General features: G+C 44.4%; 1 protein-coding gene across 1 annotated transcript; it reads right to left on the reverse strand.

Moving 5' to 3' along the window:
• Positions 1 to 16,019: 16,019 nt before the first annotated feature.
• Positions 16,020 to 43,209, reverse strand: LOC135557228 (uncharacterized). The gene is made up of 6 exons (XM_064990432.1): positions 43,022 to 43,209; positions 42,435 to 42,755; positions 42,039 to 42,317; positions 35,353 to 35,409; positions 17,471 to 17,599; positions 16,020 to 16,458 (listed from the first exon to the last, which is right to left on the reverse strand). Exons 1-6 carry the CDS (start codon positions 43,080 to 43,082, stop codon positions 16,418 to 16,420), a joined length of 888 nt encoding a protein of 295 aa, XP_064846504.1. The 5' UTR covers positions 43,083 to 43,209; the 3' UTR covers positions 16,020 to 16,417.
• Between the last annotated feature and the right edge of the window lie 16,791 nt (positions 43,210 to 60,000).

Below are 60,000 nucleotides of genomic sequence, written 5' to 3' on the forward strand. Positions count from 1 at the left end.
AGTGGCTAGTGATAAAAAAATGTACATCAATTTCCATCAATATGTCGGCAGCAGCCACTCAATGTTAGTGGTGGCTGTTTAACAGTCTGATGGCCTTGAGATAGAAGTTGTTTTTCAGTCTCTCGGTCCCTGCTTTGATGCACGTGTACTGACCTCGCCTTCTGAATGATAGCGGGGTAAACAGGCAGTGGCTTGGGTGGATGTTGTCCTTGATGATCTTTATGGCCTTCCTGTAACATCGGGTGGTGTAGGTGTCCTAGAGGGCAGGTAGTTTTCCTCCGGTGATGCGTTGTGCAGACCTCACTACCCTCTGGAGAGCCTTACGGTTGTTGGGCGGAACAGTTGCCGTACCAGGCGGTGATACAGCCCGACAGGATGCTCTCGATTGTGCATCTGTAGAAGTTTGTGAGTGCTTTTGGTGACAAGCCGAATTTCTTCAGCCTCCTGAGGTTGAAGAGGCGCTGCTGCGCCTTCTTCACAACGCTCTCTGTGTGGGTGGACCAATTCAGTTTGTCCGTGATATGTATGCCGAGGAACTTAAAACTTACTACCTTCTCCACTACTGTCCCGTCGATGTGGATAGGGGTGCTCCTCTGCTGTTTCCTGAAGTCCACAATCATCTCCTTTTGTTTTGTTGACGTTGAGAGTGTGAGGTTACTCCCATGCCACACTCCGAAGGCCCTGACATCCTCCCTGTAGGCCGTCTCGTCGTTGTTGACCACTGACTCAAACAGCTCTATAATCCTCAAACCTGTTTCTAAAGACGGTTGACATCTAGTGGAAGCCTTAGGAAGTACAACATAACCAATATCCCACTATATCTAACAAAGGGGCTGAGTTAAAACTACACGCCTCAGATTTCCCACTTCCTGATTGGATTAGTCTCAGGTTTTCATCTGCCATGTGAGTTCTGTTATACTCACAGACATCATTCAAACAGTTTTAGAGACTTCGTAGTGTTTTCTATCCAATACTACCAGTAATATGCATATATTATCATCTGGGACAGAGTAGCAGGCAGTTTACTCTGGGCTCCTTATTCATCCAAGCTACTCAATACTGCCCCCATGTCACCAAGAGGTTGATGCTGCCACAGTGAAAGTTACAAACAGTAGTTACAATGGCCCAAATAAGACAAAGGGGCAGGAGGGAAACGGAATGGAAGAAGATCAACAGAGGCCTGTTTTAGGTGTGGTGTTGAGGGTCATTGGAAAAGGGATTGTCACGACTTCAGTGGTGACAATTTTGGATTATTACTCAGAACTGTGTCCTGCGCCTGACTCTGCATTTCTCCATTTTACCAACGGCCTCACAGGGATTGTAGGGTGGTACTGGAACCTGCTACTTTGGGGAAATGCGGCTGTAAAGCATTTGCATCTTTGTCAAAGAGCAGCAGCAAACCCTCTTAAAAGCAGCAGGACAGAACATTTTGCGTAGGAGTGCATGGCCTCCGGTCGATTAATAGTGGTTCATAGAGATGACAGTTTTTATGTGAACGGAGACGTGGGTCACGTCTCACACAACTTTCTAATAGATACAGGCGCTCAAATATCACTAATTCCATACAATGAAAAATTGGCTGAATTTTCAACTGAAAAGTTTCATGTTCATCGGGGTAACAGGGGCACAATCTGTGGCGATACAGCTATGACCTATGTCATTAAACCTAGGACCAGTGACAATACCAGGATCATTTTACATGGCTACGGGAATAGAACCGAATTTGGGGTTGGATCATTTCTGAGAGATGCCGGGGAATGGATTCTGAAAGGTAACCAATTACAATTGGCAGTAGGCGAAAGCCGACCAATTGTTGTTTCAGGACCATCCATTGTGCGCAAAGACGTATTAGATTGTGGGCTAATCAAAGGTTGCAAGCCTGTTGTGGTTGAGGGAGAACCACCGCCCCAATGTAGCGATACCCTATTAAACCAGAGGCTGAGAAATCGGTGGCGGTGGACCTTCCAATATTACTTGAATGTGGCATAATGATCCGTGTCTCGATGCAACAGCCCTTTATACCCAGTAAAAAAAGGACTAAAATGGTGTATTACTTTGGATTTCTGTGGCATAAACAAAGATGTAGTGAAAATCACACCAGTGTCAGCAGGTTTGGCAGACCTACTGGCATCTATTCCCTCAGACTATTTTGGTCTGTTCCGGTGGCTGAGGAGTCACGACACTGGTTCGGGTTTCCTTGCCAGGGGGCTCATTTACATGGGCTAGAGTACCAATGGGATTTACAAATAGTCCCACTTGGTATCATTCTGCATTGAAACAATCGTTAAAGGGTGTACATTTGAAGGTCCTGTGTTGGTACAGTACGTGGATGATTTGTTATTAGCGTCAAAAGTCAAAGAAACTCATAAGCGAGACCTCACCACATTGGTTGACTATTTGGCGGACCAGGTCATAAAGTATCTTATGAGAAAGCACAACTTGCAAAGAAAGAGGTAACCTATTTGGGGGTGTCGATTTCTAAGGGGTACGAAACACATTACTCGGGATCGGGTAGAAACCATGCATTCTTTGGCACGGCCAAACTCCTTGCACGCTCAGGAAAACGTTAGGAGTTTTCAATTATGTTAGACATTTTATTTTGTCATTCTCTGAAATCACTGAGCCACTTACAGAGTTGACGAAAGGGGAAGGGTCCCCATGAGTCGATAGAGTGGAATCAAGAGTGTGAGGAAGCGTTTGTCGAAAGAAGCAATTGTGTCAAGCGCCAGCATTGGGATTGCTAAACCTAAATTACCCTTTAAAAGTTTTGTTCATGAACAAGAAGGACATTGTAGCGTGGTGGTTACGCAAAATCATGGGGGTAGAGAGAGACCAGTAATGTACTGGAGGAAATCGCTAGACTCGCAAAAGGAATGTCACCGTGCCTTAGGGGGGTACAGACGACTGAAATGGTGTTGCATAACATGGCTTCCATTACAATGGGTCAAAAATGTAGATTTGTATGTTCCACACTCAGTAACAACCATAGTGAACAGAATGAAAGCACAACATGTTACTAGTGCGAGATGGACAAAATGGGAGTTAACATAAAATGGGGAAAATCTACAATTTCATAAGATCGGTGCTTTGAATCCTGCGTCGTTAATGCCGTTACCTGGGAATGTGAATCACATACATGTAACCCAGATCAGATTACTCCAAAACTTAGGCCTGATTTGCAAGAGACAGCACTAGAATCGGTTATTGTATACAGATGGCTCTAGTTACATGACAACAGCAGGGAAGAGAGTTAAAGGTTACGCTGTGTGTGGCGACAGAGGAGTAGTCAAGGCTGGCCCAATGTCAGCCTCGGGTGTCAGCCTCTGTGTCAGCCCAGGGGGTGGAGAAACATGCACTCGGTGTCAGCCCAGGGGGCGGAGATACATGCACTGGCCGAGGTGTAGGTTGTCGGAAGGGGAAAATGTAACAATACACAGATTGTCGGTATGCATTTGGAGTAGTTCATGATTTTGGTACATTGTGGTCACAACGGGGCATGTTAACAGCGACAAGGAACACTAATTAAAAATGGACTAGATGTAGAGGCATTATTAGAACCATGTCAGTTGAAATGTGAAGCTCATTACTCGCACAGATAAAATAGCCATAGGTAATCGTAGAGCAGACTAAATGGCTGAAGCGGCTGTCTTGGTGAGAGAAAGTGTTAGAGAACCATATGTAAATATTGTGAATACAAAGGCTGGGATTGTGAGTCTAATAGATTTAGAGCAGCAAACTAACAAGAAAGTAGACAGTGAAGGGTTATAACCCTACCACTGGAAGGCCTGTGGCGCCAAGTGGGATACATGTTACTCTTTCTGAAATGTATCATGGACCAACTCATCAATCGGCTGTGAACATGTACTCTCAGTTCAAGACGACGTGGTGGGAAATGAGGGTGTAAGGAACAGTTTGGGACTGGGTTAAAAGGTGTGTGATATGTGCCCAACATAATATTGCACCAACAATGCCTACTCCTGCCCGACAGCAACCCTTGCAGGAAGGACCATTCACATCATTGCAGATTGACTTTATAGGGCCACTACCTCGAAGCAGGGAGAAGACCCATGCATTGGTGGTGGTGGACAAATTTTCAAGAATCCACAGAGTCAGCAAACTTTGTGGCACAAACTTTGATGAGGGAAGTGATACCGAGATGGGGCTTATTTCGGACATTAGATTCTGATCAAGGAAAGCATTTCACTTCTAAAGTGCTACAAGAGGTATGTAAGGCTTTGGGATTCTCCCATGCTTTTCATTGTCCATATAGATCGCAAGTGGCAGAATCGGAGCGTCAGAATCGTTCGATTAATGACAAATTGGCCAAGACTTTAGGAAAGGCTGGGTTACGAATTGACCCAGTGTACTGATGTCAATCAGAGTGTCAACTAACCCCACTGCTGGACTCACCACACAAAGTGGTGACTTGCAGACCGATGAGGGTTCCAGGGGCTATTATTTACATGTCACAAATGAGTGATTTGGCAATAATGGGAGAATCTATATTGTCATATTGTCAGAAAATGACCCAAGCATTGCAGTGTGTATATTCCCAGGTGAAAGCAGCACATGAGGAGCAGGCGCCAGGGGATAACCGAGAGAACGGGCTGACTCCTGGAGATCGAGTGTACATCAAAATCCACCAGGTGCGGGTGTTGGGGCGGCATTGGTCGGGACCACACACCGTACTACTAACTGCACCCGCAGCGGTGAAGACCACAGCCTCTCCTCGGTGGGTTCACACTTCTCACGTGAAGCGAGATCCCGCAGCATAATGGGTGAGCTAGAAGTCACCATGATAGCTGAAGCGGAGTTAAAAAGAGAGAGTCCACTGTAGACAAGCAGTTGGGGTGGGTCTGGGAGCGATTTTAATCATCACCATTTTAGTGTTGGTTGCTCTGATGGTTAATGAAAAGATGATAGATTGACTATTAACTTCTTGGATATAGGGGGCGCTATTTTAATTTTTGGATGAAAAACGTTCCCATTTTAAACAAGTTATTTTGTCATGAAAAGATGCTCGACTATGCATATAATTGACAGTTTTGGAAAGAAAACACTCTGACGTTTCCAAAACTGCAAAGATATTGTCTGTGAGTGCCACAGAACTGATGTTACAGACAAAACCCAGATAAAAATCCAATCGGGAAGTGCCGCATTTTTAAAACCGCCTCATGGCAATGACTCCTTATATGGCTGTGAAGGAACTAGGAGTCAGCTTAAGTTTTCCACGATTTCTCCAAGGTGTCTGCAGCATTGTGACGTATTTGTAGGCATATCATTGGAAGATTGACCATAAGAGACTACATCTACCAGGTGGTCGCTTGGTGTCCTCCATCGCAATTATTGCGTAATCTCTCTTCGTAATCTCTCTTCTGATGAGAAGGCAACTGTCACCACTGATAGATTATCGAATAGATATGTGAAAAACACCTTGAGGATTGATTCTAAACAACGTTTTCCATGTTTCTGTCGATATTATGGAGCTAATTTGGAAAAAAAGTTTGGCGTTGTAAGTGACTGCATTTCCTGTGTTTTTCTTAGCCAAACGTGATGAACAAAACGGAGCTATTTCGTCTACACAAATAATCTTTTTGGAAAAAATGAACATTTGCTATCTAACTAAGAGTCTCGTCATTGAAAACATCCGAAGTTCTTCAAAGGTAAATGATTTTATTTGAATGCTTTTCTTGTTTTTGTGAAAATGTTGCCTGCTGAATGCTAGGCTTAATGCTATGCTAGGCTATCAATACTCTTACACAAATGCTTGTGTAGCTTTGGTTGAAAAGCATATTTTGAAAATCTGAGATGACAGTGTTGTTAACAAAAGGCTAAGCTTGTGTTTGAATATATTTATTTCATTTCATTTGCGATTTGAGGCTATGATTCCGCTCCCGGATACGGGATTGCTCGACGCTAGAGGTTAACATAGAATGGGTTGCCAATATGAAGACACGAGAATGCATTGGGGTAAAGTCGATACATTTACTAACATTTAGCAGACGCTCTTATCCAGAGCGACTTACACGAATTCACCTTCTGACACTACTAACGCTACGACTACTAGACAGGTCACTGATCATGATGACAGAGTGATATGGATGGAGCCGCTTGATAACAGAACTAGCACATTGGACGTAGGTTGTTCTAAACAACGTGTGGTTTTATTACAGACAGGAGTGTGGAAGGAATGTAATAATACTGAGAGTTTACAAAACAAATCTAGATTTTCTCTGTTGCCACAGATAGACGTCATGTGCCAGGGTTCCAGATCAGCTGAAGCTCAGTTGATAACTTTCAGATTAATGTTACCCAAACTTAAAACATTTCAGAAGGTTGGTAGCGTGGACACAACCATTGCTGACGATGAAGCAGCAAAGGATAGTGTGGGGGAAGTATCTATCTCATAAAATGAGGTTGTATTCACCAGTAATGTCCTTTAGTACTGCAACTAAGGAAGTGAAGTGGCCAGGGAATGTTTTGGACACCAGTAGACCACGAACCTGGGGAAAGTTAGCTTGTTGGAGTAATTATACTCTGGACAATATCCTAAGGGGGGAATATGGGAACCGGAATATTCTTACTGTCAAGTGACAGGGGGAAGACGATGCATATGAGCAGATGAAAGCATACTTACAGACTCATTTAGGGCCTGAACTAGTGACAGAGACAGACATACATCAATGTAGATGGTATGATGGAGGGGTTAAGGGTCAATCCTACAGAGTTTTGTTGCAGATTCTGGTAGGACCGATATCAGTGCATTCTATGGGGTCCCAAAAACCAAACCATTAATGTTACAGGGAATTGGGAGAGCAGAATTTAATGACTGGGGCTGAAGTTTGTTTGGGTAGTAAGTTAAGGAAGTGGTTACTAGAGTCTCTGGGGAACGATACCACTCCTCTATGTATATTGGTACAGGAAATAGCTCGTAGGAAAGGGAGGACGGTGTGGTAGCAAAATCAGAATTCTTTAGGTAACATTGATAAATAAGATGTTTTTTTTAGTTTTTTTAGTATGCTTATGTGGGAAAGTCACTTGGGCCCAGAGAGGGGAGAGGTCGGGTTAGTCTTATCTGTGAATGTTGTGACGACCCTCCACTCTGTCTGCCGTATTCTGTCTTTGTTCTTGTTTCCTTATTAGGATGCCGGTGGGCGGAGTTGGGGAGGGTCGTCAGCTACATGGGAAACACCTGGGCCAGGTGTGTCCCAGGATAAATAGACCTCTTCCACATTCATGGAGACTCTCTCCATGCAGACACCTTTGTAGATTGTGTTGTGGTTCTTGGTGGCCTTTTGTTTGTTTGCATTGGCACCTTTCAACACCCTGCATTATCACATTCATGCAAAACACTCACTTACACTACTGATTACTGATTACACACCATTGTATATTTTCCTTAGTTGCTTTGGTTAATAAATATATATTTTGTTACTCCTTATCTCACGTTGTCTCCCTTTGTTACGGGCTTTGAGCAGGTTCGTGACAATGTGTCTGTAACTATTCCTAAACCATGTGAAGGGATGGTGTGATTAATGGGGAACCAGTTAGGTGGCTCCACAATGTCTGTGTGCCAGTCACTCCTCTCTGTAAGCTTGTCAGGAGGGGTTGTATTTTTTATGGGATTATCTAGAAATTGACAATTTATATATGCCATTGGATAAGGTAATGTTTTTGGTCCTAAATGGTACCAAGAACGAGATAGAAACTTTGCCTAAGAGGGCAAACTGAAGGATAATTTATAGCTAATGCTGTCTGGCTGTAGGATACAATTTTTTTCTGGTAAAAGTTTCTTTGTTTAATGTTTCTAAGATTTGTTATTTGTCATGTGAGTTTAGATGGGTGTGTCTTTGCTATAAAGGATCTGTTGTCATTATGTTGACACTCTCAGATAATTAATTTAAAGACACTGAATTGATCTGAGAGTCACAGGGTTGTGGTGAAGCTCATATAATTAAAGATGGACTTTATGATAACTCTGACTTGTGTGTGGTTTGCTCTCTCATGATTTGGTAATACTGGAAATTTCCACGACAATGGCTAGTTGTGTACAATATAGGGAATATTATGAAGAGGAAGTGAACGTTACACATACTCAGATCATGCTGAAATTAGCAGAGAAAATGTTGTCAACTTTCAGAAATGAGTTTGTCACAGAAGGCATAAGACTTGAAAGAATAGCAACTGATCCCTGGATACAGGAGGCAACATCGCCAGAAGGACTAGCTACAGATCCCTGTATACAGGAGGCCATATCGCCAGAAGGACTAGCTACAGATCCCTGTATACAGGAGGCCACATCGCCAGAAGGACTAGCTACAGATCCCTGTATACAGGAGGCCACATCGCCAGAGGGAAGTTTGCTGTGATAATAGCATCACATCTCCTGCAGAGTGTGATTAAGAAACATGTGACTCAGAGTTTTGTGCGGTTGGAAACTCTTCCGATGCCACTAATCTCTCCCACATTTCTGAGAGCTAGTAAACACTTGACATACCTCCCAGTAGATTTAGGACCGACCCACAGTAAACGGAAAGTGTCAGAAGGTGGCTGCTTAACAACCATTGGGACCCAAAGTCTACACTGTAACAAGAGTGTTTACAAACGGGTGGGGGTAGATTGGCCTTGGGATGAGAGATGTACCTAACTTGAGCACAGGGATGTATTATCCGCAGGTACCCACTGTAGCAGAACACAGGGGGTCATTGAAGATGTTGGTGGCTAGAGACCAAGGGATAAACTGGGAAACAGGTAGGGGGTACCTGAAAGGTTCAGTCCTAGAACTGTCAGTAAACCACGAAGACAATAGGAGAGCAGGAGACAAATTCGAGCAATAGTTATTCTCACGGCAGTCGTTGTAGGGACAGTAACAGTAACTGAAGGAGCTGTAGGGACAGTAACTGAAGGAGCTGTAAGAAAGTAACAGATGGAGCTGTAGGGACAGTAACTGAAGGAGCTGTAGGGACAGTAAATGAAGGAGCTGTAGGGACAGTAACAGAAGGAGCTGTAGGGACAGTAACTGAAGGAGCTGTAGGGACAGTAAATGAAGGAGCTGTAGGGACAGTGACCGAATGAGCTGTAGGGACAGTGACCGAAGGATCTGTAGGGACAGTAACTGAGGAGCTGTAGGGACAGTGACAGAAGGAGCTGTAGGGACAATAACTGAGGAGCTGTAGGGACAGTAACTGAAGGAGCTGTAGTGACAGTAACAGAAGGAGCTGTAGGGACAGTAACTGAGGAGCTGTAGGGACAGTAACTGAAGGAGCTGTAGGGACAGTAACTGAAGGAGCTGTAGGGACAGTAACAGAAGGAGCTGTAGGGACAGTAACTGAAGGAGCTGTAGGGACAGTGACAGAAGGAGCTGTAGGGACAGTGACAGATGGAGCTGTAGGGACAGTGACCGAAGGAGCTGTAGGGACAGTGACCGAAGGAGCTGTAGGGACAGTAACTGAAGGAGCTGTAAGCGACAGCGACAGAAGGAGCTGTAGGGACAGTGACAGAAGGAGCTGTAAGGGTAGTAACTGAAGGCGCTCTAGGGACAGTAACTGAAGGAGCTGTAGGGACAGTGACCGAAGGAGCTGTAGTGACAGTGACATAAGGAGCTGTAGGGACAGTAACCGAAGGAGCTGTAGGGACAGTGACATAAGGAGCTGTAGGGATAGTAACTGAAGGAGCTGTAGGGACAGTGACCGAAGGAGCTGTAGGGACAGTAACTGAAGGAGCTGTAAGGACAGTAACAGATGGAGCTGTAGGGACAGTAACTGAAGGAGCTGTAGGGACAGTAAATGAAGGAGCTGTAGGGACAGTAACTGAAGGAGCTGTAGGGACAGTAACTGAAGGAGCTGTAGGGACAGTAAATGAAGGAGCTGTAGGGACAGTGACCGAATGAGCTGTAGGGACAGTGACCGAAGGATCTGTAGGGACAGTAACTGAGGAGCTGTAGGGACAGTGACAGAAGGAGCTGTAGGGACAATAACTGAGGAGCTGTAGGGACAGTAACTGAAGGAGCTGTAGTGACAGTAACAGTAACTGAGGAGCTGTAGGGACAGTAACTGAGGAGCTGTAGGGACAGTAACTGAAGGAGCTGTAGGGACAGTAACTGAAGGAGCTGTAGGGGCAGTAACAGAAGGAGCTGTAGGGACAGTAACTGAAGGAGCTGTAGGGACAGTGACAGAAGGAGCTGTAGGGACAGTGACAGATGGAGCTGTAGGGACAGTGACCGAAGGAGCTGTAGGGACAGTGACCGAAGGAGCTGTAGGGACAGTAACTGAAGGAGCTGTAGGGACAGCGACAGAAGGAGCTGTAGGGACGGTGAGGGACAGTAACAGAAGGAGCTGTAGGGATAGTGAACGAAGGCGCTCTAGGGACAGTAACTGAAGGAGCTGTAGGGACAGTGACCGAATGAGCTGTAGTGACAGTGACCGAAGGAGCTGTAGGGACAGTAACTGAAGGAGCTGTAGGGACAGTGACATAAGGAGCTGTAGGGATAGTGACTGAAGGAGCTGTAGGGACAGTGACTGAAGGAGCTGTAGGGACAGTGACTGAAGGAGCTGTAGGGACAGTAACTGAAGGAGCTGTAAGGACAGTGACAGAAGGAGCTGTAGGGACAGTAACTGAAGGAGCTGTAGGGACAGTGACTGAAGGAGCTGTAGGGACAGTAACCGAAGGAGCTGTAGGGACAGTGACCGAAGGAGCTGTAGGGACAGTAACTGAAGGAGCTGTAGGGACAGTGAGAGAAGGAGCTGTAGGGACAGTAACTGAAGGCGCTGTAGGGACAGTAACTGAAGGAGCTGTTGGACAGTAATAGAAGGAGCTGTAGGGACAGTAACTGAAGGAGCAGTAGTAGTAGCGCAGGAGGCTATAGTGACTGTATGGATCTGGAATACAGCGCAAATGAGGGGTATTGTGAGATATGCATCAGGAGTAGTGTTAGTAATAGCAGAGGTTATTTTGGTGATGTTGTAGGGATATCATGTGCTGAGGGCATTGATGTTAAAATGAATACAGAGTGTTGAGTTACCTCAAGATGAGGTAAAACTGATTAAGGCTACCGCACGTATAAATGGGGTGGCTATGGAGGTAAATGATGAGGAGCAAAGTGAGAATGACATGGCTTGGGAACACCTCTTGGATCCTGTAGTCTGACGGGGAAGACTGGGTGTAAGCATGAGGAAGCTTTTTAGCGCTTCCATTTTTGCTCAGCTCAGCAGAAAAGTATCCTGAAGACATAGTCAGGCTAAGAGAGAGTGGGAATTGTCATGTTATCAAACTTTAAATTGTCATACATATATAATATCTTGTTTCCTTCTTTCCCGTGGTGCCATAAACTGTAAGGAGGAAGAGTGTCTTAAGTAGGAGGCATTTAACCTGTGATGTCTGAAATGTTTAGTTGTCTGATTACAGCTGTACAGAACCTTTGGGGATGATTAAACTTGGTTAAAGCTTCTCTAGTGTCCGTGAGTTATTTACTTTGAAAAATAAGAACCCAGCAATATATATTTATTTATTTGTTAATCCCAGCCCCGTCCCCGCAGGAGGCCTTTTGCCTTTTGGGAGGCCGTCATTGTAAATAAGAATTTGTTCCTAACTGACTTGCCTAGTTAAATATAGGTTAAATAAAGTAAACATTCCTACACAGCTTATAGAAGCAGCACAACTGTGTTTGTAGCTAAAAGGTCTAAAAAGGGAAAGATTTGAGAAAGGTTATGTGTTTACAAACTAAATATACACAACATTTCCTCTAAAGGCTGATATCCCACCTTGGTAATGGAGGGAATTTTAAATGTTAGAGAGGTGAATGTAACTACATCCAATGATGTAGATGTACACAGAGGAATTAATATTAATGTCTATGTCTGCAACTGGTCCTTCTTTTAGTGGTTATTTCAGCTCAGACCACTTCTGTTTTCTGAGACTGAGCAGAGAGAGAGAAAAATCTGTTCATTGGTTGTCTTTTGACCACAACATCTTACCACAACCTAAAATAACATAGCTGGTCATTTCACAACTTCAAAAAAGTAGAAGAACACAAAATCTTGACGTATTTGCCTTTTGCAACAACAACACAAAGATACCGTGGGAACAGTGGCCTGTATTGTTTGTATGGGGATTGTCATAGAGACACTGTTTTGGCTGTTTTACTAGATGGTATTACTAGATGGTATACAGCTATGGATGGAAATACATTTCTCGTAGCAGGTTAGGAGAAACTCCAGGGCAGGTTAGGGGAATTAGGATACGTTTGGGAAAAGGTTTAGGTTTATCTTAAATGATCTCCTAACCTACTAAGAAAAGTCACTTCCGTGCGTTGCTGTACTCTTTCTAGTTACAACCTGTTTTTGTCCCCATCAGAACCCAAAATATAAGATGTATTACTCTGCTGTTTGTAAACAAACAGGCTATATAACCTCAAAACATGGTTAAAGTCCCAGTGCAGTCAAAAACGTCAATTATGGTGCTTTATATATTTCCACACGATAAGGTTGACATAACAAGGCAGTAAATGAGATAATAGACTAATAAGAAAGAGAGTTCCAAACCTGTCTGCCAATAACAGACCATTTTCAGCTCTCTGTATTGAACCATTTTCTAATGTGACCAACAGGCCTGAAACCCTGCTTCTTCTTTAATGCCAAATATCACTCCTCCATGTGCACTTGGTAAGATGTTATAATATATTATAAAACCTTATTCACATGATTTGGATGGCCTACTTTAAATAACCAAAGTTGTCTTTCACAAATGTAAATTCTAGGGGGTTGGTTTTCCTCAGGTCCAGAACACTAACTTCTTCCTCAGGATACATTACTAGCAGGCTGTTGGACTAGATTACCAGAACAAAATTCAAATGTTATAAGATGTATATTGGTCTTCACCGCCCTCTAGTGCAGGGATCATCAACTAGATTCAGCCACGTCTCACAATTCTTTCTTGAGTGGATGGTCAGGGGACATAATTAAATATCATCTGTAGACTGCAAATTGACTGCAAGAAGCAGAAAATATTTGACTAAAACATAATAATTTCAAACCTTGATTACATTTATGTACGATTATACTTATCTCCTTAATATGTGTGGGAATACTTTGGAACAGATTTCCAAAATTAAAACCACTTTGAGCTAATTGTCTGGTGTTTTTGAAGTATTTTATGTCCCAAACAATTCAAAAGGAAAATGTTTTTTGTTTCTCAGAAAACGTGGGGCCAAATAAAATCAGCCAAATTCAGCCCATGGGCCACCAGTTGGGGAACCCTAGTCTAGTGGCAGTTTTATGACACAATCTTTACATTCACATATTCTGATCTTCAGATGAGTGAACTGAAATGGAGACAGGTTATAAATAATAATTTAACCTGGCTTGGGCAGGGGGTGGTATTTTCACATCCGGATGAAAAGCGTGCCCAAATTAAACCGCCTGCTACGCAGGGCCAGAAGCTAGGACTTGCATATAATTAGTAGATTTCGATGGAAACCACTCAAAGGTTTCCAAAAATGTTAAAATAATGTGAGTATAACAGAACTGTTATGACAGGTGAAAACCCGAGGAATATCCAACCAGGATGTACTATTATTTTGAAAGGCTGTTTTCCATTAAAAGCCTATCCACCATACAAAGACTTAGGACCCAGTTCAAAATCTCTATGGCTTCCTCTACATGTGACCAGTCTTTAAGCATTGTTCCAGGCTTTTGCTCTGAAAAATTAGGGAGATACACCTCTTTCAATGAGTGGACAGTGGAAATTTCCAGACATGAACCAAGCATGTGATCGGGAGCTCGCATTTCTTGTTTACCTTTTCTTTTGACAAAGCTTTTGTCAAGTTTTCAAAACGACACTACAGTGGTAGGCTTGATTACCAACAATGACGAGACTGCCTACAGGGAGGGAGGTGAGGGCCCTCGGAGTGTGGTGTCAGGAAAATAACCTCACAGTCAACGTCAACAAAACTAAGGAGATGATTGTGGACTTCAGGAAACAGCAGAGGAGCACCCCCTATCCACATCGATGGGACAGTAGTGGAGAGGGTAGTAAGTTTAAGTTCCTTAGCGTACACATCTTAGACAAACTGAATTGGTCCACCCACACAGACAGCATCGTTAAGAAGGCGCAGCAGCGCCTTTTCAACCTCAGGAGGCTGAAGAAATTCGGCTTGTCACTAAAAACACAAACTTCTACAGATGCACAATCGAGAGCATCCTGTCGGGCTGTATCACCGCCTGGTACGGCAACTGTTCCGCCCACAACCGTAAGGCTCTCAGAGGGAAGTGAGGTCTGCACAACGCATCACCAGAGGCAAACTACCTGCCCTCTAGGACACCTACACCACCCGATGTCACAGGAAGGCCATAAAGATCATCAAGGACAACAACCACCCGAGCCACTGCCTGTTCACCCCGCTATCATCAGAAGGCGAGGTCAGTACAGGTGCATCAAAGCTGGGACCGAGAGACTGAAAAACAGCTTCTATCTCAAGGCCATCAGACAGTTAAACAGCCACCACTAACATTGAGTGGCTGCTGCCAACACACTGACTCAAATCCAGCCACTTAATAATTGGAATTGATGGAAATTGATGTAAAATATATTTTGAAGTAGTGATAAAGATATCAATTCAACAAAGGTTGATGTCTATGACACGTCTTTTTCTTTTTCACTGTTTAACTTGGTGTGGACACCTGTTTAACTTGGTGAGGACACCTGTTTAACTTGGTGAGGACACCTGTTTAACTTGGTGAGGACACCTGTTTAACTTGATGAGGACACCTGTTTAACTTGATGAGGACACCTGTTTAACTTGATGAGGACACCTGTTTAACTTGATGAGGACACCTGTTTAACTTGATGAGGACACCTGTTTAACTTGATGAGGACACCTGTTTAACTTGATGAGGACACCTGTTTAACTTGATGAGGACACCTGTTTAACTTGGTGAGGACACCTGTTTAACTTGGTGAGGACACCTGTTTAACTTGATGAGGACACCTGTTTAACTTGATGAGGACACCTGTTTAACTTGTTGAGGACACCTGTTTAACTTGGTGAGGACACCTGTTTAACTTGGTGTGGACACCTGTTTAACTTGGTGAGGACACCTGTTTAACTTGGTGTGGACACCTGTTTAACTTGATGAGGACACCTGTTTAACTTGATGAGGACACCTGTTTAACTTGGTGAGGACACCTGTTTTACTTGGTGAGGACACCTGTTTAACTTGATGAGGACACCTGTTTAACTTGGTGAGGACACCTGTTTAACTTGTTGAGGACACCTGTTTAACTTGGTGAGGACACCTGTTTAACTTGGTGAGCACACCTGTTTTACTTGGTGAGGACACCTGTTTAACTTGGTGTGGACACCTGTTTATCTTTGATGAGTACACCTGTTTAACTTGGTGAGGACACCTGTTTAACTTGGTGAGGACACCTGTTTAACTTGGTGTGGACACCTGTTTGACTTGGTGAGGACACCTGTTTAACTTGGTGTGGACACCTGTTTAACTTGGTGAGGACACCTGTTCAACTTGGTGTGGACACCTGTTTAACTTGGTGTGGACACCTGTTTAACTTGGTGTGGACACCTGTTTAACTTGGTGTGGACACCTGTTTAACTTGGTGTGGACACCTGTTTAACTTGGTGTGGACACCTGTTTAGCATAGCGTGCTACAGACTCCAGATGCATGGATTACAGGCAGCACCACTACTGGCAAGAAACTCTGCTGCAGGTAAAGGTGATAAATGAAGTAGTCTGTAACATTATTTAGAAGGAAGGCTGTCGGCTAAGTCATTTTGGAATGTCAACGGGAAGAGCTGGTGGCTATGGTAAACTAGGCCTTCTACTGCTTCAAATTCTTTATTTTGTCATAGAAATTCTGAGTAGGCTTTCAGAAAAAGGACAGATAAATCTATATTTTCTGCTGACTAGAAGAAGGTTGTAAATTAAATAGGGACAATGCATTCATGCTTTACCTTACATTGTGGAAGCGTAGCCTGAAAAAACCTGTAAGAGACAAGTTGGAAGTACTGTATTTTTATTAGTTTATTTAAAAACAGTTTTAGTAATTAATATACATTTTAGAATAAGCATTGTGCTCATTTTAAGTCTGCTTAGGACACAACTTATTAATTAAACAAAACCAAGGAATTTCTCCATGCTGACGTCATTCACAATGGACAGCAAAAATGTAAAACATCAACCAAGGTTTGCTGATATTTGAATCCCTACTACATAAAGGTCTTTAAAAAGATACTAAAATAAGAGAACACAACTACAAATTAATACATCTTCCACACTATGCACTAAAATAGATGAACATCAGCTTTAAAAACATGTATAATGTCCTCTGTTACTGAATCAATAAAGCTATAGACAGTTTGAAAGTCTTAGTCCAGCACAGGGAGAAGAGTGAGGAACAGGGGTCATTCCTCCAGGACATGAATCTCAATACCAGAGGCTTCTTCTATACAGAGAACAAAACAACACATTAGACAACATGTCTCACCATTCATTCTATAGCAGATCATAAAGATGAACTAGTTAATAGGGGATTAGATGGACAAGATGACTACGTCAAAGGACTATTCATGACCTGATTCCATTTCAGTTCACACGTCTGAAGATCAGAATATGTGAATGTAATGTGTTGTTTGCTCCATGTGTTCTATGGAGGATGGTAGGTTGGTGGTTGAAGATATCCCTCTAGTGGTGTGGGGGCTGTGCCTTGGCAAAGTGGGTGGGGTTATATCCTTCCTGTTTGGCCCTGTCCGGGGTGTCCTCGGATGGGGTCACAGTGTCTCCTGACCCCTCCTGTCTCAGCCTCCAGTATTTATGCTGCAGTAGTTTATGTGTCGGGGGCTAGGGTCAGTTTGTAATATCTGGAGTACTTCTCCTGTCCCTTTCAGTGTCCTGTGTGAATTTAAGTATGCTTTCTCTAATTCTCTCTTTCTCTCTTTCTTTCTCTCTCTCGGAGGACCTGAGCCCTAGGACCATGCCCCAGGACTACCTGACATGATGACTCCTTGCTGTCCCCAGTCCACCTGGCCGTGCTGCTGCTCCAGTTTCAACTGTTCTGCCTCATTATTATTTCACCATGCTGGTCATTTATGAACATTTGAACATCTTGGCCATGTTCTGTTATAATCTCCACCCGGCACAGCCAGAAGAGGACTGGCCACCCCACATAGCCTGGTTCCTCTCTAGGTTTCTTCCTAGGTTTTTGCCTTTCTAGGGAGTTTTTCCTAGCCACCATGCTTCTACACCTGCATTGCTTGCTGTTTGGGGTTTTAGGCTGGGTTTCTGTACGGCACTTTGAGATATCAGCTGATGTACGAAGGGCTATATAAAATACATTTGATTTTATGGAACCATTCATAATGTTTAGGTCTATACAGTCCTTTCAGATCTGTGAACTCTGATGTTGTGGGAGGAGTTAGGAACCTAAATGGAACTGGACCAATGCCTGTGACTCTCACCTGCTTGTGGGGGCAGAGCCTTGGGTGGGCGGATCCTCCTTGTGTGAATAGTGACTATGGCAGCCATGATGGTCAGTGTCACAAAGAGCATGATGTGACTGATGGGCAACTTAACAGCATTACTGGTACCTGGACAATGAGACAGACAGTGATTAAACACAGTCAATCATTTAGATTGATTTAAATGAAAGTAAAGTTTGTATCACACACCGGTCAATAGAGGATACTAAGGACCAATATCCATCAGCCAAACAACTCCACCTCTGTCTGAACACCAACAATCTAGCTGAGTGTTTTAATTTGTGTGTAATGGATTATGATTGTTCACACCATCCACTAAATAATTGAAAGGTTATATAACACCTTCAACCTGGAGTATCGGTATTTGGCTTCACAGAGAAGCAGGAATTCACACAGGAAGAGAAGTGTGAACGGCACCACAGCCAAGTAGAAGAGGCTGTACTTCCTGGATAGTAGTGTCGTGGACAGACATATTTGAATAGTGTATATACAGTTTATTATATATACATCACATTCAACTTGTAAAAAGACCATGGAATTAGCCTATTATAATGTAGATCTGACTCCATAAGATAAATAGTAACATGCAAGAGAAAATGGTTGAACAATATGCAACAATTATTAGTTGTTTAGCTGACTAAGATGAAATAGTTGTCATGAGATTGGAATTCTAACTAGAATTATGTTTAATTACTTTGTAAAATTACTGGTTTCACATACAAGGCACCAAGCTGAAGTTTCAAAGCATTAAGTAGCATTACAATACATTATTCTAAGCATGGAGAGAGAGAGAGAGAGAGAAAGGGAGGGAGAAAGAGGGCGAGAGAAAGGGAGGGGGGAGAGGGGGGAGAGAGTGTGAGAGAGGGGAGAGAGACAGAGAGAGAGAGACACAGAGAGAGGGAGAGAGAGAGGGAGAGAGTGGGAGAGAGACAGAGAGAGAGAGAGAGAGAGAGAGAGAGACAGAGAGAGGGAGAGAGAGGGATAGAGACACAGAGAGAGGGAGAGAGAGAGGGAGAGAGAGACACAGAGAGGGGGGAGAGAGAGAGGGAGAGAGACAGAGAGAGGGGAGAGAGAGAGAGAGAGGGAGAGAGACACAGAGAGAGGGGAGAGAGAGAGGGAGAGAGACACAGAGAGAGGGAGAGAGAGAGGGAGAGAGACACAGAGAGAGGGAGAGAGACAGAGGGAGAGAGACACAGAGAGAGGGAGAGAGGGAGGGAGAGAGACAGAGGGAGAGAGACACGGAGAGAGGGAGAAAGAGGGCGAGAGAAAGAGAGAGGAAGAGAGGGAGGGAGAGAGAGAGGGAGAAAGAGGATGAGAGAGAGCGAGAGAAAGAGAGAGGAAGAGAGGGAGGGGAGAGAGAGGGAGAGAGACAGAGAAAGATAGAGGAAGAGAGGGAGGGAGAGAAAAAGGTAGAGAGACAAAGATAGAGCAAGAGAAAGATAGAGGGAAAGAGAGAGGGAGAGAGACAGAGAGAGAGCAAGAGAGAGAGGGAGAGAGATAGGGAGAAAGAGAGACACAGAGAGAGGGAGAAAGAGGGCGAGAGAAAGAGAGAGGAAGAGAGGGAGGGAGAGAGAGAGAGCAAGAGAAATAGAGGGGGAGAGAAACACAGAGAGAGGGAGAGAGAGAGGGAGAGAGACAGAGAGAGAGAGGGAGAAGGAGGGCGAGAGAAAGGGAGAGGGACAGAAGGAGGGTGAGAGAGAAAGAGAGAAAGAGAGAGGGAGAGAGAGAAAGAGAGAGAGAGAGAGGGAGAGAGAGAAATCATAGCCTGAAAGGCCATTTCCCAAAAGTCCATGGGGTGGAGAGAGAGAGAAAATATCCTCCGTGTACAACGTAGAACACCAAATAATGCATGCAGAGCAGAATTCGGCCGATACCCACTAATTATCAAAATCCAGAAAAGAGACGTTAAATTCTATAACCACCTAAAAGGAAGCGATTCCCAAACCTTCCACAACAAAGCCATCACCTACAGAGAGATGAACCTGGAGAAGAGTCCCCTAAGCAAGCTGGTCCTGGGGCTCTGTTCACAAACACACCCTACAGAGCCCCAGGACAGCAGCACAATTAGACCCAACCAAATCATGAGAAAACAAAAAGATAATTACTTGACACATTGGATAGAATTAACAAAAAAACAGAGCAAACTAGAATGCTATTTGGCCCTACACAGAGAGTACACCGCGGCAGAATACCTGACCACTGTGACTGACCCAAAATTAAGGAAAGCTTTGACTATGTACAGACTCAGCGAGCATAGCCTTGCTATTGAGAAAGGCCACCGTAGGCAGACATGGCTCTCAAGAGAAGACAGGCTATGTGCTCACTGCCCACAAAATGAGGTGGAAACTGAGCTGCACTTCCTAACCTCCTGCCCAATGTATGACCATATTAGAGAGACATATTTCCCACAGATTACACAGATCCACAAAGAATTCAAAAACAAATCCAATTTTGAAAAACTCCCATATCTACTGGCTGAAATTCCACAGTGTGCCATCAGAGCAGCAAGATTTGTGACCTGTTGCCACGAGAAAAGGGCAACCAGTGAAGAACACGCACCATTGTAAATACAACCCATATCTATGCTTATTTATTTTATCTTGCGTCCTTTACCATTTGTACATTGTTAAAACACTGTATATATATATAATATGACATTTGTAATGTCTTTATTGTTTTGAAACTTCTGTATGTGTGATGTCTACTGTTAATTTTTATTGTTTATTTCACTTTATATATTATCTACCTTACTTGCTTTGGCAATGTTAACACATGTTTCCCATGCCAATAAAGCCCTTGAATTGAATTGAATTGAGAGAGAGGGAGAGAGACACAGAGAGAGGGAGACAGAGGGCGAGAGAGAGAGAGAGGAAGAGAGGGAGGGAGAGAGAGAGGGAGAAAGAGGATGAGAGAGAGCGAGAGACAGAGAGAGGAAGAGAGGGAGGGAGAGAGAGAGGGAGAGAGACAGAGAAAGAGAGAGGGGGAAAGAGAGAGGGAGAGAAAGGGAGAGAAAGGGGGAGAAAGAGAGCGAGAGAGAGCAAGAGAAAGACTAAGGAAGAGAGGGAGGGGAGAGAGAGAGAGGGAGGGAGAGAGAGAGGGGAGAGAGAGAGAGAGTGAGAGAGAAAGAGAGAGAGAGAAAGAGAGAGAGAGAAATCATAGCCTGAAAGACCATGCCCATGGGGTGGAGAGAGAGAGACAGAGGGAGAGAGACACAGAGAGAAGGAGAGAGTGAGATAGAGAGGGAGGGAGAGAGAGAGTCTCACCACAGCAGTTCAGGATCAAAAAAGAGAATAAACAGTGAAACCTTTTTAAAAGCATCTGAGATGTTGACCAATGGCATTAACGGCCGTTCCACAGGTGCATGTTCATTAATTGTTTATGGTTCATTGAACAAGCATGGGATACAGTGTTTTAGCAGATGAGATGTAGTCGTTGTTTGTGTTGTTCGTATGTTTATATCTCATGTGTAAAATGTGTAATATATATATATATTTATTACTATTATTATTATTATTATTGTTTGGTGGGATACTTTTAGCCTTCCATAATGACATCACCATGCTGTAAAATAGTTAATAGACAGAGTTCCAAACCTTTCTGCTAATATTAGACGTTTTCAAATTTATAGAGCATAAAAGTCAAGTGAACAAGTATGTGTGTGTAATTTTATATTTATTTCATTCAAGTAGCGATAATGTAGTTCTGTTGTGATAATGACGTTAGTTGTGTTGTGTCAGAGTTAAGGCCTGGGCCGTCCACCAAGACAATACCTGTAACGATTATGATAAAATATAGGCTACATAACTATAAAACGTTGGTGAGCATCCACACGAGATGAAAGTTGATCATGTATCGTTCTACAGTCCTACTCCTGTCAGTCGACTGATCAACGCATCCTACTGCAGAGCTGCCTATATAAACAGGACCTTTCACAAGGTTTCTTAACACACAGATACTGGTTCAGACCATTCAGTGCTTTCATGGTGTGTTCATTGTCATAGTGACAACTGCAAATAATACTTCAATGTACATGTAGGACTAATGAAAAATAATATAGTAACTTGTATTTAAATGTAGCAATTCAACAACAAATGCCATTTAGCCTGCTCATCTATTACAGCATGTCATTGCATCGTTGTTCAAGTGGTTTGCAAGTGATTTCCATTTTTCTAATGGTTGTCAATTCCTTTGGTTCTTCTTTTTCACTGTGAACATTTCTGTATGTCCTGTGAAACTATTTGCAATTCATCAGTGCAACAATGTTATCATGGCTGGCGAGTTTTACATTCAGTAATTAGCAAGAGCAAGCCTGCTTTATAGTATAAACAATGATACAAGTAAATATCATATAGCTTTTGTAGCCTATAGCTTTTCCTGGGATTTCACGAGAAGAGGAATGGCCTATTCTGGAGAGGCTTGAGTAGCCTGTTGCCTATGGAAACAGCTGGAAGAGAGAGGCAAGTGATGTGTAGCTGAAGTAAAAGCGAAATATTAGCTAGATATTAGGCCATTCACTAGCTAAATATTAGGACTACAGGCTAAATATTTACCTGTCAGAGTGCAAGAAAAATAATGTAACAGATTATGAAATGGCAGCTCTTCGCTCGGTTGTCCGCTTCGTGGGCGTAGAAGTGAACCAATTCAAATAAGTAAATACATTTTGAAATGTTAAACTGTCTATTATTAGCTAGCAGGCCACTGTGTGTAGGTTAATGGGATACCAGCAGGTCTGCAATCTCCCTGGAAGATGGAAGCTTGGAGAGGGGAATGAAGTGAGCTGCTTGGAAAATCTGTTGATGATGGTGAGGATGACTGAGTTATGCTGAGCCTGGCGAATATGGGACTCGATCTCCCAGGAGACAGCGGCAACGATGCAGGTGGATGGCATAATGTTCTCTGGCATGGAACCTGTGTTGTCGTCATTGAACTGACGGGAGAGGACGTCAGGCTTGGTATTCTTAGATCCGGGGTGATAAGTGAGTATAAAGTTGAATCTTCCAAAGAACAATGCCCACCTGGCCTGCCGGGAGCTCAAACGTTTGGCAGTCTGGATGTATGACAGGTTTTTGTGATCCGTCCACCCAATAAAGGGGAGAACCTGAGCCCTCCGACTAGTGACGCCACTCCTCAAGACCCAGCTTCACAGCCAGAAGTTCCTGGTTACCTTTGTCAAAATGTCCTGCTGCAGGTGAGAGTTTGCAGGACAAGAAGGCACATGGGTGGAGCTTCTGATCAGAGGAGGGACGTTGAGACAGAACCTACCCTATTGTGTTGAGGCATCCACCTCGACGACGAACTGGAGTTCTGGGTTCGGATCGGAGCAGAAGTGAAGCTTGAGTTCCCGGAACGCTGCCTCTTCCTCAGGTGTCCAGTGGAACTGAGTGGAGGTGGAGGTGAGAGTGGTGAGGGTCTGCCATACGGCTGTAGTTACAGATGAATCGTTTAAAAAAAATGGCAAACCCCAGCTGTTGGAAATCTTGGTGAATGTGTTGCTGGTCCTTAGAAAATGTCTATATCATCCACATAGACAAAAACGAAGCGTCCAGTCACATCCCACATAACATCATTAACCAGGCTCTGGAAAACAGCAGGAGCGTTAGTGAGACCAAAACGGCATGAACACCGTTGAACGCCGTTTTGAACGCCATGTTCCACTTGTCACCCTCTCTGATGCAGACAAGGTGGTAGGCATTCCGGAGGTCCAGTTTAGTGAACACCGTGGCACCATGGAGGGGGGCAAAAGCAGAACTGGTGCGTGGCAAGGCATACTTGTTCCTAACAGTGAAACTATTCAGCACACGGAAGCCTATGCACGACCTCAGTGACCCAAAAAAAACAGCCCCTACCTGAGAGGAAGAAGGCCCACAATGTCCTGCAGCCAGGGAATCCTGGATGTACCCCTCCATAACCTCTTGCCCAGGGTGAGGGAGGTTATACAACCGGCTACAGGGGAGAGGAGCTCCAGGCTGGAGGTCAATAGCGCAGTCGTACGGCCGATGAGGCGGCAGAGACAGGGTGTGGAGCTTGCTGAACACGAGCTAGATCGTGATACTCTAGAGGAATTGATGACAGGTCCGAGGGTACTGGAATGGACTGGGACAAGGCAGAGGGAAGGGCAGAATGTAGACACTTAGAGTGACAAAATGTACGCCTAGTGGTTACCCTTCCAGCAGTCCAGTCGATCTCTGGGATGTGCAGCTTTAACCAAGGATGGCCAAGAACCAGGAGAGAGTGAGTGCAGTCGATTATGTGGAGACTAATCCTTTCCTGGTGATTCCCAGAGAGAAGCAGGATGACCGGCACAGTCCTCCCACTAACACGGACGAGGAGCTGTCCATTGAGAGCGTTGGCATCGAGGGGTGAATTGAGTGGAACAGTGTCCAGACCCAACTGGGCAACACCTCGGGCCAGGTAACTCTCATCAGCACCCGAGTCGATGAGGGCAGGTAGAGAAAAGGCCTGGCTTTGCCATACAAGAGTGCTGTCGAGCAAGGGTCTGGGGAATGATGGACCGGCGCTTTGACTCAGCAGTATATCCCCCACAACTTCCAAGCCACCCCCTTTAGCTGGCCGCAGCGAACAAGTGGAGACAAAGTGACCAACCTGGCCTCAGTATAGGCAGCTCCTGGTGCTGACTCGCCTCTGCCTCTCCTCAGGAGAGAGACGTGCCCGGTCGAGCCGTGTGGGTTTAGGTTATGCCTTCTCTCCGACGCTCAAGGAGATGGTTGTGGAAGCAGATGGCGAGAGAGATGAGCTCTTCAAGTCCATCAGGCTTTTGCAAACAAGTTAGATTATTTGTACGTTGTTTAATTATATTTTGATTAATTCAATGTTGATTTATTGAAGAGTTTAAATGTGTTTTAATTGTTAACTTAAAAACATTATTCAAGTTGAAGTAGTGTCAATGTTCATTCATCACAGATCATAAATCAGTCTCATAATTCAGTCTCTAAAGCTTGTCTGTGTTTGTAGCTTTCTCATAATTCAGTCTCTAAAGCTTGTCTGTGTTTGTAGCTTTTTCAAATGACATGACCTTTTGTCCAGTTGTGAGGTCACCAGTCAGTTGTATTTGACTGTCACTGTCTCAGGATATCAGCCATGTGAACCCATCTTGCAGCTTATCATACAGTTATGCATCACCAAGGCAGCCACAGACCTACAGTATGATAACTGGCCTAATGGGCATGTGCACCTTGTCATTGTACATCTGAATCAGAAAATAGCTAAACTCACACATCATTTGCATATTGATGAGCTAGCTATATGTTCTCAATAGTATATGAGATTAACCATAAATCCAATTTTAGACACTATTTTTCAGACATGAAATTGTTTAGTGCAAATGCAACCCTTGTATTCTAGGTACTGTATTGTACATGAAAATAAGGAGCAGGCAATTTGTAGGCTAATTAAAAATGTCGAAGGAAAATAATATGGCTTGGGGAGTGTGGGTATTCTACCTTGTTTATTTGATGAGGATGATTTTAGAACACAAAGATAAATGGATTCGGCTAATGGATTCGGCTATTTCAGACAGACCCGTTGCTGACCCGTTGCTGACAGGTGTATAAAATCGAGCACACAGCCATGCAATCTCCAACGTAAAACATTGGCAGTAGAATGGCCCGACTGAAGAGCTCAGGGACTTTCAACGTGGCACCGTCATAGGATGCCACTTTTCCAACAAGTCAGTTGGTCAAATTTATGCCCTGCTAGAGCTGCCCTGGTCAACTGTGCTGTTATTGTGAATTGGAAACCTCTAGGAGCAACAACGGCTCAGCATGAAGTGGTAGGCCACACAAGCTCACAGAACGGGACCGCCGAGTGTTGAAGTGCGCAGTGGGTAAAAATCGAACACTCGCTACCGAGTTCCATACTGCCTCTGGAAGAAACATCAGCACAATAACTATTCACCGGGAGCTTAATGGAATGGGTTTCCATGACCGAGCAGCCGCACACAAGCCTAACATCACAATTCACATTGCCAAGCTTCGATTGGAATGGTGTAAAGCTTGCCACAATTGGACTCTGGAGCAATGGAAACACGTTCTCTGGAGTGATGAATCATGCTTCACCATCTGGCAGTCCAACAGACAAATCTGGGTTTGGTGGATGCCAGGAGAACCCTACCTGCCCCAATGCATAGTGCCAACTGTAAAATTTGGTGGAGGAGGAATAATGGTCTGGGGCTGTTTTTCATGGTTTGGGCTAGGCCCCTTAGTTCCAGTGAAGGGAAATGTAAACGGGACAGCATACAATGACATTCTAGATTATTCCGTGCTTCCAACTTTGTGGCAACAGTTTGGGGAAGGCCATTTCCTGTTTCAGCATGACAAAGCCCCCGTGCACACATGGATATTGGTTTTTGGTGGGGAAATTTCACAATTCAATTTGCTCAACACATTCACAAAAGGTGGCTACAGTATGATCACAGTTATGAGGTTTAGGATGCTTGATGTTGATAGTTAGCTCGCAGCACAACCAAACATTGTTGTGCAAATCTCTCTTCACCCACCATCATCAACAACAATCTCTGCACTCCTCCTCCATGCCATTGACTATGATTTTGTATCTGTATTCCAGCAAAGCAAAATCATATAGAATTGGAAAACCAGACACAGCGAAAATTGGCTTTCCTCCATCTCTTTTGGCTGCAATGACAGGCAGAACTACAGTAGCCTACCCAAAGACACTTTTTACATCATGCAGGTTTCTCTGACCAAATAGCCTACCCAAAGACACTTTTTACATCATGCAGGTTTCTCTGACCAAATAGCCTACCCTAAGACACTTTTTACATCATGCAGGTTTCTCTGACCAAATAGCCTACCCAAAGACACTTTTTACATCATGCAGGTTTCTTTGACCAAATAGCCTACCCTAAGACACTTTTTACATCATGCAGGTTTCTCTGACCAAATAGCCTACCCTAAGACACTTTTTACATCATGCAGGTTTCTCTGACCAAATAGCCTACCCTAAGACACTTTTTACATCATGCAGGTTTCTCTGACCAAATAGCCTACCCTAAGACACTTTTTACATCATGCAGGTTTCTTTGACCAAATAGCCTACCCAAAGACACTTTTTACATCATGCAGGTTTCTCTGACCAAATAGCCTACCCTAAGACACTTTTTACATCATGCAGGTTTCTCTGACCAAATAGCCTACCCAAAGACACTTTTTACATCATGCAGGTTTCTTTGACCAAATAGCCTACCCTAAGACACTTTTTACATCATGCAGGTTTCTTTGACCAAATAGCCTACCCAAAGACACTTTTTACATCATGCAGGTTTCTCTGACCAAATAGCCTACCCAAAGACACTTTTTACATCATGCAGGTTTCTTTGACCAAATAGCCTACCCTAAGACACTTTTTACGTCATGCAGGTTTCTCCTATCAAATATTCTAACCTAAATGGCACCCAATCAAATAAAAAATGTACTGTCAAACAATATTTTCTAAAAACAGGACAGGTCAAAGTAAAATGGACAATACGGAATTGACAATCACCCCATTGTCACCCCATTGTTTCACCCCATTGTTATCATCAGTGGTGTCAAGTTTGTATCCGTCAATTTTTCACAAGCTGATTATAGCGAAAAATAAAATACTTCTGCCTTTCCCACTGTGTAAACACATTGTAAATAGTGTCATGATAACTTGATAAAGTTGGGTAGCTGATATTCGGGGCTTAAATAGCCAAACTGATTAGTCTCAGGAATCAGGACTAATAATGCCAATGCAACAGCCTGTTTTACAAATTGTGGGCCTCCCACATGGATGGATGGGCATGCTTAAAATTCCATTTAGGGCCAACATGGTAGACTGCACCCCGGTAAGCACGAGCCAATATCTTTTTCTGGTTCTTTCCAGACTGGACATTTTTTGGGGTGTTTTACATACAGTAGGCTAAAATTCAATTTCAGGCAACACTGTAGGCTACACATCAGTAAGCACGAAGTGACACAGAGGGCCTTTTGAACATTAAAAAAAAAATGTTGCAGTCTGGACCGGCCTTGATTTCCACATCCATGGACATTAGTTTTTGGTCCAGATCTGACCAGTCATAGTTTGACTGGTTTGATTGTATGTTTGATTAAGATTTTTTCCGGTCTGGCCTTGATTACATCTTTTCAACTTTCATTCATAACAAAAAATGTCCTTGATTTCAACAGCAGGAAAAAAATACATATTTTCAACATCTGTAAACTTCAACGTCCTAACGTCAACGTCTGGTAAATACGTCTTTAAGACGTCTTTTCAACCTCATTTTGAATACTGGGACTCTAACAGTTTTGCTGGGAGACATTTTTTGGTCTTGCCTGAATGGCAAGGACCTGCCTGCTTTTCTCCAGGCTGCTCTCTGTAGTCCCTGGAATGCAAAGCCAATAACTTGACAATCATAATGTTAGGCCTACGTTTTTAGACAAGAAAATGATTGGGCTGCAACAACACAGTGCAATGAGGAATGTATTATTGAGAATACACAGTTATTGTCCATCGGCTGTAAAATGCAGTAATATATAGGCTAATTTGAAAAAACACTCATATCCTGTTTTGTTTCTGTCTACGTGTCACGCCCTGGTCGAAATATATTGTGTTTGTCTTTATTTATTTGGTCAGGCCAGGGTGTGACATGGGTTTATTGTGGTGTGTTTTGTCTTGTTTTTTTTTTAGGTATTGGGTGTGTGGTTTAGTGGGGGTGTCTAGCATAGTCTATGGCTGTCTGGAGTGGTTCTCAATCAGAGGCAGGTGTTTATCGTGGTCTCTGATTGGGAACCATATTTAGGCAGCCATATTCTTTGAGTATTTCGTGGGTGATTGTTCCTGTGTCTGTGTTTGTTGTCACCAGATAGGCTGTATAGTTTTTCACGGTCCGTTTGTTGTTTTTGTTTGTTTTCTTCGTCATTAAACATGTCTCAAAAATACCACGCTGCATTTTGGTCCGCTTCTCCTTCGACAGACGAGAACCGTTACACTACGCCCGATTATGCAACTATTTGGATCAGTTTGGGTCTATTGTAGACCGTTTAGAAGGTTCAGAAAGGTACATTAGCAGGCCAGTAATGTTTTAGGCCTATTTTGTCAGGATGTAGGCCGGTGTTAAGATAGGCCTACTATAGGAAAACTCTCTGCCCGTTAATGCTGTAGCCTACTTTATATTCAGCAAGGAAGAGCAAGCCTATATCTCTCCTCCTATTAGTAGGCTAAAGAAAATGAATTGAAGTAAGTGTCCATCAAGCTTTTGTAGTCTGGATTTTCCTGGCCTGGGACTCCACTAGACTTAAAAGGAATAGTTGTGGCAGCGGAGAGGTGCATAATAGCACTGCAGAACAATGAAGACAGACAAGATTGAGATGTAGCCTATAGCCAAACTTAGAAGGGTATGAATATTAGCCTATAATTCATTAAAAACTTCTTGGGGATAGGCATCCCGTGAACGGGACAGTTGTAAATCATGCAGCGCCGTGTGTCACGATCGCAGATTTTTAGAAAAACAACAAATGTCGGTACATATAAGAGTGTTATATTGGCTGAAAGCTTAAATTCTTGTTAATATAACTGCGTGTCCAATTTACAATAGCTACTACTGCGAAAAAATGCCATGCTATTGTTTGAGGAGAGCTCCTAACAACAAAACACTTTTTTTCACTGCGATAGGTTTGATAAATTCACCTCTGAAGATAGAATGTGGACTTACATTCTGAAATCTTGCTCTGATTTATCGTCCAAAGGGTTCCAGAGATAGCATAAACTTTTGTTTTGTTAGATAAAATCCTTTTTCATATCCTAAAATGGTTCATATAGCATGCACGATCGATTTTGTATTTCCACTCGTTCAATTATCAAATAAAGGAATCTGTGAAAATCTAACTCTAAATGGTGTTTCAACCAATCAAACCACATTCACATTCATTCCTCAGAGATCCTAGACTGTAACCAGACTTCACTATATCATTTGGAGTGCAGTATATCCTATAGGACACCAAATTTGGTCAGAGAGCGACGCCTCCACGGCACGCCGATGACGCGGATGTTCTTCACTTGATTGACTGTAACTTTGTGAAATAAGCACCAATCGGGGTCAAACAAAGCTAGCTAGATAGACAATGAGCTGGGCTTTATGGGAACCCCTGTTTTTGTCGCAAAATGTAGCTGCTAACCTTGTGCGACAGCAAGTCTTTTCCTTTTGGACAAAAATCATAAGAATGTGGAGAGTTATGAAGTTGTGAGAACTGGGTGTTTTGCAAATGTTGAACTTACAATATGGCTACTAATACTGGAAAGCTAAATGAAAGTCCAAGTATACAGATTTGACAATATTCTTGTAGAAAAATGTAATGTGAATGTAAATATCTCCTTCACGATTTACCTAAATGTACCTGGGTGACTTCACACTAAATGTCATGTAGTTTGATCATACTTTAAAACGTCTTGGTGACAGGGGGCAGTAACACAGATCATCCCGTCTTCAATTTTATCGATAATTTACGTAAAAAAATACCTACAGTTGTATTACAAAAGTAGTTTGAAATGTTTTGGCAAAGTTTACAGGTAACTTTTGAGATATTTTGTAGTTACGTTGCGCAAGTTAGAACCGGTGTCTTTCTGGATCAAACGCGCCAAATAAATGGACATTTTGGATATATATCGACGGAATTAATCGAACAAAAGGACCATTTGTGATGTTTATGGGACATATTGGAGTGCCAACAAAAGAATCTCGTCAAAGGTAAGGCATGAATTATATTTTTATTTCTGCGTTTTGTGTCGTGCCTGCAGGGTTGAAATATGTTTTCTCTCTTTGTTTACGGAGGTGTTATCCTTAGTTAATAGCATCGTTTGCTTTCGCCGAAAAGCCTTTTTGAAATCTGACATGTTGGCTGGATTCACAACAAGTGTAGCTTTAATTTGTTATCTTGCATGTGTGATTTCATGAAGGTTTGATTTTTATAGTAATTTATTTGAATTTGGCACCCTGCATTTTCCCTGGCTTTTGGCCAGGTGGGACGCTAGAGTCCCAAATATCCCAGAGAGGTTTTAAGTCTGAAACTTTGCACATACACTGCTGTCATCGGAATTACAACCAGAGTGATGGCTAGATTTGGAACCTTTCTGTTGCATTTCAAAGATGGTGGTAGAAAACAAACGGTTGTTGTTTTCTTCTTTGTATTATCTTTTACCAGATCCATTGTGTTATATTCTACTACATTCAATTCCACAAACTTCAAAGTGTTACGCGGGACTAGGTGTGTGTGCAGGAATCAGATGCAGAGAGAGAGTAAAAAAAGTGCTTTACTATTGCACACCTATCTGATAAGCCCAATACAATGCAGGGCACTATACCAGACAACCCAAAACCACAGGGTGTCCAGTATAGAAAATAAAATACACTATGACCTAATATGTACACACGTAACAAAAGACAAACACGCACAAAACAAGGGCGGGTCAAACTACTACATATAGGGAAGCTAATTAAACCAAAAATACACACAGGTGAAACTAATAAGACCAAACCAACAGACAAACGAAAAAGGGATCGGTAGCGGCTAGTAGGACGGTGACGACGACCGCCGAGCACCGCCCGAACAGGCAGGGGAGCCAACTTCGGCGGAAGTCGTGACAGTTACCTTTCAAATGGTGCCAACAATATGCATATCTTTGCTTTAGTGCCTGAGCTACAGGCAGTTAGATTTGAATATGTCATTTAGGCAAAAATTGAAAAACGGGGGCTATCCCTACGAAGTTTTTAACTCAATGTTAGGCTTCATACTGCAGTGAATTTATCCAGTCAATTTACACAGTGAAAGAAAAAAAAGTGTACCATTTACACTATGTGCACTACGGGAGCTGCGCTGAGTGAGCTCACTCACAATCCCTGGGTATGCCGTTCAAAAAGATACCTGCCTGACTGGGCAACCATTTGGATCAGTTTTTTTTCCTCTACAAGGTCCATGCACATTAGCAGAACAGTAATATCACTGATACACCCATATTTAGTAATATGGTATATTCTAGTGGCATGCATATGAATTATGATTATGCGCAAGCGCAGAGGAAGTTGTATCCATAGTGGATAGAGCCCCACCACTAAAATAATCTTTGGGCCCGCAGTGGAACACTATAAGACCCATACAACATAGCAGTCAAACATGTAAATTGTTCAAATCGTTTATTCACCATTCATTTTTTTACCATAGGGGATTCCAGAAACAGGTCTTTCACTTTCACGTCGTCCTTCAATCTCACACAAATTATCAAGGAACCTACCAGGTACAACCCTAAATCCGTAAACACGGGCACCCTCATAGATATCATCCTGACCAACCTGCCCTTCAAATACACCTCGGTTGTCTTCAACCAGGATCTCAGCGATCACTGCCTCATTGCCTGCGTCCGTAATGGGTCCGTAGTCAAACGACCACCCCTCATCACTGTCAAACGCTCCCTAAAACACTACAGCGAGCAGGTCTTCCTAATCGACCTGGTCCGGGTATCCTGGAAGAAGATTGACCTCCTCTCGTCAGTAGAGGATTCCTGGTTGTCCTTTAAAAGTGCTTTCCTCACCATCTTAAATAAGCATGCCCTATGCTAAAAAGGTAGAATTAAGAACAGATATAGCCCTTGGTTCACTCCAGACTTGACTGCCCTTGACCAGCACAAAAACACATTGTGGCGTACTGCATTAGCATCGAATAGTCCCTGTGAAATGCAGCTTTTCAGGGAAGTTAGGATCCAATATACACAGGCAGTTATGAAAGCAAAGGCTAGCTTTTTCAAACAGACATTTGCATCCTGTAGCACAAATTCCAAAAAGATTTGGGACAAAGTAAAGTCCATGGAGAATAAGAGCACCTCCTCCCAGCTGCCCACTGCACTGAGGCTAGGAAACACTGTCACCACCGATAAATCCACGATAATCGAGAATTTCTAGAAACATTTTTGAAACAGTTTTCCCCAGGCTGGCCATGCTTTCCACCTGGTTACCCCTACCCCAGCCAACAGTTCTGCACCCCCCGCAGAAACTTTCCCAAGCCCCCCTTGCTTCTCATTCACCCATTTCCAGATAGCTAATGTTCTGAAAGAGCTGCAAAATCTGGACCTCTTCAAATCAGCTGGGCTAGACAAATCAGGACCCTCTCTTTCTAAAGTTAACCACCGTAATTGTTGCAACCCCTATTACCAGCCTGTTCAACCTCTCTTTCGTATAATCTGAAATCCCTAAAGATTGGAAAGCTGCCGCGGTCATCCCCCTCTTCAAAGGGGTGGAGACATTCCAGACCCAAACTGTTACAGACCTATATCTATCCTACCCTGCCTTTCTAACGTCTTTGAAAGCCAAGTTAACAAACAGATCACCGACCATTTCAAATCCCACCGTACCTTCTCCGCTATGTAATCTGGTTTCCGAGCTGGTCATGGGTGCACCTCAGCCACGCTCAAGGTCCTAAACGATATAATAATCGCCATCGATAAAAGACAATACTGTGCAAACGTATTCATCAACCTGGCCAAGGCTTTCGACTCTGTTATTCGCCACATTCTTATAGGCAGAGTCAGCAGCCTTGGTTTCTCAAATGACTGCCACGCCTGGTTTACCAACTACTTCTCAGACAGAGTGTGTCAAATCGGATGGCCTGTTGTCCAGACCTCTGGCAGTCTCTATGGGGGTTCAGGGTTCAATTCTCAGGCCGACTCTTTTCTATGTATACATCAATGATGTCGCTCTTGATGCTGGGGATTCTCTGATCCACCTCTACGCAGACGACACCATTCTGTATACTTCAGGCCCTTCTTTGGACACTGTGCTAACTAACCTCCAGACAAGCTTCAATGCCATACAACTCTCCTTCCATGGCCTCCAACTGTTCTTAAATGCAAGTAAAACTAAATACATGCTCTTCAACCAATCGCTGCCCACACCTGCCCACCTGTCCAGCATCACTACTCTGGACGGTTCTGACTTAGAATATGTGGACAACTACAAATACCTAGGTGTCTGGTTAGACTGTAAACTATCCTTCCAGACTCCAATCCAAAATTACATCTAGAATCGGCTTCTTACTTCGCAACAAAGCATCCTTCACTCATGCTGCCAAACATACCCTCGTAAAACTGACTATCCTACCGATCCTTGACTTCGGTGATGTCATTTACAAAATAGCCTCAAACACTCTCCTCAGCAAATTGGACGCAATCTATCACAGTGCCATCTTTTTCTCACCAAAGCCCCATATACTACCCACCACTGCGACCTGTATGCTCTCATTGGCTGGCCATCGCTTTATATTCATTGCCAAACCCACTGGCTCCAGGTAATTTATAAGGCTTTGCTTGGTGAAGCCCCGCCTTATCTCAGCTCACTGGTCACTATAGGAGCACCCACCCGTAGCATGCGCTCCAGCAGGTATATTTCACTGGTCACACCCAATTCCAATTCCTTTGGTTGCCTTTCCTTCCAATTCTCTGCTGCCAATGACTGGAATGAATTGCAAAAATCACTGAAGCTGGAGACTCATATCTCCCTCACTAACTTTAAGCACCAGTTGTCAGAGCAACTCACAGATCATTGCACCTGTACACAGTGTAACGGCTTTCTTTATGTGAAGGAGTTTCGGACCAAAATGCGGCGTGGCTATTGAGATTCATGTTTAATAAAACAAAGGAAACACGAATCAATACAAAAACAATAAATGTAACGTGAAAACCGAAACAGCCTAAACTGGTGTAAACTAACACAAGAACAGGAACAATCACCCACACTAAAAGAATATGGCTGCCTAAATATGGTTCCCAATCAGAGACAATGATAAACACCTGCCTCTGATTGAGAACCACTTCAGGCAACCATAGACTTTTCTAGATAACCCTACTAATTCACAATCCCAACACCTACAAAAAAACAGACAAAACACACCACATAATAAACCCATGTCACACCCTGGCCGGACCAAAATAATAAAGAAAACATAAAATACTCAGACCAGGGTGTGACACACAGCCCATCTGTAAATCGGCATTCATTCAACTACCTCATCCTCATATTGTTATATTTTTTGTTGTTGCTCATTTGCACCAGTATCTCTACTTGCACATTCATCTTCTGCATATCTATCACTCCAGTGTTTAATTGCTAAATTGTAATTATTTCGCCACTCTGGCCTATTTATTGCCTAACCTCCCTAATCTTACTACATTTGCACACACTGTATATAGATGTTTCTATTGTGTTATTGCCTGTGTTTGTTTATCCCAGGTGTAACTCTGTGTTGTTTGTGTCACACTGCTTTGCTTTATCTTGGCCAGGTAGCAGTTGTAAATGAGAACTTGTTCTCAACTGGCTTAACTGGTTAACTAAAGGTCAAAATAATAAATAAAAAAACAGGAACAGTACTCATTTATGTATCAAGATGGCACATGGAAGATGTACTATTTCTGATTTAATTTTTCCTGAGGCGTTGAAGGTGACGTCACCACCATCTTCTGTGCCCTTTAATATCTAGTTCAGGAGGAGAAAAACATCCTCTTTTAAATAACTCTTCATCATCAGACACATACAGTAGAGTGCAGGGTGCTTGTTCACTCATCACTGATATCAGGAGTTTACTTTAACGTCATTAAAGTTTAGCACTGGCGTGGGATGTTACATAGACAAGCAGGGATTCATATGGGAACAGAGAAGTGTGAAATGCACCACAGCAAATGTGAAGAACAAAACATAAGTTAGACTGCATATACTGTATATGCTTTGTGTTGACCAAGGTAATACATCTGACTTTGGCCCCATGCTGTACCACTCATACAATCTACAATACAACTGAGAAGGGATATAGTATGAAATACAATACCAGCAGAAGATGGGGAGGTGGTTGACAAGGCTGGTCTTGCAGTAGAGGCTGTACTTCCTGGATAGTAGTTGAAAAAAGAGTGACCACTTTTCATTGGTGAGTAATGGTGACATCACAGTACAGAATGCATCCACATCCAGTGACTCTGTGTTGCCTGTTGAGTTTTCTCTACTCAATCTGTTAAATCTTTCTCCAATCTCTAGAGCACTAGACAAGCAGTATTTCCTATAAATATGTTTGGGGCTGTTTTTAAATCAAATCAAATCAAATTTTATTTGTCACATACACATGGTTAGCAGATGTTAATGCGAGTGTAGCGAAATGCTTGTGCTTCTAGTTCCGACAATGCAGTGATAACCAACAAGTAATCTAACTAACAATTCCAAAACTACTGTCTTATAAACAGTGTAAGGGGATAAAGAATATGTACATAAAGATATATGAATGAGTGATGGTACAGAGCAGCATAGGCAAGATAGTAGATGGTATCGAGTACAGTATATACATATGAGATGAGTATGTAAACAAAGTGGCATAGTTAAATTGGCTAGTGATACATGTATTACATAAAAAGTATATATATATATGTATACACATGAGATGAATAATGTAGGGTATGGAAACATTATATTAGGTAGCATTGTTTAAAGTGGCTAGTGATATATTTTACATCATTTCCCATCAACTCCCATTATTAAAGTGGCTGGAGTTGAGTCAGTGTGTTGGCAGCAGGCCTTCAATGTTAGTGGTTGCTGTTTAATAACAGTCTGATGGCCTTGAGATAGAAGCTGTTTTTCAGTCTCTCGGTCCCCGCTTTGATGCACCTGTACTGACCTCGCCTTCTGGATGATAGCGGGGTGAACAGGCAGTGGCTCGGGTGGTTGCTGTCCTTGATGATCTTTATGGCCTTCCTGTGACATCGGGTGGTGTAGGTGTCCTGGAGGGCAGGTAGTTTGCACCCGGTGATGCGTTGTGCAGACTTGATGATTGAGTTGGAGGCGTGCGTGGCCACGCAGTCGTGGGTGAACAGGGAGTACAGGAGAGGGCTCAGAACGCACCCTTGTGGGGCCCCAGTGTTGAGGATCAGCGGGGTGGAAATGTTGTTGCCTACCCTCACCACCTGGGGGTGGCCCGTCAGGAAGTCCAGTACCCAGTTGCACAGGGCGGGGTCGAGACCTAGGGTCTAAAGCTTGATGACGAGCTTGGAGGGTACTATGGTGTTAAATGCCGAGCTGTAGTCGATGAACAGCATTCTCACATAGGTATTCCTCTTGTCCAGATGGGTTAGGGCAGTGTGCAGTGTGGTTGAGATTGCATCGTCTGTGGACATATTTGGGCGTTAAGCAAATTGGAGTGAGTCTAGGGTGTCAGGTAGGGTGGAGGTGATATGGTCCTTGATGACGGAAGTGAGTGCTACGGGGCGGTAGTCGTTTAGCTCAGTTACCTTAGCTTTCTTGGGAAAAGGAACAATGGTGGCCCTCTTGAAGCATGTGGGAACAGCAGACTGGTATAGGGATTGATTGAATATGTCCGTAAACACACCAGCCAGCTGGTCTGCGCATGCTCTGAGGGCGCGGCTGGGGATGCCGTCTGGGCCTGCAGCCTTGCGAGGGTTAACACGTTTAAATGTTTTACTCACCTTGGCTGCAGTGAAGGAGAGTCCGCATGTTGTCGTTGCAGGCCGTGTCAGTGGCACTGTATTATCCTCAAAGCGGGAAAAAAAGTTATTTAGTCTGCCTGGGAGCAAGACATCCTGGTCCGTGACTGGGCTGGTTTTCTTTTTGTAGTCCGTGATTGACTGAAGACCCTACCACATACCTCTTGTGTCTGAGCCGTTGAATTGAGATTCTACTTTGTCTCTATACTGACGCTTAGCTTGTTTGATAGCCTTGCGGAGGGAATAGCTGCACTGTTTGTATTCGCTCATGTTACCAGTCACACCTTGCCCTGATTAAAAGCAGTGGTTCGCGCTTTCAGTTTCACGCGAATGCTGCCATCAATCCACGGTTTCTGGTTAGGGAATGTTTTAATCATTGCTATGGGAACAACATCGTCAACGCACGTTCTAATGAACTCGCACACCGAATCAGCGTATTCGTCAATGTTGTTGTCTGACGCAATACGAAACATATCACAGTACACGTGATGGAAGCAGTCTTGGAGTGTGGAATCAGCTTGGTCGGACCAGCGTTTGACAGACCTCAGCGTGGGAGCTTCTTGTTTTAGTTTCTGTCTGTAGGCAGGGATCAGCAAAATGGAGTCATGGTCAGCTTTTCCGAAAGGAGGACGGGGCAGGGCCTTATATGCGTCGCGGAAGTTAGAATAACAATGATCCAAGGTTTTGCCAGCCCTGGTTGCTCAATCGATATGCTGATACAATTTAGGGAGTCTTGTTTTCAGATTAGCCTTGTTAAAATCCCCAGCTACAATGAATGCAGCCTCAGGATGTATGGATTCCAGTTTGCAAAGAGTCAAATAAAGTTAGTTCAGAGCCATCGATGTGTCTGCTTGGGGGGGAATATATACGGCTGTGATTATAATCGAAGAGAATTCTCTTGGTAGATAATGCGGTTGTCACGCCCTCGCCATAGTTTACTTTGTATGTTTCTATGTTTTGGTTGGTCAGGGTGTGATCTGAGTGGGCATTCTATGTTGGATGTCTTGTTTGTCTATTTCTGTGTTTGGCCTGATATAGTTCTCAATCAGGGGCAGGTGTTAGTCATTGTCTCTGATTGGGAACCATATTTATGTAGCCTGGGTTTCACTGTGTGTTTGTGGGTGATTGTTCCTGTCTCTGTGTTTTGCACCAGATAGGGCTGTTTAGGTTTTCGCACGTTTGTTATTTTGTTAGTTTATTCGTGTATAGTCCCTCGTCTCTTGATTTAAATAAAATGAATCACAACCACGCTGCATTTTGGTCCGCTCCTCCTTCCCACAAGGAAAACCTTGACAGAATCGCCCACCACAACAGGACCAAGTGGCGTGGTAACAGGCAAAAGCAACAGCAGGAGCAACAAAAAAAAGGAATGGACATGGGAGGACGAATTTGACGGAGAAGGACCCTGGGCTCAGCCTGGAGAAAATCGCCGCCACAAGGAAGAACTGGAGGCGATGAAAGCGGAGAGGCGCCGGTATGAGGAGGCAGCACCGCGACGCGGATGGAAGCCCGAGAGTCAGCCCCAAAAATTTCTTGGGGGGAGCTCAGGGAGAGTGTGGCAGAGTCAGGAGTCAGACCTGAGTCCACTCTCCCTGTTTATCGTGAGGAGCCAAGGAGGAGACCAGAACCAGAGCCGGTGTTGGAGTTGAGCGAAACAGAGACTGTGAAGGAGTTAATGGGGAAATTGGAGGAGAGATTAATGAGGGAGTTGCTGTGTTGGTGCTTTAAATATGGAATTCGCCCGAATGAGCGTGTCGGGGATTTGATGGCACCTGGGTCAGTGCTCCATACTCGTCCTGAGGTGCGTGCTAGTCGGCTGGTGAAGTTGGTGCCAGCCTCACGCACCAGGCCTCCTGTGCACCTCCCTAGCCTTGCATGTCCTGTGCCAGCACTGCTCTCAAGATCTCCAGTACGCCTTCACGGTCTAGCCCATCCTGTGCCACCTCCACACACCAGCCCTCCGATGGCAGCTCCCCGCACCAGGCTTCCTGTGCGTGTCCTCGGCCCAGTACCACCAGTGCCAGCACCACTTATCAGGCCAAGAGTGCGCCTCGCCTCTCCAGCGCTGCCGGAGCCTTCCTCCTCTCCTGCGCTGCCGGAGTCTCCCGCCTGTTCAGCGCAGCCAGAGACTTCCTCCTCTCCTGCGCTGCTGGAGTCTCCCGCCTGTTTAGCGCTGCCAGAGCCTTCCGCCTCTACAGCGTTGCCGGAGTCTCCTACCTGTTTAGCGCAGCCAGAGCTGCCAGCCTGCATGGAGCAGCCAGAGCTGCCATGCTGCATGGAGCAGCCAGAGCTGTCAGTCTGCATGGAGCAGCCAGAGATGTCAGTCTGCATGGAGCAGCCAGAGCTATCAGTCTTTATGGAACAGCCAGAGCTGACAGTCTGCATTGAGCAGCCGGAGAAGCCAGTCTGCATGGAGCTGCCAGTCTGCATGGAGCAGCCAGAGCTCTCAGTCTGCATGGAGCAGCCAGAGCTGTCAGTCTGCATGGAGTAGCCAGAGCTGTCAGTCTTCATGGAACAGCCAGAGCTGTCAGTCTGCATGGAGCTGTCAATCTGCAAGGAGCTGTCAGTCTGCAAGGAGCTGCCAGTCTGCAAGAAGCTGCCAGTTTGCAAGGAGCTGCCAGAGATGCCAGTCTGCATGGAGCAGCCAGAGCTGCCAGTCTGCAAGAAGCCGCCAGAGCTGCCAATCTGCATGGAGCAGCCAGAGTCGCCAGTCTCTGGAAGCCTGGTGCGGGGAGCTGCCACCGGAGGACTGGTGTGTGAAGGTGGCACAGGATGGACTGGACCGTGAAGGTGTACTGGAGAGCCTGAGAGCAGGACTGGCACAGGACGTGCAAGGCTAGGTAGGTACACAGGAGGCCTAGTGCGTGAGGCTGGCACATTTTTCACCAGCCGACTAACACGCACCTCAGGACTAGTATGGAGTGCTGACCCAGGTGCCATTAAATCCACGACACGCTCCGTCGGACGAATCTTGTACCTAAAGCACCAAACTAGCAACTCCCTCATTACTCTCTCCTCCAATTTCCCCATTAACTCCTTCACAGTCTCTGCTTCGCTCACCTCCAACACCGGTTCTGGTCTCCTCCTTGGCTCCTCACGATAAACAGGGAGAGTTGGCTCAGGTCTGTCTCCTGACTCAGCCACTCTCCCTCTGAGCCCCCCCCAATAATTTTTTGGGGCTGACTCACGGGCTTTCCTCTGCACCGTCGTGATTGCCTCTCCAACTCCATTCTCCTATAGCCCTCTTCGCACTGCTCCAGCGAATCCCAGGCGGGCTCCTGCACTCTCTCTGGGTCGACCGCCCCCCTGCCTATTTCATCCCACGTCGTATACTCCATGCTTCTGCTGTCCATAACGACCTCCCTTCGCTGCTCCTGCTGTCGCTGCCTGTTAACACGCTGCTCGGTCCGTGTGTGGTGGGTGATTCTGTAACGGCGTTCTTCGTTTGTAGAAAGAGAGTCGGACCGAAATGCAGCGTGTTAGTTACTCATGTTTTTTAATGAAACAAATGACGATTACATGAAAATACTGAGACAAATACAAAACAACAAAACGGAACGTGAAACCTATGTACAGCCTATCTGGTGAAACTACACAGAGACAGGAACAATCACCCACGAAATACACAGTGAAACCCAGGCTACCTAAATACGGTTCCCCATCAGAGACAACAAGAATCACCTGACTGATTGAGAACCGCCTCAGGCAGCCAAACCTAAACTAAACACACCCCTAATCAACCACAATTCCAATGCCTACAAAAAACCCAATACGACAACACAATAACATAAACCCATGTCACACCCTGGCCTGACCAACTAATTAACTAAAACACAAAATACTAAGACCAAGGCGTGACAATCAAATTCATCATCAATCACTAATATCGCTAATATCAGGAGAAAGGATCAGGTATGATATTCAACTTTAACCTTTTGATGCTCTGGGGGCGCTATTTCATTTTTGGATGAAAAACGTTCCCGTTTTAAACAAGATATTTTGTCACAAAAAGATGCTCAACTATGCATATAATTGGTAGCTTTCGAAAGAAAACACTCTGACGTGTCCAGAACTACCAAGATATTTTCTGTGCGTGCCCTAGAACGTGAGCTTCAGGCAAAACCAAGATGAGACGGCATCCAGGAAATGAGCAGGATTTTTGAGGCTCTGTTTTCCATTGTCTCCTTATATGGCTGTGAATGCGAGAGGAATGAGCCTGCCCTTTCTGTCGTTTCCCCAAGGTGTCTGCAGCATTGTGACGTATTTGTAGGCAGATCATTGGAAGATTGACCATAAGAGACCACATTTACCAGGTGTCCGCCCGGTGTCCTGCGCCGAAATTGGTGCGCAAAAGGCAGCTGCCAGTATTTTTCCATGGGATACAGAGGGGAAAGCAAGCTTCCACGAACTGCATATCAATGAAGAGATATGTGAAAAAACACCTTGAGGATTGATTCCAAACAACGTTTGCCATGTTTCGGTCGATATTATGTAGTTAATCCGGAAAAAGTTTTACGTTGTAGGTGACTGAATTTTCGGGTCGTTTCGGTAGCCAGATGCAATGTAGAAAACGGAACGATTTCTCCTACACACAGACGCTTTCAGGAAAAACTGCGCATTTGGTATGTAACTGAGAGTCTCCTCATTGAAAACATCAGAAGCTCTTCAAAGGTAAATTATTTTATTTATTTGGTTATCTGGCTTTTGTGAAAATGTTGCGTGCTAAATGCTACTCAAAATGCTATGCTAGCTTTGCATACTCTTACACAAATTAGTCAATTTCTATGGTTCAAAAGCATATTTTGAAAATCTGAGATGACAGTGTTGTTAAGAAAAGGCTAAGCTTGAGAGCAGACGCATTATTTTCATTTTATTTGCGATTTTCAGAAATCGTTAACGTTGCGTTATGCTAATGAGCCTGAGGCTTTAGTCACGATCCCGGATCCGGGATGGGGAGTTCCAAGAGGTTATTAATATCATCACAGATCTTGTGAACTCATTCAGATTATAGCATAACAAGAACACATACCTGAGAACGTGGAGGTGAAGTCAATGGAGATCTTCACGTTTCCCTTTTCAGTCAGCGTGCAAGTCCACTTCCTGTTGTTGTCCTTCTTCTGGAGTGGCACAGTCAGAGTGATGTCACAGGAAGAATCCTGTGTGACCTGGGCATTAGTACCTGTTTTAAGGACCCAGCTGAGACTAAATACTGGCGAGCACGTTCCATTTCCCCTTTCGGTGAGCAGAGAACACCGTAATCTCATATTTACATTAGGCTTCAGATCTGTCAACGGTGTGGTAGAGGAGACTGAGAAAGAGAAAACGGTATACAGAATTTGTTGTTTGTTTTCACATTACATATGATTATTAACACCACACTTATACACAGTGACATTTAAACTCTGATTTAAACAGTAATACTCACTAGTTATAACAGACAGATCAACATCGGCATCACCTCCATGTGGTGAAGCAGTCTCTGTAAGGTATTGTCGACAGGTGTAGAGTCCAACATCCTCAGCTCTGACATCACTAACATGTAGAGAACAGTTAGACCCTAAATTCAGTCTCTCTGTCTGGTCACTTTTGCTCTCCCCCAATGTGACCTTTCGAATACTACCATAGGATCCTTTTATGCTATACATCCATGTAGTAGAGGAGCAGTTTGGATAAACCACATTGTTACACGGCAGACTGACATCATCTCCCTCTCTGGAGACCATAGAGAGAGTTTCTCCACTGACACCTGGAAGGAGCATGACATCAGATAATTATTAACTGGTAATACAGATGACATTATATTTCATAGGTATTCTTATTGATATTCTTCAGTGTGAATAATAGTGTAATATACTGTCTATTATACAATAGTGAAGATAAGAGTAAACAGATACACAACAGAAATGTCATCATAATGTTAGTCAAATGTAAACTGAACTAGTTTGGCCGTGTGAAATAAATGTGTTCTATGATCTCTAATGACATATTCTTACTCTCTCTCCCCTGTCTTACCTGATAGCAGGTACAAAACGGTCACAAGCAATCCCAAAAATGACTGAGGGACATCAGCCATGATCCTCTCTCTCTCTCTCTGTCTCTCTCTCTCTCTCCTTTGTCTCTGTGTCTGTCTGTCTGTCTGTCTGTCTCTCTCTCTGTCTCTCTCTGTCTCTGTGTGTGTATATTTCTCTGTCTCTTTCCGCTTTCAGAGTGTCTCAGCACTATGAGTTTCTCACCATACAGCAGCATCTCTATTCACCACTATAGCATCACTTCCTCAAAGTGGTCATGGTTTTAATCTAGTTTCTGACACCTTGGTGAGAATCCTCCAGCTCACCAGCAGTTGAAGGCCTTCTACACATGTATGTGAGTCTGTATTAGTGATGCAGGGATTTGGCATTAATGTGGTCATTTTCAAGTGGTGGTCGGTGCTGTTAATTGGATGATTCATTCATATTCCAGTCACCCAGCTCAGTGTAACATCGATAAGTTTATGCTACTACATGATACTAGAATGAATAAACCCCTGATCACGTGCAAATTAACAAAATACATATTGTTAATTCCTTCTCGCATCTACACTCTCATCCTTTCACCTTGTGGGATCCAGTGCAAAACATCTCCGCTGTCTGTGTCTAGGTGACTAAACCTTTCCAAGCTGACCGTGTCAGCCTGCATTGCTCCCGGTTTGCCACTGGAGTCGCTAGAGTACGATGAGATGAGGACAACCAGGCAAACCTAACCCAAATAAGTCAAATGACATAGTCAAGTGACATAGTCAACACGTCAACATGACATATCAGTGTAATCAAGTCTCTTGTCTCTCCAGGATTGGAAGTCATTCAGAGATGCTGCTGCCACATCATTGGCACTTCCTACAACTCCCTCCCAAGGCCTTCAAAGTGCTCCTGCACAACCACCAGTCCTCTGAACAAGTTTATGTTAGGAAAATTATGATTAAATGACTGAACAAATCATTTTAAATGGAACTGTAACTAAGTAAACTTATACTCTGTTTTATTATATCTGATTAACAATATGAGTTCATAAGAAGGGATTGTGTGACACGGACAAGGAGTAATTAAAGTTAATGAACACCATTCCAACTAGGCAGAAACTAATGGGTTGTGGATTAAGTAAGCAGATAAGATAGTTAACCTATGGTTGAACCGACGAAACTGAGCTCTGGGGTGTTTTAGATAAGGCTGTGAGTGCATTTCTAGGTTTTCTGTTAATTAGAACTGTCAGCTAAGTGGTGATCGATAATGTTGAGGGGTCAACAGTTAATTCAGTTATGTTGTGTGACCTGTGAGTGTGTTAGTGAGTTAGAATGAACTTTTAACCTCACTTGATTCTAGGTCGGGAGGAGGGGATTCATTTTAGGAGCAATGAAATGACTTCATGTTATTATATTTAAACTGTTGCTCGTGGTAACGTGGCAGCGCGCTCCGAGAATAAATTCTGTTACCTATTATTGATAAGACTGGTCTCCGTCTATTTTATGCAAACAAGAATCTTACAAATTCTCATAAAATAGATTATTAAGGGAATTCAATTAATGAAAACACATTGGTATATTTAAATTACAGTAACAGTTTCTAACCCTTACACAGCAACAGTATGATCTGAGGAGTTCAATGTAACAAGCGGTACTACCAAACACCACAGATCATTCTTGATCTGAGGAGTTCAATGTAACAAGCGGTACTACCAAACACCACAGATCATTCTTGACAAGAGCTCTCAAACTATGCAAATGGTTTTCTCCATCACTAAAGACATTTAATATGACTATTTATTGATTTGGTGGTGTGTCTATTTGTTGTGTGACTTTGATGACCCACTGTCCTCGTATATTAGGACAGATTCTACCTGTTTGTGTATGACATCACATGTTATGTTTCTACATATGTACCAATATGTTCTAAACCTGTCAAGGGCTGAAGTGAACATCCAATCACGTTCCTGTAATACCAGGGTATATTCCTCTTACCAGATTATTGAAGCAGCACATAACTGTGGTTGTAAAGAATCAGTATAAAAAAGGACAGATGAGTGAATTTCAAATGTTAGAGAGGTGAATGTAACTGCAACCAATGATGTAGATATACACAGGAGAATGAAAATTAATGTCTATATCTGCGACTGCTCCTTCTTTTAGTGGTTATTTCAGCTCAGACCACTTCTGTTTTTCTGAGGCTGAGCAGAGAGTGAGAGAAATAAGTCATAGTGATGGGTTGTCTTTTCATTTTACCACAGAATATTACTTCACCCTAAAAATAACACAGCTGGTCATTTCACACCTTCAAAAGAAGAAGAAAACAACACAAAGATACCGTGGGAACAGTGGACTGTACTGTTTGTATGGGAGTTGACAGAAACACTGTTTTGGGGTTTTTACTCGATGGTACTACTAGATGGTATACAGCTATGGATGGAAATACATTTCTCGTAGCAGGTTAGGAGAACGTACAAAGCAGGTTAGGAGAATTAGGATACGTTTGGGAAAAGGGTTAGGTTAATCTTAAATGATATCCTAACCTGCTAAGAAAAGTCACTTCCCTCAATTGCTGTACTCCTTCTAGTTACAACCTGTTTTTGGCTGTTGGGTTTGATGTAAATGTAAATATTTCAATTGTTATAAACATGAATGTAACTGCAGTAAATTATGTACATGAACAGAATAATACGTATGTCTATGTCTGCAACTGGTCCTTTTTTCAGTGGTTATTTCAGCTCAGACCACTTCTGTTTTTCTGTTGCTGAGCAGAGAGAGAAATTGATAATGAGAGGAGAGGAGAGAGGAGAGGAAAAGAGAGGAGAGTAGAGAGAAGAGGGCAGAGGAGATGAGGAGAGAGGAGGAGAGGAGAGAGGAGAGAGGAGAGCAGAGGAGATGAAAGGAGGGGAGAGAGGAGGAGAGTAGAGTAGAAGAGAGAGTAGAGTAGAGTAGAGTAGAGTGGAGTAGAGAAGAGTAGAGAAGAGAAGAGAGTAGAGTGGTTGAGACAGAAGTGTAGAAGAGAGAGGAGAGCAGAGCAGATGAGAGTCGAGTCGAGTAGTGGAGAGGAGAGCAGAGAGGAAGGGAGAGAGGAGGAGAGGAGAGGGCAGAAGAGAGAGGAGACTAGAGTAGAGGACAGTATAGGAGAGTAGAGAGTACAGCAGAGTGGAGTAGCGAGGGCAGCAGAGTAGAGGAGAGTAGATGAGAGTAGAGGAGAGTAGAGGAGAGGAGGGGAGAGGAGATTAGAGCGGAGTAGAGGAGAGTAGAGGAGAGAGAAGAGGAGGGTAGTGGAGTGAGGAGACGAGAGAAGAGGGCAGAGGAGAGAGGAGGGTAGAGGAGAGAGGAGATGACAGTAGAGGAGAGTAGAGGAGAGAGGAGAGAAGAGAGCAGAGGAGATGAAAGGAGGGGAGAGAGGAGGAGAGGAGAGTACAGTAGAAGAGAGAGTAGAGTAGAGTATAGAATAGAGTAGAGAATAGAAGAAAGTACAGTGGTGGAGAGAGAAGTGTAGAAGAGAGAGGAGAGCAGGGAGCAGGGAGAGAGGAGAGCAGATGATAGTCGAGTAGAGGAGAGGAGAGCAATGTAGAGGAGAGTAGAGAGGACAGCAGAGGAGAGCAGAGGAGGAGAGCAGAGAGGAAGGGAGAGAGGTGGAGAGGAGAGGACAGAGGGGAGAGAAGAGGAGGGTAGTGGAGAGGAGATTAGACACTGAGAGGAAAGGAGAGAGGAGAGGACACGAGAGGAGAGAGGAGATTAGAGCAAAGTAGAGGAGAGTAGAGAGGACAACAGAGGAGAGGACAGGGGCGAAGAGGAGAGGAGAGTAGAGGAGAGCAGAGAGGAAGGGAGAGAGGAGGAGAGGAGAGGGCAGAGGAGAGAGGAGATTAGAGTAGAGGAGAGTAGAGAGTACAGCAGAGTGGAGTAGCGAGGGCAGCAGAGTAGAGGAGAGTAGAGGAGAGTAGAGGAGAGGAGAGGAGATTATAGCGGAGTAGAGGAGAGTAGAGGAGAGAGTAGAGGAGGGGAGAGAGGAGATTAGAGGAGAGAGGAGATGACAGTAGAGGAGAGTAGAGGATAGAGGAAATGACAGTAGTGTAGAGAAGGAGAGCAGAGTAAAAGAGAAAGGAGAGGAGAGTGCAGTGACAGGAGAGTAGAAGAGATGGAAGAGGAGGGGATAGATTAGATCAGAGGAGAGGAGAGTAGATGAGTGTAGAGAAGAGTAGAGGAGATTAGAGAGAGGAGAGGAGATGACAGTAGAGGAGAGGGGAGAAGAGCAGTGGAGAGAGGAGAGTAGTGGAGAGAGGAGAGTAGTGGAGAGAGGAGAGTAGAGCAGCATAGAAGAGAGAAGAGGAGAGCGAAGGAAGGGAGAGTAGTTTAGAGGAGAGGGAAGAGGAGAGAGGAGATGAGAGTAGAGCAGAGTAGAGTAGAGAGGACAGCAGAGCAGAGGAGATGGCAGAGGAGAGAGGAGAGTAGAGGAGAGTAGAGAGGACAGCAGAGTAGAGGAGAGGACAGAGGAGAGAGGAGAATAGAGGAGACTAGAGAGGACAGCAGAGTAGAGTGGACAGCAGATTAGAGGAGAGAGGAGAGAGGCGCGAGGAGAGAAGAGGAGACCAGAGAGGAGGGGAGAGTAGTGGAAATAGGAGACGAGAGGAGAGAGGAGAGAACAACAGAGTAGTGGAGAGAGGAGAGAAGAGCAGCATAGAAGAGAGGAGAGGAGTGTTGGGGAGTGTATATGAGAGTTGAGCAGAGTTGAGCAGAGGAGAGTAGAGCAGGGTATAGCAGAGAGGAGATGAGATGAGAAGAGATGGAAGAGGAGAGATGAGATTAGAGGTTTGTAGAGGAGAGGAGAGGAGAGGAGAGGAGAGGAGAGGAGAGGAGAGGAGAGGAGAGGAGAGGAGAGGAGAGGAGAAAAGAGGGAAGAGCAGAGGCTTGTAGAAAAAGAGTGGAGGAAAGAGTATATGAGAGGACAGTAGAGGAGAGTAAAGAAGAGTTGACTAGAGGAGAGAAGAGAAGAGGAGAGGAGAAGGAGAGGAGAGGAGAGCGGAGAGGAGGTGAGAGTAGAGAATCGTGGAGAGAAGGAGAGAAAGATGAGAGAGGAGAGTATAGTAGAGGAGATAGGAGAGAGGAAGAGGGAGGATAGAAGAGAGTAGAGGAGAGAGGAAAGTAGAGGAGAGAGGAGTGAAGAGAGTAGAGAGGAGAGGAGAGGAGAGGGAGAGGAGAGGAGAGGAGAGGAGAGAGGAGAGGGAGAGGGAGAGAGGAGAGGAGAGTATAGTAGAGGAGATAGGAGAGAGGAAGAGGGAGGATAGAAGAGAGTAGAGGAGAGAGGAAAGTAGAGGAGAGTGGATGAGAAGAGAGAAGAGAAGAGGAGAGAGGAGTGAAGAGAGTAGAGAGGAGAGGAGAGGAGAGGAAAGTAGAAGAGAGGAGAGGAGAGAGGAGAGTATAGTAGAGGAGATAGGAGAGAGGAAGAGGGAGGATAGAAGAGAGTAGAGGAGAGAGGAAAGTAGAGGAGAGTGGATGAGAAGAGAGAAGAGAAGAGGAGAGAGGAGTGAAGAGAGTAGAGAGGAGAGGAGAGGAGAGGAGACGAGACGAGAACAGAGAGGATATTAGAGGAAAGAGGAGAGGAGAGGAGAGATTAGAGGTTAGTAGAGGTTAGTAGAGGAGAGTAGAGGAGACAAGATGGGACAGCAGAATAGACATCAGGAGATGAATGGAGAGGAGAGGAGAGGAGAGGAGAGGGGGAGGGGAGGGGGAGGGGGAGGAGAGAGAGGAGAGGAGAGGAGCAGCAGAGGAGAGGGAGAGGAGAGGAGAGGGAGGAGAGAGGAGAGTAGAGCTGTGTAGAATGGAGAGGAGTGGAGAGTAGAGGAGAGTAGAGGAGCGGAGAGGAAGAGAGAGTATAGGAGAGTAGAGAGGAGAGGAGAGTGTCCTCATCCAGGGCAGATAATAGTCTTGCTGGAACAGACTCATCATGGCTGGTTTCCCCTATGTGGGCGAGTGAGTAGTCAAACTGTGTGTGACTCTGGGAAGAACTGCAGGTGGGACTACAGGTAAGACTACAAGTGGGACTACTGGTGGGACTACAGGTGGGACTACAGGTGGGACTACAGGTGGGATTACTGGTAAGACTACAAGTGGGACTACTAGTGGGACTACAGGTGGAATCAAAGGTGGACTATTTATGGGACTACAGGTGGGATTACTGGAGGGACTCTATGTGGGACTACAATAGGGACTATAGGTGGGACTACTGGTGGGACTACAGGTGGGACTACTGGTGGGACTACAAGTGGGACTAGAGGTGGGACTATAGGTGGGACTATAGGTGAGACTACTGGTTGGACCATAGGTAAGACTACAGGTGGGACTACAGGTGGGACTAGAGATGGGACTACTGGTTGGACTAAAGGTAAGACTAAAGTGGGACTACTGGTGGGACTACAGCTGGGACTAGAGGTAAGACTACAGGTGGGACTACAGGTAAGACTACAGGTGGGACAACAGGTGGGACTACATGTAAAACTACTGGTGGGACAACAGGTGGGACTACTGGTGGGACTACAGGTGGGACTACAGGTAAAACTACTGGTGGGACTACAAGTGGGACTACTGGTGAGACTACAGGTGGTACAACAGGTAAGACTACTGGTGGGACTACAGGTGGGACTTCAGGTGGGACTACAGGTGGGACTACAGTTGGGACTACAGGTAAGACTACAGGTGGGACTACTGGTGGGACTTCAGGTGGGACTACAGGTGGGACTACAGGTTGGACTACAGGTGGGATTACAGGTGGGACCACAGGTGGGACTACTGGTGGGACTTCAGGTGGGACCACAGGTGGGACTCTAGTTGGGACTACAGGTGGGACCACAGGTGTGACTACAGGTGGGAGTACTGGTTAGACTACAGGTGGGACTACAGGTAAGACTACCGGTGTGACTTCAGGTGGGACTACTGGTGGGACTACAGGTAAAACTACTGGTGGGACTACCGGTGGGATTACTGGTGGGTCTACAGGTGGGACTCCAGGTGGGACTACAGGTTGGACTACAGGTGGGATTACAGTTGGAACTACAGGTGGGACTACTGGTGGGACTTCAGGTGGGACTACTGGTGGGACCACAGTTTGGACCACAGGTGGGACTCTAGTTGGGACTACAGGTGGGACCACAGGTGGGACGAGTTGGGACTACAGGTGTGGCCACAGGTGGGACTCTAGTTGGGACTACAGGTGGGACTACAGGTGGGACTACATTTGGGACTACTGGTTAGACTACAGGTGGGACTACTGGTGGGACTTCAGGTGGGACCACAGGTGGGACTCTAGTTGGGACTACAGGTGGGAACACAGGTGGGACTCTAGTTGGGACTACAGGTGGGACTACAGGTGGGACTACAGGTAAGACTACCAGTGTGACTTCAGGTGGGACTACTGGTGGGACTACCGGTGGGATTACTGGTGGGTCTACAGGTGGGACTCCAGGTGGGACTACAGGTGGGACTCAAGGTGGGACTACAGGTTGGACTACAGGTAGGATTACAGTTGGAACTACAGGTGGGACTACTGGTGGGACTTCAGGTGGGACTACTGGTGGGACCACAGGTGGGACCACAGGTGGGACTCTAGTTGGGACTACAGGTGGGACCACAGGTGGGACTCTAGTTGGGACTACAGGTGGGGTCAAAGGTGGGACTCTAGTTGGGACTACAGGTGGGACTACATTTGGGACTACTGGTTAGACTACAGGTGGGACTACAGGTGGGACTACTGGTTAGACTACAGGTGGGACTACTGGTTAGACTACAGGTGTGACTACAGGTGGGACTACTGGTTAGATTACAGGTGGGACTACAGGTGGGACTACAGGTGAGACTACAGGTGGGACTGCAGGTGGGACGACAGGTGAGACTACAGGTGAGACTACAGGTGGGACTACAGGTGGGACTACAGGTGAGACTACAGGTGGGACAACAGGTGGGACAACAGGTGGGACTACAGGTGAGACTACAGGTGGGACATCAGGTGGTACTACAGGTGAGACTACAGGTGGGACTACAGGTGAGACTACAGGTGGGACTACAGGTGAGACTACAGGTGAGACTACAGGTGGGACTACAGGTGGGACTACAGGTGAGACTACAGGTGGGACAACAGGTGGGACAACAGGTGGGACTACAGGTGGGACTTCAGGTGGGACTGCAGGTGGGACTACTAACTTTCATACCATTATTATTCATATTAGACTCACACACCAGCTGACCTAGCTCGTAGTACCAAAGAACAAGTCATCAATCAGAGCTTAAATTTCACTGCACAAAAGTATAGTTTTTACGGTAATATGCAATATAAGCAGTACATTAAGATATTTATCTTTTTCAGTCTCCTCTTCAACACCAGTGAAGCCTGACAGACCAGTAACATTAAGGTGCTCTCTGCTCACATTTGACAGAACTAGAACATGTTCCCCAGGTATTAACCAAGATGTTAGTCTGAGCTGGCTGTGACTGGATGATGCAGATTGAGGCAGGTGGTGAGCTTCAGTATATGGTAGCCCTACCATTTGTAAAACACCAAAAAAAGACGTCCTAGAGACATCAGCGCCAGTCCGTGCTTACTGGGGTGTAGTCTACTGTGTCGGCCCACAGTGGAATGTTATGAATGCTCTTCCATGAGGTCGACACACCGTTTGTAAAAACAGGCCTTTGCATTGGCTTTATTAGTCCTGATTCCTGTGACTAATCATTTAGTCTATTTACGCCCTGAATATCAGCTACCCAACTTCATCAGGAGTTCTTCTGAGCCGTTTGCAATATGTTTACACAGCGGGAAATGCAGAAATATTGAATTGTTTACTATAATCAGCTCGTCAAACAGTGACGCATACAAAGTTGAAACCACTGATCATGACATTTTAGCCCATGAGGTGAAACTTCTGTTCAGCAGATGTCAGTAGCCTGATTGTCAATTCCATATTGTCCATTTTACTTAAACCTGTCCTGTTGTTAGGATATGTTATTTGTTAAAAGGTCAGCTCATTTTTTATTTGATTGGGTGACATTTAGTTTAGGCTTTTTGATCTGAGAAACCTGCATGATGTAAAAAGTGTCCATCTCATTATATTGTCATACATTTAGTCTCCAGTCTGTAAGTTACAGAAAAGGCCACCTACTCTCTTTCTACCATATGTTATATCTGCTACATGATTGATGTTAGATTATTTTTGGGACTGAAAGTTGGTCGAGTGCCGCAGCGTTATGTCTCTCCAACAACACACTGGAGGGCATGCTGGGAATGGACAAGCAACATATTTGGCGCCCCTGCCTTTACCAAAGAGGGCACCGCTTATCACAGTGTGTCATCAGTGCTCACCTAAAATACCCATAAGTCACTGGTTGAGAGAAAATGTTGTTGTTTTGGGGCAGAATTATGTGAGGTTTTATGTGTTGTTGTTGTTGGTGCGTCTGGGTCAGTTTAGCTCAGAAAATTCCTCTCTCGTCATTCTGCCACCATAGGTGGACACCTAATCCTGCCTAATGAGGGGGCCGGCCCTGGCTGCAGAGAAACTCCAAACATCAGATCACACAGACGTCTGGCTGTGACATCACTCTGACTGTGACACTCCCGAGGGAGGAAGTGGAGGTGTCAGTTGACTGACAATGAGGGAGCAGTGAAGACCTTCATTAATTTCCCTTTCATGGTCCCAGGTTAAATAAAACACTCCCATCTGTATGATGTGTGCACTGCAGACATAGTACATCGTCCATGTTCTGAGCCCTCTCCTGTACTCCCTGTTCTCCCACGACTGCGTGGCCACGCACGCCTCCAACTCAATCATCAAGTTTGCGGACGACACAACAGTTGTAGGCTTGATTACCAAAAACAACGAGACGGCCTACAGGGAGGAGTTGAGGGCCCTCGGTGTGTGGTGTCAGGAAAATAACCTCACACTCAACGTCAACAAAACTAAGGAGATGATTGTGGACTTCAGGAAACAGCAGAGGGAACACCCCCCTATCCACATCGACGGGACAGTAGTGTAGAGGGTAGTAAGTTTTAAGTTCCTCGGCGTACACATCACAGACAAACTGAATTGGTCCACCCACACAGACAGCATCGTGAAGAAGGCGCAGCAGCGCCTCTTCAACCTCAGGAGGCTGAAGAAATTTGGCCTGTCACCAAAAGCACTCACAAACTTCTACAGATGCACAATCGAGAGCATCCTGTCGGGCTGCATCACCGCCTGGTACGGCAACTGCTCCGCCCACAACCGTAAGGCTTTCCAGAAGGTAGTGAGGTCTGCACAACGCATCACCGGGGGCAAACTTCCTGCCCTCCAGGACACCTACACCACCCGATGTCACAGGAAGGCCATAAAGATCATCAAGGACAACAACCACCCAAGCCACTGCCTGTTCACCCCGCTATCATCCAGAAGGCGAGGTCAGTACAGGTGCATCAAAGCTGGGACCGAGAGACTGAAAAACAGCTTCTATCTCAAGGCCATCAGACTGTTAAACAGCCACCACTAACATTGAGTGGCTGCTGCCAACACACTGACTCAAATCCAGCCACTTAATAATGGGAATTGATGGAAATTGATGTAAAATATATTTTGAAGTAGTGATAAAGATATCAATTCAACAAAGGTTGATGTCTATGACACATCTTTTCTTTTTCACTGTTTAACTTGGTGTGGACACCTGTTTAACTTGGTGAGGACACCTGTTTAACTTGGTGAGGACACCTGTTTAACTTGATGAGGACACCTGTTTAACTTGGTGTGGACACCTGTTTAACTTGGTGAGGACACCTGTTTAACTTGATGAGGACACCTGTTTAACTTGGTGAGGACACCTGTTTAACTTGGTGAGGACACCTGTTTAACTTGATGAGGACACCTGTTTAACTTGATGAGGACACCTGTTTAACTTGATGAGGACACCTGTTTAACTTGTTGAGGACACCTGTTTAACTTAATGAGGACACCTGTTTAACTTGGTGAGGACACCTGTTTAACTTGGTGTGGACACCTGTTTAACTTGATGAGGACACCTGTTTAACTTGGTGAGGACACCTGTTTAACTTGATGAGGACACCTATTTAACTTGATGAGGACACCTGTTTAACTTGATGAGGACACCTGTTTAACTTGGTGAGGACACCTGTTTAACTTGGTGAGGACACCTGTTTAACTTGGTGAGGACACCTGTTTAACTTGATGAGGACACCTGTTTAACTTGATGAGGACACCTGTTTAACTTGTTGAGGACACCTGTTTAACTTAATGAGGACACCTGTTTAACTTGGTGAGGACACCTGTTTAACTTGGTGTGGACACCTGTTTAACTTGATGAGGACACCTGTTTAACTTGGTGAGGACACCTGTTTAACTTGATGAGGACACCTGTTTAACTTGTTGAGGACACCTGTTTAACTTGGTGAGGACACCTGTTTAACTTGGTGTGGACACCTGTTTAACTTGGTGAGGACACCTGTTTAACTTGGTGTGGACACCTGTTTAACTTGATGAGGACACCTGTTTAACTTGGTGAGGACACCTGTTTAACTTGATGAGGACACCTGTTTAACTTGGTGTGGACACCTGTTTAACTTGGTGAGGACACCTGTTTAACTTGATGAGGACACCTGTTTAACTTGGTGAGGACACCTGTTTAACTTGGTGAGGACACCTGTTTAACTTGATGAGGACACCTGTTTAACTTGATGAGGACACCTGTTTAACTTGATGAGGACACCTGTTTAACTTGTTGAGGACACCTGTTTAACTTCATGAGGACACCTGTTTAACTTGGTGAGGACACCTGTTTAACTTGGTGTGGACACCTGTTTAACTTGATGAGGACACCTGTTTAACTTGGTGAGGACACCTGTTTAACTTGATGAGGACACCTGTTTAACTTGTTGAGGACACCTGTTTAACTTGGTGAGGACACCTGTTTAACTTGGTGTGGACACCTGTTTAACTTGGTGAGGACACCTGTTTAACTTGGTGTGGACACCTGTTTAACTTGATGAGGACACCTGTTTAACTTGGTGAGGACACCTGTTTAACTTGATGAGGACACCTGTTTAACTTAATGAGGACACCTGTTTAACTTGGTGAGGACACCTGTTTAACCTGGTGAGGACACCTGTTTAACTTGATGAGGACACCTGTTTAACTTGGTGAGGACACCTGTTTAACTTGGTGAGGACACCTGTTTAACTTGGTGAGGACACCTGTTTAACTTGGTGAGGACACCTGTTTAACTTGATGAGGACACCTGTTTAACTTAATGAGGACACCTGTTTAACTTGGTGAGGACACCTGTTTAACCTGGTGACGACACCTGTTTAACTTGGTGAGGACACCTGTTTAACTTGATGAGGACACCTATTTAACTTGATGAGGACACCTGTTTAACTTGATGAGGACACCTGTTTAACTTGGTGAGGACACCTGTTTAACTTGGTGAGGACACCTGTTTAACTTGGTGAGGACACCTGTTTAACTTGATGAGGACACCGGTTTAACTTGGTGAGGACACCTGTTTAACTTGTTGAGGACACCTGTTTAACTTGGTGAGGACACCTGTTTAACTTGGTGAGGACACCTGTTTAACTTGGTGAGGACACCTGTTTAACTTGGTGAGGACACCTGTTTAACTTGGTGAGGACACCTGTTTAACTTGATGAGGACACCTGTTTAACTTAATGAGGACACCTGTTTAACTTGGTGAGGACACCTGTTTAACCTGGTGAGGACACCTGTTTAACTTGATGAGGACACCTGTTTAACTTGGTGAGGACACCTGTTTAACTTGGTGAGGACACCTGTTTAACTTGGTGAGGACACCTGTTTAACTTGATGAGGACACCTGTTTAACTTGATGAGGACACCTGTTTAACTTAATGAGGACACCTGTTTAACTTGGTGAGGACACCTGTTTAACCTGGTGACGACACCTGTTTAACTTGGTGAGGACACCTGTTTAACTTGATGAGGACACCTATTTAACTTGATGAGGACACCTGTTTAACTTGATGAGGACACCTGTTTAACTTGATGAGGACACCTGTTTAACTTGATGAGGACACCTCTTTAACTTGATGAGGACACCTGTTTAACTTGATGAGGACACCTGTTTAACTTGATGAGGACACCTGTTTAACTTGATGAGGACACCTGTTTAACTTGGTGAGGACACCTGTTTAACTTGGTGAGGACACCTGTTTAACTTGGTGAGGACACCTGTTTAACTTGGTGAGGACACCTGTTTAACTTGGTGAGGACACCTGTTTAACTTGTTGAGGACACCTGTTTAACTTGTTGAGGACACCTGTTTAACTTGGTGAGGACACCTGTTTAACTTGTTGAGGACACCTGTTTAACTTGGTGAGGACACCTGTTTAACTTGGTGAGGACACCTGTTTTACTTGATGAGGACACCTGTTTAACTTGGTGAGGACACCTGTTTAACTTGATGAGGACACCTGTTTAACTTGGTGAGGACACCTGTTTAACTTGATGAGGACACCTGTTTAACTTGGTGAGGACACCTGTTTAACTTGATGAGGACACCTGTTTAACTTGGTGAGGACACCTGTTTAACTTGGTGAGGACACCTGTTTTACTTGGTGAGGACACCTGTTTAACTTGGTGTGGACACCTGTTTAACTTGATGAGGACACCTGTTTAACTTGGTGAGGACACCTGTTTAACTTGGTGAGGACACCTGTTTAACTTGGTGTGGACACCTGTTTAACTTGGTGAGGACACCTGTTTTACTTGGTGAGGACACCTGTTTAACTTGGTGAGGACACCTGTTTTACTTGGTGAGGACATCTGTTTATCTTGGTGTGGACACCTGTTTAACTTGGTGTGGACACCTGTTTAACTTGGTGAGGACACCTGTTTAACTTGGTGTGGACACCTGTTTAACTTGGTGTGGACAGCTGTTTAACTTGGTGAGGACACCTGTTTAACTTGGTGAGGACACCTGTTTAACTTGATGAGGACACCTGTTTAACTTGGTGAGGACACCTGTTTAACTTGGTGTGGACACCTGTTTAACTTGGTGTGGACAGCTGTTTAACTTGGTGTGGACACCTGTTTAACTTGGTGAGGACACCTGTTTAACTTGATGAGGACACCTGTTTAACTTGGTGTGGACACCTGTTTAACTTGGTGTGGACACCTGTTTAGCATAGCGTGCTACAGACTCCAGATGCATGGATTACAGGCAGCACCACTACTGGCAAGAAACTCTGCTGCAGGTAAAGGTGATAAATGAAGTAGTCTGTAACATTATTTAGAAGGAAGGCTGTCGGCTAAGTCATTTGGAATGTCAACGGGAAGAGCTGGTGGCTATGGTAAACTAGGCCTTCTACTGCTTCAAATTCTTTATTTTGTCATAGAAATTCTGAGTAGGCTTTCAGAAAAAGGACAGATAAATCTATATTTTCTGCTGACTAGAAGAAGGTTGTAAATTAAATAGGGACAATGCATTCATGCTTTACCTTACATTGTGGAAGCGTAGCCTGAAAAAACCTGTAAGAGACAAGTTGGAAGTACTGTATTTTTATTAGTTTATTTAAAAACAGTTTTAGTAATTAATATACATTTTAGAATAAGCATTGTGCTCATTTTAAGTCTGCTTAGGACACAACTTATTAATTAAACAAAACCAAGGAATTTCTCCATGCTGACGTCATTCACAATGGACAGCAAAAATGTAAAACATCAACCAAGGTTTGCTGATATTTGAATCCCTACTACATAAAGGTCTTTAAAAAGATACTAAAATAAGAGAACACAACTACAAATTAATACATCTTCCACACTATGCACTAAAATAGATGAACATCAGCTTTAAAAACATGTATAATGTCCTCTGTTACTGAATCAATAAAGCTATAGACAGTTTGAAAGTCTTAGTCCAGCACAGGGAGAAGAGTGAGGAACAGGGGTCATTCCTCCAGGACATGAATCTCAATACCAGAGGCTTCTTCTATACAGAGAACAAAACAACACATTAGACAACATGTCTCACCATTCATTCTATAGCAGATCATAAAGATGAACTAGTTAATAGGGGATTAGATGGACAAGATGACTACGTCAAAGGACTATTCATGACCTGATTCCATTTCAGTTCACACGTCTGAAGATCAGAATATGTGAATGTAATGTGTTGTTTGCTCCATGTGTTCTATGGAGGATGGTAGGTTGGTGGTTGAAGATATCCCTCTAGTGGTGTGGGGGCTGTGCCTTGGCAAAGTGGGTGGGGTTATATCCTTCCTGTTTGGCCCTGTCCTGGGGTGTCCTCGGATGAGGCCACAGTGTCTCCTGACCCCTCCTGTCTCAGCCTCCAGTATTTATGCTGCAGTAGTTTATGTGTCGGGGGCTAGGGTCAGTTTGTAATATCTGGAGTACTTCTCCTGTCCCTTTCGGTGTCCTGTGTGAATTTAAGTGTGCTTTCTCTAATTCTCTCTTTCTCTCTTTATTTCTCTCTCTCGGAGGACCTGAGCCCTAGGACCATGCCCCAGGACTACCTGACATGATGACTCCTTGCTGTCCCCAGTCCACCTGGCCGTGCTGCTGCTCCAGTTTCAACTGTTCTGCCTCATTATTATTCGACCATGCTGGTCATTTATGAACATTTGAACATCTTGGCCATGTTCTGTTATAATCTCCACCCGGCACAGCCAGAAAAGGACTGGCCACCCCACATAGCCTGGTTCCTCTCTAGGTTTCTTCCTAGGTTTTGGCCTTTCTTGGGAGTTTTTCCTAGCCACCATGCTTCTACACCTGCATTGCTTGCTGTTTGGGGTTTTAGGCTGGGTTTCTGTACGGCACTTTGAGATATCAGCTGATGTACGAAGGGCTATATAAAATAAATTTGATTTGATTTGATGGAACCATTCATAATGTTTAGGTCTATACAGTCCTTTCAGATCTGTGAACTCTGATGTTGTGGGAGGAGTTAGGAACCTAAATGGAACTGGACCAATGCCTGTGACTCTCACCTGTTTGTGGGGGCAGAGCCTTGGGTGGGCGGATCCTCCTTGTGTGAATAGTGACTATGGCAGCCATGATGGTCAGTGTCACAAAGAGCATGATGTGACTGATGGGCAACTTAACAGCATTTCTGGTACCTGGACAATGAGACAGACAGTGATTAAACACAGTCAATCATTTAGATTGATTTAAATGAAAGTAAAGTTTGTATCACACACCGGTCAATAGAGGATGCTGAGGACCAATATCCATCAGCCAAACAACTCCACCTCTGTCTGAACACCAACGATCTAGCTGAGTGTTTTAATTTGTGTGTAATGGATTATGATTGTTCACACCATCCACTAAATAATTGAAAGGTTATATAACACCTTCAACCTGGAGTATCGGTATTTGGCTTCACAGAGAAGCAGGAATTCACACAGGAAGAGAGAAGTGTGAACGGCACCACAGCCAAGTAGAAGAGGCTGTACTTCCTGGATAGTAGTGTCGTGGACAGACATATTTGAATAGTGTATATACAGTTTATTATATATACATCACATTCAACTTGTAAAAAGACCATGGAATTAGCCTATTATAATGTAGATCTGACTCCATAAGATAAATAGTAACATGCAAGAGAAAATGGTTGAACAATATGCAACAATTATTAGTCGTTTAGCTGACTAAGATTAAATAGTTGTCATGAGATTGGAATTCTAACTAGAATTATGTTTAATTACTTTGTAAAATTACTGGTTTAACATACAAGGCACCAAGCTGAAGTTTCAAAGCATTAAGTAGCATTACAATACATTATTCTAAGCATGGAGAGAGAGAGAGAGAGAGAGAGAGAGAGAGAGAGAGAGAGAGAAAGGGAGGGAGAAAGAGGGCGAGAGAAAGGGAGGGGGGAGAGGGGGGGAGAGAGTGTGAGAGAGAGGGAGAGAGACAGAGAGAGAGACACAGAGAGAGGGAGAGAGAGAGGGAGAGAGAGGGAGAGAGGCAGAGAG

Source organism: Oncorhynchus masou, chromosome 16 (assembly GCF_036934945.1).
Source record: "Oncorhynchus masou masou isolate Uvic2021 chromosome 16, UVic_Omas_1.1, whole genome shotgun sequence".
Taxonomy (NCBI): Eukaryota; Metazoa; Chordata; class Actinopteri; order Salmoniformes; family Salmonidae; genus Oncorhynchus; species Oncorhynchus masou.

Bases quoted from the DNA above. Each gene is read 5' to 3' on its own strand.
- LOC135557228 (XM_064990432.1), bottom strand. From the start codon at position 43,082: ATGGCTGATGTCCCTCAGTCATTTTTGGGATTGCTTGTGACCGTTTTG. The intron at 17,600-35,352 runs GTATTGTATTTC...CTCATTGTCCAG, and splicing joins CACCTCCCCATCTTCTGCTG to GTACCAGTAATGCTGTTAAG. The intron at 16,459-17,470 runs GTGAGAGTCACA...TTCTCTGTATAG, and splicing joins GGCTCTGCCCCCACAAGCAG to AAGAAGCCTCTGGTATTGAG.